Here is a 72089-nt window from a genome sequence, read left to right on the forward strand (position 1 = left end):
GCTATATGGTAACACTATATAACGTTATACGTTATAACGTAATACAATATAACGTTATACGTTATGACGTAACACTATGTAACGTTATACGTCATAAGGTAATATTATATAACGTTATACATCATATCGTAGTAGTATATAATATTATACGTCATGACTAAATACTATCTAACGTTATACGTTATTACGTAACACTATATAACGTTATATGTTAAAACGTAAGAGTATATAATATTATACGTTATAACGTAACACTATATAACGTTATACGTTATAACGTAACACTATATAACGTTATACGTAATACCGTAACACCATGTAACGTTATACGTCATAAGGTAATATTATATAACGTTATATCTTATAACGTAATAGTATATGACGTTATACATCATCTCGTAGTAGTATATAATATTATACGTCATGACTAAATACTATATAACGTTATACGTTATTACGTAACACTATATAACGTTATACGTTATAACGTAAGAGTATATAACATTATACGTCATAACGTAACACTATATAACGTTATACGTTATAACGTAACACTATATAAAGTTATACGCTGTATGGTAGCACTATACAACGTTATACGTCATAAGGTAACACTATATAACGTTATACGTTATAACGTAACACTATGTAACGTTATACGTCATAAGGTAATATTATATAACGTTATATCTTATAACATAATAGTATATAACGTTATACATCATATCGTATTAGTATATAACGTTATACGTTGTAACGTAAGAGTATATAATATTATACGTTATAACGTAACACTATATAACGTTATACGTTATAACGTAACACTATATAACGTTATACGCTATTACGTAACACTATATAACGTTATACGTTATATGGCAGCACTATATAACGGTATACGTTATATGGTAACACTATATAACGTTATACGTTATAACGTAACACAATATAACGTTATACGTTATAACGTAACACTATATAACGTTATACGTTATAACGTAACACTATATACCGTTATACGCTATTACGTAACACTATATAACGTTATACGTTATAACGTAAGAGTATATAATATTGTACGTTATAACGTAACACTCTATAACGTTATACGTTATAACGTAAGAGTATATAATATTATACGCTATAACGTAACACTGTATAACGTTATACGCTATAGCGTAACACTATATAACGTTCTACGTTATAACGTAACACTATATAAAGTTATACGCTCTATGGTAACACTATATAACGTTATACGTCATAACGTAACACTATACAACGTTATACGTCATAACGTAACACTATATAACGTTATACGTTATAACGTAACACTATGTAACGTTATACGTCTTAAGGTAATATTATATAACGTTATATCTTATAACATAATAGTATATAACGTTATACATCATATCGTATTAGTATATAACGTTATACGTTGTAACGTAAGAGTATATAATATTATACGTTATAACGTAACACTATATAACGTTATACGTTATAACGTAACACTATATAACGTTATCCGTTATATGGTAACACTATATAGCGTTATACGTTATTACGTAACACTATATAACGTTATACGTTATATGGCAACACTACATAACGGTATACGCTATAACGTATCACTATATAACGTTATACGTTATAACGTAACACTATATAAAGTTATACGCTGTATGGTAGCACTATAAACGTCATACGTTATAACGTAACACTATATAAAGTTATACGCTGTATGGTAGCACTATATAACGTTATACGTCATAACGTAACACTATATAACGTTATACGTCTTAAGGTAATATTATATAACGGTATACGTTATATGGTAACAGTATATAACGTTATACGTTATTACGTAACACTATATAACGTTATACGTTATAACGTAACACTATATAAAGTTATACGCTCTATGGTAACACTATATAACGTTATACGTCATAACGTAACACTATATAACGTTATACGTTATAACGTAACACTATATGACGTTATACGTTATATGGCAACACTATATAACGGTAAACGTTATATGGTAACAGTATATAAAGTTATACGTTATTACGTAACACTATATAACGTTATACGTTATAACGTAACACTATATAACGTTATACGTTATAACGTAACACTATATAACGTTATACGTTATATGGCAACACTATATAACGGTAAACGTTATATGGTAACAGTATATAAAGTTATACGTTATTACGTAACACTATATAACGTTATACGTTATAACGTAACACTATATAACGTTATACGTCTTAAGGTAATATTATATAACGTTATATCTTATAACATAATAGTATATAACGTTATACATCATATCGTATTAGTATATAACGTTATACGTTGTAACGTAAGAGTATATAATATTATACGTTATAACGTAACACTATATAACGTTATACGTTATAACGTAACACTATATAACGTTATACGTTATATGGCAACACTATATAACGGTATACGTTATAACGTAAGAGTATATAATATTATACGCTATAACGTAACACTGTATAACGTTATACGCTATAGCGTAACACTATATAACGTTCTACGTTATAACGTAACACTATATAAAGTTATACGCTCTATGGTAACACTATATAACGTTATACGTCATAACGTAACACTATACAACGTTATACATCATAACGTAACACTATATAACGTTATACGTTATAACGTAACACTATGTAACGTTATACGTCTTAAGGTAATATTATATAACGTTATATCTTATAACATAATAGTATATAACGTTATACATCATGTCGTATTAGTATATAACGTTATACGTTGTAACGTAAGAGTATATAATCTTATACGTTATAACGTAACACTATATAACGTTATACGTTATAACGTAACACTATATAACGTTATACGCTATTACGTAACACTATATAACGTTATACGTTGTATGGTAACACTATATAACGTTATACGTTATATGGCAACACTATATAACGTTATACGTTATATGGTAACACTATATAGCGTTATACGTTATTACGTATCACTATATAACGTTATACGTTATATGGCAACACTACATAACGGTATACGCTATAACGTAACACTATATAACGTTATACGTTATAACGTAACACTATATAAAGTTATACGCTGTATGGTAGCACTATATAACGTTATACGTTATAACGTAACACTATATAAAGTTATACGCTGTATGGTAGCACTATATAACGTTATACGTTATAACGTAACACTATGTAACGTTATACGTCTTAAGGTAATATTATATAACGTTATATCTTATAACATAATAGTATATAACGTTATACATCATATCGCATTAGTATATAACGTTATACGTTGTAACGTAAGAGTATATAATATTATACGTTATAACGTAACACTATATAACGTTATACGTTATAACGTAACACTATATAAAGTTATACGCTCTATGGTAACACTATATAACGTTATACGTCATAACGTAACACTATATAACGTTATACGTCTTAAGGTAATATTATATAACGTTATATCTTATAACGTAATAGTATATAACGTTATACATCATATCGTAGTAGTATATAACGTTATACGTTGTAACGTAAGAGTATATAATATTATACGTTATAACGTAACACTATATAACTTTATACGTTATAACGTAACACTATATAACGTTATACGTTATAACGTAACACTATATAACGTCATACGCTATTACGTAACACTATATAACGTTATACGTTATAACGTAAGAGTATATAATATTATACGCTATAACGTAACACTGTATAACGTTATACGCTATAGCGTAACACTATATAACGTTCTACGTTATAACGTAACACTATATAAAGTTATACGCTCTATGGTAACACTATATAACGTTATACGTCATAACGTAACACTATACAACGTTATACGTCATATCGTAACACTATATAACGTTATACGTTATAACGTAACACTATGTAACGTTATACGTCTTAAGGTAATATTATATAACGTTATATCTTATAACATAATAGTATATAACGTTATACGTTATAACGTAACACTATATAACGTTATACGCTATTACGTAACACTATATAACGTTATACGTTATAACGTAACACTATATAACGTTATACGTTGTATGGTAGCACTATATAACGTTATACGTTATATGGCAACACTATATAACGGTATACGTTATATGGAAACACTATATAACGTTATAAGTTATAACGTAACACTATATAACGTTATACGTTATAACGTAACACTATATAACGTTATACGTTATAACGTAACACTATATAACGTTATACGTTATAACGTAACACTATATAACGTTATACGTTATAACGTAACACTATATAACGTTAGACGTTATAACGTAACACTATGTAACTTTATACGTCATAAGGTAATATTATATAACGTTATATCTTATAACGTAATAGTATATAACGTTATACATCATATCGTAGTAGTATATAACGTTATACGTTGTAACGTAAGAGTATATAATATTATACGTTATAACGTAACACTATATAACTTTATACGTTATAACGTAACACTATATAACGTTATACGTTATAACGTAACACTATATAACGTTATACGCTATTACGTAACACTATATAACGTTATACGTTATAACGTAAGAGTATATAATATTATACGCTATAACGTAACACTGTATAACGTTATACGCTATAGCGTAACACTATATAACGTTCTACGTTATAACGTAACACTATATAAAGTTATACGCTCTATGGTAACACTATATAACGTTATACGTCATAACGTAACACTATACAACGTTATACGTCATAACGTAACACTATATAACGTTATACGTTATAACGTAACACTATGTAACGTTATACGTCTTAAGGTAATATTATATAACGTTATATCTTATAACATAATAGTATATAACGTTATACATCATATCGTATTAGTATATAACGTTATACGTTGTAACGTAAGAGTATATAATATTATACGTTACAACGTAACACTATATAACGTTATACGTTATAACGTAACACTATATAACGTTATACGCTATTACGTAACACTATATAACGCTATACGTTATAACGTAACACTATATAACGTTATACACTATTACGTAACACTATATAATGGTATACGCTATAACGTAACACTATATAACGTTATACGTTATAACGTAACACTATATAAAGTTATACGCTGTATGGTAGCACTATATAACGTTATACGTTATAACGTATCACTATATAAAGTTATACGCTGTATGGTAGCACTATATAACGTTATACGTTATATGGCAACACTATATAACGGTATACGTTATATGGTAACACTATATAACGTTATACGTTATAACGTAACACTATATAAAAGTATACGCTGTATGGTAACACTATATAACATTATACGTTATAACGTAACACTATATAAAGTTATACGCTGTATGGTAGCACTATATAACGTTATACGTTATATGGCAATACTATATAACGGTATACGTTATATGGCAACACTATATAACGGTATACGTTATATGGTAACACTATATAACGTTATACGTTATAACGTAACACTATATAAAGTTATACGCTGTATGGTAACACTATATAACGTTATACGTCATAACGTAACACTATATAACGTTATACGTTATAACGTAACACTATATAACGTTATACGCTATTACGTAACACTATATAACGTTATACGTTATTACGTAACACTATATAACGTTATACGTAATAACGTACCACTATGTAACGTTATACGTCATAAGGTAATATTATATAACGTTATATCTTATAAAGTAATAGTATATAACGTTATATCTTATAACGTAATAGTATATAACGTTATACATCATATCGTAGTAGTATATAACGTTATACGTCGTGACTAAATACTATATAACGATATACGTTATAACATAACCCCCTTATAACGTTATACGTTATAACGTAAGAGTATATAATATTATACGCTGTAACGTAACACTATATAAAGTTATACGCTGTATGGTAGCACTATATAACGTTATACGTTATAACGTAACACTATATAAAGTTATACGCTGTATGGTAGCACTATATAACGTTATACGTTATATGGCAACACTATATAACGGTATACGTTATATGGAAACACTATATAACGTTATAAGTTATAAGGTAACACTATATAACGTTATACGTTATAACGTAACACTATATAACGTTATACGTCATAAGGTAATATTATATAACGTTATATCTTATGACGTAATAGTATATAACGTTATACATCATATCGTAGTAGTATATAACGTTATACGTTGTAACGTAAGAGTATATAATATTATACGTTATAACGTAACACTATATAACATTATACGTTATAACGTAACACTATATAATATTATACGTTATACCGTAACACTATATAACGTTATACGTTATAACGTAACACTATATAACGTTATACGCTATTACGTAACACTATATAACGTTATACGTTATAACGTAAGAGTATATAATATTATACGCTATAACGTAACACTGTATAACGTTATAAGCTATAACGTAACACTATATAACGTTATACGCTATTACGCAACACTATATAACGTTATACGTTATAACGTAACACTATATAACGTTATACGCTATTACGTAACACTATATAACGTTATACGTTATAACGTAACACTATATATCGTTATACGTTATAACGTAACACTATATAAAGTTATACGCTCTATGGTAACACTATATAACGTTATACGTTATAACGTAACACTATGTAACGTTATACGTCTTAAGGTAATATTATATAACGTTATATCTTATAACATAAAAGTATGTAACGTTATACATCATATCGTATTAGTATATAACGTTATACGTTGTAACGTAAGAGTATATAATATTATACGTTATAACGTAACACTATATAACGTTATACGTTATAACGTAACACTATATAACGTTATACGCTATTACGTAACACTATATAACGTTATACGTTATAACGTAACACCATGTAACGTTATACGTCATAAGGTAATATTATATAACGTTATATCTTATAACGTAATAGTATATAACGTTATACATCATATCGTAGTAGTATATAACGTTATACGTCGTGACTAAATACTATATATCGATATACGTTATAACGTAACACTATATAACGTTATACGTTATAACGTAACACTATATAACGTTATACGTTATATGGCAACACTATATAACGGTATACGTTATATGGTAACAGTATATAACGTTATACGTTATTACGTAACACTATATAACGTTATACGTTATAACGTAACACTATGTAACTTTATACGTCATAAGGTAATATTATATAACGTTATATCTTATAACGTAATAGTGTATAACGTTATACATCATATCGTAGTAGTATATAACGTTATACGTTGTAACGTAAGAGTATATAATATTATACGTTATAACGTAACACTATATAACTTTATACGTTATAACGTAACACTATATAACGTTATACGTTATAACGTAACACTATATAACGTTATACGCTATTACGTAACACTATATAACGTTATACGTTATAACGTAAGATTATATAATATTATACGCTATAACGTAACACTGTATAACGTTATACGCTATAGCGTAACACTATATAACGTTCTACGTTATAACGTAACACTATATAAAGTTATACGCTCTATGGTAACACTATATAACGTTATACGTCATAACGTAACACTATACAACGTTATACGTCATAACGTAACACTATATAACGTTATACGTTATAACGTAACACTATGTAACGTTATACGTCTTAAGGTAATATTATATAACGTTATATCTTATAACATAATAGTATATAACGTTATACATCATATCGTATTAGTATATAACGTTATACGTTGTAACGTAAGAGTATATAATATTATACGTTACAACGTAACACTATATAACGTTATACGTTATAACGTAACACTATATAACGTTATACGCTATTACGTAACACTATATAACGTTATACGTTATAACGTAAGAGTATATAATATTATACGCTATAACGTAACACTGTATAACGTTATACGCTATAGCGTAACACTATATAACGTTCTACGTTATAACGTAACACTATATAAAGTTATACGCTCTATGGTAACACTATATAACGTTATACGTCATAACGTAACACTATACAACGTTATACGTCATAACGTAACACTATATAACGTTATACGTTATAACGTAACACTATGTAACGTTATACGTCTTAAGGTAATATTATATAACGTTATATCTTATAACATAATAGTATATAACGTTATACATCATATCGTATTAGTATATAACGTTATACGTTGTAACGTAAGAGTATATAATATTATACGTTACAACGTAACACTATTTAACGTTATACGTTATAACGTAACACTATATAACGTTATACGCTATTACGTAACACTATATAACGTTATACGTTATAACGTAACACTATATAACGTTATACACTATTACGTAACACTATATAATGGTATACGCTATAACGTAACACTATATAACGTTATACGTTATAACGTAACACTATATAAAGTTATACGCTGTATGGTAGCACTATATAACGTTATACGTTATAACGTATCACTATATAAAGTTATACGCTGTATGGTAGCACTATATAACGTTATACGTTATATGGCAACACTATATAACGGTATACGTTATATGGTAACACTATATAACGTTATACGTTATAACGTAACACTATATAAAAGTATACGCTGTATGGTAACACTATATAACATTATACGTTATATGACAATACTATATAACGGTATACGTTATATGGCAACAATATATAGCGGTATACGTTATATGGTAAGACTATATAACGTTATACGTTATAACGTAACACTATATAAAGTTATACGCTGTATGGTAACACTATATAACGTTATACGTCATAACGTAACACTATATAACGTTATACGTTATAACGTAACACTATATAACGTTATACGCTATTACGTAACACTATATAACGTTATACGTTATTACGTAACACTATATAACGTTATACGTTATAACGTACCACTATGTAACGTTATACGTCATAAGGTAATATTATATAACGTTATATCTTATAAAGTAATAGTATATAACGTTATATCTTATAACGTAATAGTATATAACGTTATACATCATATCGTAGTAGTATATAACGTTATACGTCGTGACTAAATACTATATAACGATATACGTTATAACATAACCCCCTTATAACGTTATACGTTATAACGTAAGAGTATATAATATTATACGCTGTAACGTAACACTATATAACGTTATACGTTATAACGTAACACTATATAGAGTTATACGCTGTATGGTAGCACTATATAACGTTAAACGTTATAACGTAACACTATATAAAGTTATACGCTGTATGGTAGCACTATATAACGTTATACGTTATAACGTAACACTATATAAAGTTATACGCTGTATGGTAGCACTATATAACGTTATACGTTATATGGCAACACTATATAACGGTATACGTTATATGGAAACACTATATAACGTTATAAGTTATAAGGTAACACTATATAACGTTATACGTTATAACGTAACACTATATAACGTTATACGTCATAAGGTAATATTATATAACGTTATATCTTATGACGTAATAGTATATAACGTTATACATCATATCGTAGTAGTATATAACGTTATACGTTGTAACGTAAGAGTATATAATATTATACGTTATAGCGTAACACTATATAACATTATACGTTATAACGTAACACTATATAACATTATACGTTATAACGTAACACTATATAACGTTATACGTTATAACGTAACACTATATAACGTTATACGCTATTACGTAACACTATATAACGTTATACGTTATAACGTAAGAGTATATAATATTATACGCTATAACGTAACACTGTATAACGTTATAAGCTATAACGTAACACTATATAACGTTATACGCTATTACGCAACACTATATAACGTTATACGTTATAACGTAACACTATATAACGTTATACGCTATTACGTAACACTATATAACGTTATACGTTATAACGTAACACCATGTAACATTATACGTCATAAGGTAATATTATATAACGTTATATCTTATAACGTAATAGTATATAACGTTATACATCATATCGTAGTAGTATATAACGTTATACGTTGTAACGTAAGAGTATATAATATTATACGTTATAACGTAACACTATATAACGTTATACCTTATAACGTAACACTATATAACGTTATACGCTATTACGCAACACTATATAACGTTATACTTTATAACGTAACACTATATAACGTTATACGCTATTACGTAACACTATATAACGTTATACGTTATAACGTAACACTATATAACGTTATACGCTATTACGCAACACTATATAACGTTATACGCTATAACGTAGCACTGTATAACGTTATACGCTATAACGTAACACTATATAACGTTATACGCTATTACGCAACACTATATAACGTTATACGTTATAACGTAACACTATATATCGTTATACGTTATAACGTAACACTATATAAAGTTATACGCTCTATGGTAACACTATATAACGTTATACGTTATAACGTAACACTATGTAACGTTATACGTCTTAAGGTAATATTATATAACGTTATATCTTATAACATAAAAGTATGTAACGTTATACATCATATCGTATTAGTATATAACGTTATACGTTGTAACGTAAGAGTATATAATATTATACGTTATAACGTAACACTATATAACGTTATACGTTATAACGTAACACTATATAACGTTATACGCTATTACGTAACACTATATAACGTTATACGTTATAACGTAACACCATGTAACGTTATACGTCATAAGGTAATATTATATAACGTTATATCTTATAACGTAATAGTATATAACGTTATACATCATATCGTAGTAGTATATAACGTTATACGTCGTGACTAAATACTATATATCGATATACGTTATAACGTAACACTATATAACGTTATACGTTATAACGTAACACTATATAACGTTATACGTTATATGGCAACACTATATAACGGTATACGTTATATGGTAACAGTATATAACGTTATACGCTATTACGCAACACTATATAACGTTATACGCTATAACGTAGCACTGTATAACGTTATACGCTATAACGTAACACTATATAACGTTATACGCTATTACGCAACACTATATAACGTTATACGTTATAACGTAACACTATATATCGTTATACGTTATAACGTAACACTATATAAAGTTATACGCTCTATGGTAACACTATATAACGTTATACGTTATAACGTAACACTATGTAACGTTATACGTCTTAAGGTAATATTATATAACGTTATATCTTATAACATAAAAGTATGTAACGTTATACATCATATCGTATTAGTATATAACGTTATACGTTGTAACGTAAGAGTATATAATATTATACGTTATAACGTAACACTATATAACGTTATACGCTATAACGTAGCACTGTATAACGTTATACGCTATAACGTAACACTATATAACGTTATACGCTATTACGCAACACTATATAACGTTATACGTTATAACGTAACACTATATAACGTTATACGTTATAACGTAACACTATATAACGTTATACGCTATTACGTAACACTATATAACGTTATACGTTATAACGTAAGAGTATATAATATTATACGCTATAACGTAACACTGTATAACGTTATAAGCTATAACGTAACACTATATAACGTTATACGCTATTACGCAACACTATATAACGTTATACGTTATAACGTAACACTATATAACGTTATACGCTATTACGTAACACTATATAACGTTATACGTTATAACGTAACACCATGTAACGTTATACGTCATAAGGTAATATTATATAACGTTATATCTTATAACGTAATAGTATATAACGTTATACATCATATCGTAGTAGTATATAACGTTATACGTTGTAACGTAAGAGTATATAATATTATACGTTATAACGTAACACTATATAACGTTATACCTTATAACGTAACACTATATAACGTTATACGCTATTACGCAACACTATATAACGTTATACTTTATAACGTAACACTATATAACGTTATACGCTATTACGTAACACTATATAACGTTATACGTTATAACGTAACACTATATAACGTTATACGCTATTACGCAACACTATATAACGTTATACGCTATAACGTAGCACTGTATAACGTTATACGCTATAACGTAACACTATATAACGTTATACGCTATTACGCAACACTATATAACGTTATACGTTATAACGTAACACTATATATCGTTATACGTTATAACGTAACACTATATAAAGTTATACGCTCTATGGTAACACTATATAACGTTATACGTTATAACGTAACACTATGTAACGTTATACGTCTTAAGGTAATATTATATAACGTTATATCTTATAACATAAAAGTATGTAACGTTATACATCATATCGTATTAGTATATAACGTTATACGTTCTAACGTAAGAGTATATAATATTATACGTTATAACGTAACACTATATAACGTTATACGTTATAACGTAACACTATATAACGTTATACGCTATTACGTAACACTATATAACGTTATACGTTATAACGTAACACCATGTAACGTTATTCGTCATAAGGTAATATTATATAACGTTATATCTTATAACGTAATAGTATATAACGTTATACATCATATCGTAGTAGTATATAACGTTATACGTCGTGACTAAATACTATATATCGATATACGTTATAACGTAACACTATATAACGTTATACGTTATAACGTAACACTATATAACGTTATACGTTATATGGCAACACTATATAACGGTATACGTTATATGGTAACAGTATATAACGTTATACGTTATTACGTAACACTATATAACGTTATACGTTATAACGTAACACTATGTAACTTTATACGTCATAAGGTAATATTATATAACGTTATATCTTATAACGTAATAGTGTATAACGTTATACATCATATCGTAGTAGTATATAACGTTATACGTTGTAACGTAAGAGTATATAATATTATACGTTATAACGTAACACTATATAACTTTATACGTTATAACGTAACACTATATAACGTTATACGTTATAACGTAACACTATATAACGTTATACGCTATTACGTAACACTATATAACGTTATACGTTATAACGTAAGATTATATAATATTATACGCTATAACGTAACACTGTATAACGTTATACGCTATAGCGTAACACTATATAACGTTCTACGTTATAACGTAACACTATATAAAGTTATACGCTCTATGGTAACACTATATAACGTTATACGTCATAACGTAACACTATACAACGTTATACGTCATAACGTAACACTATATAACGTTATACGTTATAACGTAACACTATGTAACGTTATACGTCTTAAGGTAATATTATATAACGTTATATCTTATAACATAATAGTATATAACGTTATACATCATATCGTATTAGTATATAACGTTATACGTTGTAACGTAAGAGTATATAATATTATACGTTACAACGTAACACTATATAACGTTATACGTTATAACGTAACACTATATAACGTTATACGCTATTACGTAACACTATATAACGTTATACGTTATAACGTAACACTATATAACGTTATACGCTATTACGTAACACTATATAATGGTATACGCTATAACGTAACACTATATAACGTTATACGTTATAACGTAACACTATATAAAGTTATACGCTGTATGGTAGCACTATATAACGTTATACGTTATAACGTATCACTATATAAAGTTATACGCTGTATGGTAGCACTATATAACGTTATACCTTATATGGCAACACTATATAACGGTATACGTTATATGGTAACACTATATAACGTTATACGTTATAACGTAACACTATATAAAGTTATACGCTGTATGGCAACACTATATAACGTTATACGTTATAACGTAACACTATATAAAGTTATACGCTGTATGGTAGCACTATATAACGTTATACGTTATATGGCAATACTATATAACGGTATACGTTATATGGCAACACTATATAACGTTATAAGTTATAACGTAACACTATATAACGTTATACGTTATAACGTAACACTATATAACGTTATACGTTCTAACGTAACACTATGTAACGTTATACGTCATAAGGTAATATTATATAACGTTATATCTTATAACGTAATAGTATATATCGTTATACATCATATCGTATTAGTATATAACGTTATACGTTGTAACGCAAGAGTATATAATATTATACGCTATAACGTAACACTATATAACGTTATACGATATAACGTAACACTATATAACGTTATACGTTATATGGCAACACTATATAACGGTATACGTTATATGGTAACAGTATATAACGTTATACGTTATTACGTAACACTATATAACGTTATACGTTATAACGTAACACTATGTAACGTTATACGTCATAAGGTAATATTATATAACGTTATATCTTATAACGTAATAGTATATAACGTTATACATCATCTCGTAGTAGTATATAATATTATACGTCATGACTAAATACTATATAACGATATACGTTATTACGTAACACTATATAACGTTATACGTTATAACGTAAGAGTATATAACATTATACGTCATAACGTAACACTATATAACGTTATACGTTATAACGTAACACTATATAAAGTTATACGCTGTATGGTAACGCTATACAACGCCATACGTCATAAGGTAACACTATATAACGTTATACGTTATAACGTAACACTATATAACGGTATACGTTGTATGGTAACACTAAATAACGTTATACGTTATATGGCAACACTATATAACGGTATACGTTATCTGGTAACACTATATAACGTTATACGTTATTACGTAACACTATATAACGTTATACGTTATATGGCAGCACTATATAACGGTATACGTTATATGGTAACACTATATAACGTTATACGTTATAACGTAACACAATATAACGTTATACGTTATGACGTAACACTATGTAACGTTATACGTCATAAGGTAATATTATGTAACGTTATATCTTATAACGTAATAGTATATAACGTTATACATCATATGGTAGTAGTATATAACGTTTTACGTCACGACTAAATACTATATAACGTTATATGATATAACGTAACAGTATATAACGTTATACGTTATAACATAACACTATATAGTATTATACTTTATAACGTAACACTATATAACGTTATACGATGTGTGGTAACACTATATATCGTTTTACGTTATATGGTAATACTATATATCGTTATACGTTATATGGAAACACTATATAACGTTATACGTTATAACGTAACACTATATAACGTTATACGTTATAACGTAACACTATGTAACGTTATACGTCATAAGGTAATATTATATAACGTTATATCTTATAACGTAATAGTATATAACGTTATACATCATCTCGTAGTAGTATATAATATTATACGTCATGACTAAATACTATATAACGTTATACGTTATTACGTAACACTATATAACGTTATACGTTATAACGTAAGAGTATATAACATTATGCGTCATAACGTAACACTATATAACGTTATACGTTATAACGTAACACTATATAAAGTTATACGCTGTATGGTAACGCTATACAACGCCATACGTCATAAGGTAACACTATATAACGTTATACGTTATAACGTATCACTATGTAACGTTATACGTCTTAAGGTAATATTATATAACGTTATATCTTATAACATAATAGTATATAACGTTATACATCATATCGTATTAGTATATAACGTTATACGTTGTAACGTAAGAGTATATAATATTATACGTTATAACGTAACACTATATAACGTTATACGTTACAACGTAACACAATATAACTTTATACGTTATGACGTAACACTATGTAACGTTATACGTCATAAGGTAATATTATGTAACGTTATATCTTATAACGTAATAGTATATAACGTTATACATCATATGGTAGTAGTATATAACGTTATACGTCACGACTAAATACTATATAACGTTATATGATATAACGTAACAGTATATAACGTTATACGTTATAACATAACACTATATAGTATTATACTTTATAACGTAACACTATATAACGTTATACGATGTGTGGTAACACTATATATCGTTTTACGTTATATGGTAATACTATATATCGTTATACGTTATAAGGAAACACTATATAACGTTATAAGTTATAACGTAACACTATATAACGTTATACGTTATAACGTAACACTATGTAACGTTATACGTCATAAGGTAATATTATATAACGTTATATCTTATAACGTAATAGTATATAACGTTATACATCATCTCGTAGTAGTATATAATATTATACGTCATGACTAAATACTATATAACGTTATACGTTATTACGTAACACTATATAACGTTATACGTTATAACGTAAGAGTATATAACATTATACGTCATAACGTAACACTATATAACGTTATACGTTATAACGTAACACTATATAAAGTTCTACGCTGTATGGTAACACTATACAACGTTATACGTCATAAGGTAACACTATATAACGTTATACGTTATAACGTAACACTATGTAACGTTATACGTCTTAAGGTAATATTATATAACGTTATATCTTATAACATAATAGTATATAACGTTATACATCATATCGTATTAGTATATAACGTTATACGTTGTAACGTAAGAGTATATAATATTATACGTTATAACGTAACACTATATAACGTTATACGTTATAACGTAACACTATATAACGTTATACGCTATTACGTAACACTATATAACGTTATACGTTATATGGCAGCACTATATAACGGTATACGTTATATGGTAACACTATATAACGTTATACGTTATAACGTAACACAATATAACGTTATACGTTATAACGTAACACTATATAACGTTATACGTTATAACGTAACACTATATTCCGTTATACGCTATTACGTAACACTATATAACGTTATACGTTATAACGTAAGAGTATATAATATTGTACGTTATAACGTAATTCTATATAACGTTATACGTTATAACGTAACACTATATAACGTTATACGTTATAACGTAACACTATATAACGGTATACGTTGTATGGTAACACTATATAACGTTATACGTTATATGGCAACACTATATAACGGTATACGTTATCTGGTAACACTATATAACGTTATACGCTATTACGTAACACTATATAACGTTATACGTTATAACGTAACACTATATAACGTTATACGCTATTACGCAACACTATATAACGTTATACGCTATAACGTAGCACTGTATAACGTTATACGCTATAACGTAACACTATATAACGTTATACGCTATTACGCAACACTATATAACGTTATACGTTATAACGTAACACTATATATCGTTATACGTTATAACGTAACACTATATAAAGTTATACGCTCTATGGTAACACTATATAACGTTATACGTTATAACGTAACACTATGTAACGTTATACGTCTTAAGGTAATATTATATAACGTCATATCTTATAACATAAAAGTATGTAACGTTATACATCATATCGTATTAGTATATAACGTTATACGTTGTAACGTAAGAGTATATAATATTATACGTTATAACGTAACACTATATAACGTTATACGTTATAACGTAACACTATATAACGTTATACGCTATTACGTAACACTATATAACGTTATACGTTATAACGTAACACCATGTAACGTTATACGTCATAAGGTAATATTATATAACGTTATATCTTATAACGTAATAGTATATAACGTTATACATCATATCGTAGTAGTATATAACGTTATACGTCGTGACTAAATACTATATATCGATATACGTTATAACGTAACACTATATAACGTTATACGTTATAACGTAACACTATATAACGTTATACGTTATATGGCAACACTATATAACGGTATACGTTATATGGTAACAGTATATAACGTTATACGTTATTACGTAACACTATATAACGTTATACGTTATAACGTAACACTATGTAACTTTATACGTCATAAGGTAATATTATATAACGTTATATCTTATAACGTAATAGTGTATAACGTTATACATCATATCGTAGTAGTATATAACGTTATACGTTGTAACGTAAGAGTATATAATATTATACGTTATAACGTAACACTATATAACTTTATACGATATAACGTAACACTATATAACGTTATACGTTATAACGTAACACTATATAACGTTATACGCTATTACGTAACACTATATAACGTTATACGTTATAACGTAAGATTATATAATATTATACGCTATAACGTAACACTGTATAACGTTATACGCTATAGCGTAACACTATATAACGTTCTACGTTATAACGTAACACTATATAAAGTTATACGCTCTATGGTAACACTATATAACGTTATACGTCATAACGTAACACTATACAACGTTATACGTCATAACGTAACACTATATAACGTTATACGTTATAACGTAACACTATGTAACGTTATACGTCTTAAGGTAATATTATATAACGTTATATCTTATAACATAATAGTATATAACGTTATACATCATATCGTATTAGTATATAACGTTATACGTTGTAACGTAAGAGTATATAATATTATACGTTACAACGTAACACTATATAACGTTATACGTTATAACGTAACACTATATAACGTTATACGCTATTACGTAACACTATATAACGTTATACGTTATAACGTAACACTATGTAACGTTATACGTCATAAGGTAATATTATATAACGTTATATCTTATAACGTAATAGTATATAACGTTATACATCATCTCGTAGTAGTATATAATATTATACGTCATGACTAAATACTATATAACGTTATACGTTATTACGTAACACTATATAACGTTATACGTTATAACGTAAGAGTATATAACATTATACGTCATAACGTAACACTATATAACGTTATACGTTATAACGTAACACTATATAAAGTTATACGCTGTATGGTAACGCTATACAACGCCATACGTCATAAGGTAACACTATATAACGTTATACGTTATAACGTATCACTATGTAACGTTATACGTCTTAAGGTAATATTATATAACGTTATATCTTATAACATAATAGTATATAACGTTATACATCATATCGTATTAGTATATAACGTTATACGTTGTAACGTAAGAGTATATAATATTATACGTTATAACGTAACACTATATAACTTTATACGTTATAACGTAACACAATATAACTTTATACGTTATGACGTAACACTATGTAACGTTATACGTCATAAGGTAATATTATGTAACGTTATATCTTATAACGTAATAGTATATAACGTTATACATCATATGGTAGTAGTATATAACGTTATACGTCACGACTAAATACTATATAACGTTATATGATATAACGTAACAGTATATAACGTTATACGTTATAACATAACACTATATAGTATTATACTTTATAACGTAACACTATATAACGTTATACGATGTGTGGTAACACTATATATCGTTTTACGTTATATGGTAATACTATATATCGTTATACGTTATAAGGAAACACTATATAACGTTATAAGTTATAACGTAACACTATATAACGTTATACGTTATAACGTAACACTATGTAACGTTATACGTCATAAGGTAATATTATATAACGTTATATCTTATAACGTAATAGTATATAACGTTATACATCATCTCGTAATAGTATATAATATTATACGTCATGACTAAATACTATATAACGTTATACGTTATTACGTAACACTATATAACGTTATACGTTATAACGTAAGAGTATATAACATTATACGTCATAACGTAACACTATATAACGTTATACGTTATAACGTAACACTATATAAAGTTCTACGCTGTATGGTAACACTATACAACGTTATACGTCATAAGGTAACACTATATAACGTTATACGTTATAACGTAACACTATGTAACGTTATACGTCTTAAGGTAATATTATATAACGTTATATCTTATAACATAATAGTATATAACGTTATACATCATATCGTATTAGTATATAACGTTATACGTTGTAACGTAAGAGTATATAATATTATACGTTATAACGTAACACTATATAACGTTATACGTTATAACGTAACACTATATAACGTTATACGCTATTACGTAACACTATATAACGTTATACGTTATATGGCAGCACTATATAACGGTATACGTTATATGGTAACACTATATAACGTTATACGTTATAACGTAACACAATATAACGTTATACGTTATAACGTAACACTATATAACGTTATTCGTTATAACATAAGAGTATATAATATTATACGCTGTAACGTAACACTACATAACGTTATACGTTATAACGTAACACTATATAGAGTTATACGCTGTATGGTAGCACTATATAACGTTATACGTTATAACGTAACACTATATAAAGTTATACGCTGTATGGTAGCACTATATAACGTTATACGTTATATGGCAACACTATATAACGGTATACGTTATATGGAAACACTATATAACGTTATAAGTTATAAGGTAACACTATATAACGTTATACGTTATAACGTAACACTATATAACGTTATACGTCATAAGGTAATATTATATAACGTTATATCTTATAACGTAATAGTATATAACGTTATACATCATATCGTAGTAGTATATAACGTTATACGTCGTGACTAAATACTATATAACGATATACGTTATAACGTAGCACTATATAACGTTATACCTTATAACGTAAGAGTATATAATATTATACGCTGTAACGTAACACTATATAACGTTATACGTTATAACGTAACACTATATAGAGTTATACGCTGTATGGTAGCACTATATAACGTTATACGTTATAACGTAACACTATATAAAGTTATACGCTGTATGGTAGCACTATATAACGTTATACGTTATATGGCAACACTATATAACGGTATACGTTATATGGAAACACTATATAACGTTATAAGTTATAACGTAACACTATATAACGTTATACGTTATAACGTAACACTATATAACGTTATACGTTATAACGTAACACTATATAACGTTATACGCTATTACGTAACACTATATAACGTTATACGTTATAACGTAAGAGTATATAATATTATACGCTATAACGTAACACTGTATAACGTTATACGCTATAACGTAACACTATATAACGTTATACGCTATTACGCAACACTATATAACGTTATACGTTATAACGTAACACTATATAACGTTATACGCTATTACGTAACACTATATAACGTTATACGTTATAACGTAACACCATGTAACGTTATACGTCATAAGGTAATATTATATAACGTTATATCTTATAACGTAATAGTATATAACGTTATACATCATATCGTAGTAGTATATAACGTTATACGTTGTAACGTAAGAGTATATAATATTATACGTTATAACGTAACACTATATAACGTTATACGTTATAACGTAACACTATATAACGTTATACGCTATTACGCAACACTATATAACGTTATACGTTATAACGTAACACTATATAACGTTATACGCTATTACGTAGCACTATATAACGTTATACGTTATAACGTAACACTATATAACGTTATACGCTATTACGCAACACTATATAACGTTATACGCTATAACGTAACACTGTATAACGTTATACGCTATAACGTAACACTATATAACGTTATACGCTATTACGCAACACTATATAACGTTATACGTTATAACGTAACACTATATATCGTTATACGTTATAACGTAACACTATATAAAGTTATACGCTCTATGGTAACACTATATAACGTTATACGTTATAACGTAACACTATGTAACGTTATACGTCTTAAGGTAATATTATATAACGTTATATCTTATAACATAAAAGTATGTAACGTTATACATCATATCGTATTAGTATATAACGTTATACGTTCTAACGTAAGAGTATATAATATTATACGTTATAACGTAACACTATATAACGTTATACGTTATAACGTTACACTATATAACGTTATACGCTATTACGTAACACTATATAACGTTATACGTTATAACGTAACACCATGTAACGTTATTCGTCATAAGGTAATATTATATAACGTTATATCTTATAACGTAATAGTATATAACGTTATACATCATATCGTAGTAGTATATAACGTTATACGTCGTGACTAAATACTATATATCCATATACGTTATAACGTAACACTATATAACGTTATACGTTATAACGTAACACTATATAACGTTATACGTTATATGGCAACACTATATAACGGTATACGTTATATGGTAACAGTATATAACGTTATACGTTATTACGTAACACTATATAACGTTATACGTTATAACGTAACACTATGTAACTTTATACGTCATAAGGTAATATTATATAACGTTATATCTTATAACGTAATAGTATATAACGTTATACATCATATCGTAGTAGTATATAACGTTATACGTTGTAACGTAAGAGTATATAATATTATACGTTATAACGTAACACTATATAACTTTATACGTTATAACGTAACACTATATAACGTTATACGTTATAACGTAACACTATATAACGTTATACGCTATTACGTAACACTATATAACGTTATACGTTATAACGTAAGAGTATATAATATTATACGCTATAACGTAACACTGTATAACGTTATACGCTATAGCGTAACACTATATAACGTTCTACGTTATAACGTAACACTATATAAAGTTATACGCTCTATGGTAACACTGTATAACGTTATACGTCATAACGTAACACTATACAACGTTATACGTCATAACGTAACACTATATAACGTTATACGTTATAACGTAACACTATGTAACGTTATACGTCTTAAGGTAATATTATATAACGTTATATCTTATAACATAATAGTATATAACGTTATACATCATATCGTATTAGTATATAACGTTATACGTTGTAACGTAAGAGTATCTAATATTATACGTTACAACGTAACACTATATAACGTTATACGTTATAACGTAACACTATATAACGTTATACGCTATTACGTAACACTATATAACGTTATACGTTATAACGTAACACTATATAACGTTATACACTATTACGTAACACTATATAATGGTATACGCTATAACGTAACACTATATAACGTTATACGTTATAACGTAACACTATATAAAGTTATACGCTGTATGGTAGCACTATATAACGTTATACGTTATAACGTATCACTATATAAAGTTATACGCTGTATGGTAACACTATATAACGTTATACGTCATAACGTAACACTATATAACGTTATACGTTATAACGTAACACTATATAACGTTATACGCTATTACGTAACACTATATAACGTTATACGTTATTACGTAACACTATATAACGTTATACGTTATAACGTACCACTATGTAACGTTATACGTCATAAGGTAATATTATATAACGTTATATCTTATAAAGTAATAGTATATAACGTTATATCTTATAACGTAATAGTATATAACGTTATACATCATATCGTAGTAGTATATAACGTTATACGTCGTGACTAAATACTATATAACGATATACGTTATAACATAACCCCCTTATAACGTTATACGTTATAACGTAAGAGTATATAATATTATACGCTGTAACGTAACACTATATAACGTTATACGTTATAACGTAACACTATATAGAGTTATACGCTGTATGGTAGCACTATATAACGTTAAACGTTATAACGTAACACTATATAAAGTTATACGCTGTATGGTAGCACTATATAACGTTATACGTTATAACGTAACACTATATAAAGTTATACGCTGTATGGTAGCACTATATAACGTTATACGTTATATGGCAACACTATATAACGGTATACGTTATATGGAAACACTATATAACGTTATAAGTTATAAGGTAACACTATATAACGTTATACGTTATAACGTAACACTATATAACGTTATACGTCATAAGGTAATATTATATAACGTTATATCTTATAACGTAATAGTATATAACGTTATACATCATATCGTAGTAGTATATAACGTTATACGTTGTAACGTAAGAGTATATAATATTATACGTTATAACGTAACACTATATAACATTATACGTTATAACGTAACACTATATAACATTATACGTTATAACGTAACACTATATAACGTTATACGTTATAACGTAACACTATATAACGTTATACGCTATTACGTAACACTATATAACGTTATACGTTATAACGTAAGAGTATATAATATTATACGCTATAACGTAACACTGTATAACGTTATAAGCTATAACGTAACACTATATAACGTTATACGCTATTACGCAACACTATATAACGTTATACGTTATAACGTAACACTATATAACGTTATACGCTATTACGTAACACTATATAACGTTATACGTTATAACGTAACACCATGTAACGTTATACGTCATAAGGTAATATTATATAACGTTATATCTTATAACGTAATAGTATATAACGTTATACATCATATCGTAGTAGTATATAACGTTATACGTTGTAACGTAAGAGTATATAATATTATACGTTATAACGTAACACTATATAACGTTATACGTTATAACGTAACACTATATAACGTTATACGCTATTACGCAACACTATATAACGTTATACGTTATAACGTAACACTATATAACGTTATACGCTATTACGTAACACTATATAACGTTATACGTTATAACGTAACACTATATAACGTTATACGCTATTACGCAACACTATATAACGTTATACGCTATAACGTAGCACTGTATAACGTTATACGCTATAACGTAACACTATATAACGTTATACGCTATTACGCAACACTATATAACGTTATACGTTATAACGTAACACTATATATCGTTATACGTTATAACGTAACACTATATAAAGTTATACGCTCTATGGTAACACTATATAACGTTATACGTTATAACGTAACACTATGTAACGTTATACGTCTTAAGGTAATATTATATAACGTTATATCTTATAACATAAAAGGATGTAACGTTATACATCATATCGTATTAGTATATAACGTTATACGTTGTAACGTAAGAGTATATAATATTATACGTTATAACGTAACACTATATAACGTTATACGTTATAACGTAACACTATATAACGTTATACGCTATTACGTAACACTATATAACGTTATACGTTATAACGTAACACCATGTAACGTTATACGTCATAAGGTAATATTATATAACGTTATATCTTATAACGTAATAGTATATAACGTTATACATCATATCGTAGTAGTATATAACGTTATACGTCGTGACTAAATACTATATATCGATATAAGTTATAACGTAACACTATATAACGTTATACGTTATAACGTAACACTATATAACGTTATACGTTATACGGCAACACTATATAACGGTATACGTTATATGGTAACAGTATATAACGTTATACGTTATTACGTAACACTATATAACGTTATACGTTATAACGTAACACTATGTAACTTTATACGTCATAAGGTAATATTATATAACGTTATATCTTATAACGTAATAGTGTATAACGTTATACATCATATCGTAGTAGTATATAACGTTATACGTTGTAACGTAAGAGTATATAATATTATACGTTATAACGTAACACTATATAACTTTATACGTTATAACGTAACACTATATAACGTTATACGTTATAACGTAACACTATATAACGTTATACGCTATTACGTAACACTATATAACGTTATACGTTATAACGTAAGATTATATAATATTATACGCTATAACGTAACACTGTATAACGTTATACGCTATAGCGTAACACTATATAACGTTCTACGTTATAACGTAACACTATATAAAGTTATACGCTCTATGGTAACACTATATAACGTTATACGTCATAACGTAACACTATACAACGTTATACGTCATAACGTAACACTATATAACGTTATACGTTATAACGTAACACTATGTAACGTTATACGTCTTAAGGTAATATTATATAACGTTATATCTTATAACATAATAGTATATAACGTTATACATCATATCGTATTAGTATATAACGTTATACGTTGTAACGTAAGAGTATATAATATTATACGTTACAACGTAACACTATATAACGTTATACGTTATAACGTAACACTATATAACGTTATACGCTATTACGTAACACTATATAACGTTATACGTTATAACGTAACACTATATAACGTTATACGCTATTACGTAACACTATATAACGGTATACGCTATAACGTAACACTATATAACGTTATACGTTATAACGTAACACTATATAAAGTTATACGCTGTATGGTAGCACTATATAACGTTATACGTTATAACGTATCACTATATAAAGTTATACGCTGTATGGTAGCACTATATAACGTTATACGTTATATGGCAACACTATATAACGGTATACGTTATATGGTAACACTATATAACGTTATACGTTATAACGTAACACTATATAAAGTTATACGCTGTATGGTAACACTATATAACATTATACGTTATAACGTAACACTATATAAAGTTATACGCTGTATGGTAGCACTATATAACGTTATACGTTATATGGCAATACTATATAACGGTATACGTTATATGGCAACACTATATAACGTTATACGTTATAACGTAACACTATATAACGTTATACGTTATAACGTAACACTATATAACGTTATACGTTATAACGTAACACTATATAACGTTATACGTTCTAACGTAACACTATGTAACGTTATACGTCATAAGGTAATATTATATAACGTTATATCTTATAACGTAATAGTATATATCGTTATACATCATATCGTATTAGTATATAACGTTATACGTTGTAACGCAAGAGTATATAATATTATACGCTATAACGTAACACTATATAACGTTATACGATATAACGTAACACTATATAACGTTATACGTTATATGGCAACACTATATAACGGTATACGTTATATGGTAACAGTATATAACGTTATACGTTATTACGTAACACTATATAACGTTATACGTTATAACGTAACACTATGTAACGTTATACGTCATAAGGTAATATTATATAACGTTATATCTTATAACGTAATAGTATATAACGTTATACATCATCTCGTAGTAGTATATAATATTATACGTAATGACTAAATACTATATAACGATATACGTTATTACGTAACACTATATAACGTTATACGTTATAACGTAAGAGTATATAACATTATACCTCATAACGTAACACTATATAACGTTATACGTTATAACGTAGCACTATATAAAGTTATACGCTGTATGGTAACGCTATACAACGCCATACGTCATAAGGTAACACTATATAACGTTATACGTTATAACGTAACACTATATAACGGTATACGTTGTATGGTAACACTAAATAACGTTATACGTTATATGGCAGCACTATATAACGGTATACGTTATATGGTAACACTATATAACGTTATACGTTATAACGTAACACAATATAACGTTATACGTTATGACGTAACACTATGTAACGTTATACGTCATAAGGTAATATTATGTAACGTCATATCTTATAACGTAATAGTATATAACGTTATACATCATATGGTAGTAGTATATAACGTTTTACGTCACGACTAAATACTATATAACGTTATATGATATAACGTAACAGTATATAACGTTATACGTTATAACATAACACTATATAGTATTATACTTTATAACGTAACACTATATAACGTTATACGATGTGTGGTAACACTATATATCGTTTTACGTTATATGGTAATACTATATATCGTTATACGTTATATGGAAACACTATATAACGTTATAAGTTATAACGTAACACTATATAACGTTATACGTTATAACGTAACACTATGTAACGTTATACGTCATAAGGTAATATTATATAACGTTATATCTTATAACGTAATAGTATATAACGTTATACATCATCTCGTAGTAGTATATAATATTATACGTCATGACTAAATACTATATAACGTTATACGTTATTACGTAACACTATATAACGTTATACGTTATAACGTAAGAGTATATAACATTATACGTCATAACGTAACACTATATAACGTTATACGTTATAACGTAACACTATATAAAGTTATACGCTGTATGGTAACGCTATACAACGCCATACGTCATAAGGTAACACTATATAACGCTATACGTTATAACGTACCACTATGTAACGTTATACGTCTTAAGGTAATATTATATAACGTTATATCTTATAACATAATAGTATATAACGTTATACATCATATCGTATTAGTATATAACGTTATACGTTGTAACGTAAGAGTATATAATATTATACGTTATAACGTAACACTATATAACGTTATACGTTATAACGTAACACAATATAACTTTATACGTTATGACGTAACACTATGTAACGTTATACGTCATAAGGTAATATTATGTAACGTTATATCTTATAACGTAATAGTATATAACGTTATACATCATATGGTAGTAGTATATAACGTTATACGTCACGACTAAATACTATATAACGTTATATGATATAACGTAACAGTATATAACGTTATACGTTATAACATAACACTATATAGTATTATACTTTATAACGTAACACTATATAACGTTATACGATGTGTGGTAACACTATATATCGTTTTACGTTATATGGTAATACTATATATCGTTATACGTTATAAGGAAACACTATATAACGTTATAAGTTATAACGTAACACTATATAACGTTATACGTTATAACGTAACACTATGTAACGTTATACGTCATAAGGTAATATTATATAACGTTATATCTTATAACGTAATAGTATATAACGTTATACATCATCTCGTAGTAGTATATAATATTATACGTCATGACTAAATACTATATAACGTTATACGTTATTACGTAACACTATATAACGTTATACGTTATAACGTAAGAGTATATAACATTATACGTCATAACGTAACACTATATAACGTTATACGTTATAACGTAACACTATATAAAGTTATACGCTGTATGGTAACACTATACAACGTTATACGTCATAAGGTAACACTATATAACGTTATACGTTATAACGTAACACTATGTAACGTTATACGTCTTAAGGTAATATTATATAACGTTATATCTTATAACATAATAGTATATAACGTTATACATCATATCGTATTAGTATATAACGTTATACGTTGTAACGTAAGAGTATATAATATTACACGTTATAACGTAACACTATATAACGTTATACGTTATAACGTAACACTATATAACGTTATACGCTATTACGTAACACTATATAACGTTATACGTTATATGGCAGCACTATATAACGGTATACGTTATATGGTAACACTATATAACGTTATACGTTATAACGTAACACAATATAACGTTATACGTTATAACGTAACACTATATAACGTTATACGTTATAACGTAACACAATATAACTTTATACGTTATGACGTAACACTATGTAACGTTATACGTCATAAGGTAATATTATGTAACGTTATATCTTATAACGTAATAGTATATAACGTTATACATCATATGGTAGTAGTATATAACGTTATACGTCACGACTAAATACCATATAACGTTATATGATATAACGTAACAGTATATAACGTTATACGTTATAACATAACACTATATAGTATTATACTTTATAACGTAACACTATATAACGTTATACGATGTGTGGTAACACTATATATCGTTTTACGTTATATGGTAATACTATATATCGTTATACGTTATAAGGAAACACTATATAACGTTATAAGTTATAACGTAACACTATATAACGTTATACGTTATAACGTAACACTATGTAACGTTATACGTCATAAGGTAATATTATATAACTTTATATCTTATAACGTAATAGTATATAACGTTATACATCATCTCGTAGTAGTATATAATATTATACGTCATGACTAAATACTATATAACGTTATACGTTATTACGTAACACTATATAACGTTATACGTTATAACGTAAGAGTATATAACATTATACGTCATAACGTAACACTATATAACGTTATACGTTATAACGTAACACTATATAAAGTTATACGCTGTATGGTAACACTATACAACGTTATACGTCATAAGGTAACACTATATAACGTTATACGTTATAACGTAACACTATGTAACGTTATACGTCTTAAGGTAATATTATATAGCGTTATATCTTATAACATAATAGTATATAACGTTATACATCATATCGTATTAGTATATAACGTTATACGTTGTAACGTAAGAGTATATAATATTATACGTTATAACGTAACACTATATAACGTTATACGTTATAACGTAACACTATATAACGTTATACGCTATTACGTAACACTATATAACGTTATACGTTATATGGCAGCACTATATAACGGTATACGTTATATGGTAACACTATATAACGTTATACGTTATAACGTAACACAATATAACGTTATACGTTATAACGTAACACTATATAACGTTATACGTTATAACGTAACACTATATTCCGTTATACGCTATTACGTAACACTATATAACGTTATACGTTATAACGTAAGAGTATATAATATTGTACGTTATAACGTAATTCTATATAACGTTATACGTTATAACGTAACACTATATAACGTTATACGTTATAACGTAACACTATATAACGGTATACGTTGTATGGTAACACTATATAACGTTATACGTTATATGGCAACACTATATAACGGTATACGTTATCTGGTAACACTATATAACGTTATACGTTATTACGTAACACTATATAACGTTATACGTTATATGGCAGCACTATATAACGGTATACGCTATATGGTAACACTATATAACGTTATACGTTATAACGTAATACAATATAACGTTATACGTTATGACGTAACACTATGTAACGTTATACGTCATAAGGTAATATTATATAACGTTATACATCATATCGTAGTAGTATATAATATTATACGTCATGACTAAATACTATCTAACGTTATACGTTATTACGTAACACTATATAACGTTATATGTTAAAACGTAAGAGTATATAATATTATACGTTATAACGTAACACTATATAACGTTATACGTTATAACGTAACACTATATAACGTTATACGTAATACCGTAACACCATGTAACGTTATACGTCATAAGGTAATATTATATAACGTTATATCTTATAACGTAATAGTATATGACGTTATACATCATCTCGTAGTAGTATATAATATTATACGTCATGACTAAATACTATATAACGTTATACGTTATTACGTAACACTATATAACGTTATACGTTATAACGTAAGAGTATATAACATTATACGTCATAACGTAACACTATATAACGTTATACGTTATAACGTAACACTATATAAAGTTATACGCTGTATGGTAACACTATACAACGTTATACGTCATAAGGTAACACTATATAACGTTATACGTTATAACGTAACACTATGTAACGTTATACGTCATAAGGTAATATTATATAACGTTATATCTTATAACATAATAGTATATAACGTTATACATCATATCGTATTAGTATATAACGTTATACGTTGTAACGTAAGAGTATATAATATTATACGTTATAACGTAACACTATATAACGTTATACGTTATAACGTAACACTATATAACGTTATACGCTATTACGTAACACTATATAACGTTATACGTTATATGGCAGCACTATATAACGGTATACGTTATATGGTAACACTATATAACGTTATACGTTATAACGTAACACAATATAACGTTATACGTTATAACGTAACACTATATAACGTTATACGTTATAACGTAACACTATATACCGTTATACGCTATTACGTAACACTATATAACGTTATACGTTATAACGTAAGAGTATATAATATTGTACGTTATAACGTAACACTCTATAACGTTATACGTTATAACGTAAGAGTATATAATATTATACGCTATAACGTAACACTGTATAACGTTATACGCTATAGCGTAACACTATATAACGTTCTACGTTATAACGTAACACTATATAAAGTTATACGCTCTATGGTAACACTATATAACGTTATACGTCATAACGTAACACTATACAACGTTATACGTCATAACGTAACACTATATAACGTTATACGTTATAACGTAACACTATGTAACGTTATACGTCTTAAGGTAATATTATATAACGTTATATCTTATAACATAATAGTATATAACGTTATACATCATATCGTATTAGTATATAACGTTATACGTTGTAACGTAAGAGTATATAATATTATACGTTATAACGTAACACTATATAACGTTATACGTTATAACGTAACACTATATAACGTTATCCGTTATATGGTAACACTATATAGCGTTATACGTTATTACGTAACACTATATAACGTTATACGTTATATGGCAACACTACATAACGGTATACGCTATAACGTATCACTATATAACGTTATACGTTATAACGTAACACTATATAAAGTTATACGCTGTATGGTAGCACTATAAACGTCATACGTTATAACGTAACACTATATAAAGTTATACGCTGTATGGTAGCACTATATAACGTTATACGTCATAACGTAACACTATATAACGTTATACGTCTTAAGGTAATATTATATAACGGTATACGTTATATGGTAACAGTATATAACGTTATACGTTATTACGTAACACTATATAACGTTATACGTTATAACGTAACACTATATAAAGTTATACGCTCTATGGTAACACTATATAACGTTATACGTCATAACGTAACACTATATAACGTTATACGTTATAACGTAACACTATATGACGTTATACGTTATATGGCAACACTATATAACGGTAAACGTTATATGGTAACAGTATATAAAGTTATACGTTATTACGTAACACTATATAACGTTATACGTTATAACGTAACACTATATAACGTTATACGTTATAACGTAACACTATATAACGTTATACGTTATATGGCAACACTATATAACGGTAAACGTTATATGGTAACAGTATATAAAGTTATACGTTATTACGTAACACTATATAACGTTATACGTTATAACGTAACACTATATAACGTTATACGTCTTAAGGTAATATTATATAACGTTATATCTTATAACATAATAGTATATAACGTTATACATCATATCGTATTAGTATATAACGTTATACGTTGTAACGTAAGAGTATATAATATTATACGTTATAACGTAACACTATATAACGTTATACGTTATAACGTAACACTATATAACGTTATACGTTATATGGCAACACTATATAACGGTATACGTTATAACGTAAGAGTATATAATATTATACGCTATAACGTAACACTGTATAACGTTATACGCTATAGCGTAACACTATATAACGTTCTACGTTATAACGTAACACTATATAAAGTTATACGCTCTATGGTAACACTATATAACGTTATACGTCATAACGTAACACTATACAACGTTATACATCATAACGTAACACTATATAACGTTATACGTTATAACGTAACACTATGTAACGTTATACGTCTTAAGGTAATATTATATAACGTTATATCTTATAACATAATAGTATATAACGTTATACATCATGTCGTATTAGTATATAACGTTATACGTTGTAACGTAAGAGTATATAATCTTATACGTTATAACGTAACACTATATAACGTTATACGTTATAACGTAACACTATATAACGTTATACGCTATTACGTAACACTATATAACGTTATACGTTGTATGGTAACACTATATAACGTTATACGTTATAACGTAACACTATATAAAGTTATACGCTGTATGGTAGCACTATATAACGTTATACGTTATAACGTAACACTATATAACGGTATACGTTGTATGGTAACACTATATAACGTTATACGTTATATGGCAACACTATATAACGGTATACGTTATCTGGTAACACTATATAACGTTATACGTTATTACGTAACACTATATAACGTTATACGTTATATGGCAGCACTATATAACGGTATACGCTATATGGTAACACTATATAACGTTATACGTTATAACGTAATACAATATAACGTTATACGTTATGACGTAACACTATGTAACGTTATACGTCATAAGGTAATATTATATAACGTTATACATCATATCGTAGTAGTATATAATATTATACGTCATGACTAAATACTATCTAACGTTATACGTTATTACGTAACACTATATAACGTTATATGTTAAAACGTAAGAGTATATAATATTATACGTAATAACGTAACACTATATAACGTTATACGTTATAACGTAACACTATATAACGTTATACGTAATACCGTAACACCATGTAACGTTATACGTCATAAGGTAATATTATATAACGTTATATCTTATAACGTAATAGTATATGACGTTATACATCATCTCGTAGTAGTATATAATATTATACGTCATGACTAAATACTATATAACGTTATACGTTATTACGTAACACTATATAACGTTATACGTTATAACGTAAGAGTATATAACATTATACGTCATAACGTAACACTATATAACGTTATACGTTATAACGTAACACTATATAAAGTTATACGCTGTATGGTAACACTATACAACGTTATACGTCATAAGGTAACACTATATAACGTTATACGTTATAACGTAACACTATGTAACGTTATACGTCATAAGGTAATATTATATAACGTTATAACTTATAACATAATAGTATATAACCTTATACATCATATCGTATTAGTATATAACGTTATACGTTGTAACGTAAGAGTATATAATATTATACGTTATAACGTAACACTATATAACGTTATACGTTATAACGTAACACTATATAACGTTATACGCTATTACGTAACACTATATAACGTTATACGTTATATGGCAGCACTATATAACGGTATACGTTATATGGTAACACTATATAACGTTATACGTTATAACGTAACACAATATAACGTTATACGTTATAACGTAACACTATATAACGTTATACGTTATAACGTAACACTATATACCGTTATACGCTATTACGTAACACTATATAACGTTATACGTTATAACGTAAGAGTATATAATATTGTACGTTATAACGTAACACTCTATAACGTTATACGTTATAACGTAAGAGTATATAATATTATACGCTATAACGTAACACTGTATAACGTTATACGCTATAGCGTAACACTATATAACGTTCTACGTTATAACGTAACACTATATAAAGTTATACGCTCTATGGTAACACTATATAACGTTATACGTCATAACGTAACACTATACAACGTTATACGTCATAACGTAACACTATATAACGTTATACGTTATAACGTAACACTATGTAACGTTATACGTCTTAAGGTAATATTATATAACGTTATATCTTATAACATAATAGTATATAACGTTATACATCATATCGTATTAGTATATAACGTTATACGTTGTAACGTAAGAGTATATAATATTATACGTTATAACGTAACACTATATAACGTTATACGTTATAACGTAACACTATATAACGTTATCCGTTATATGGTAACACTATATAGCGTTATACGTTATTACGTAACACTATATAACGTTATACGTTATATGGCAACACTACATAACGGTATACGCTATAACGTATCACTATATAACGTTATACGTTATAACGTAACACTATATAAAGTTATACGCTGTATGGTAGCACTATAAACGTCATACGTTATAACGTAACACTATATAAAGTTATACGCTGTATGGTAGCACTATATAACGTTATACGTCATAACGTAACACTATATAACGTTATACGTCTTAAGGTAATATTATATAACGGTATACGTTATATGGTAACAGTATATAACGTTATACGTTATTACGTAACACTATATAACGTTATACGTTATAACGTAACACTATATAAAGTTATACGCTCTATGGTAACACTATATAACGTTATACGTCATAACGTAACACTATATAACGTTATACGTTATAACGTAACACTATATGACGTTATACGTTATATGGCAACACTATATAACGGTAAACGTTATATGGTAACAGTATATAAAGTTATACGTTATTACGTAACACTATATAACGTTATACGTTATAACGTAACACTATATAACGTTATACGTTATAACGTAACACTATATAACGTTATACGTTATATGGCAACACTATATAACGGTAAACGTTATATGGTAACAGTATATAAAGTTATACGTTATTACGTAACACTATATAACGTTATACGTTATAACGTAACACTATATAACGTTATACGTCTTAAGGTAATATTATATAACGTTATATCTTATAACATAATAGTATATAACGTTATACATCATATCGTATTAGTATATAACGTTATACGTTGTAACGTAAGAGTATATAATATTATACGTTATAACGTAACACTATATAACGTTATACGTTATAACGTAACACTATATAACGTTATACGTTATATGGCAACACTATATAACGGTATACGTTATAACGTAAGAGTATATAATATTATACGCTATAACGTAACACTGTATAACGTTATACGCTATAGCGTAACACTATATAACGTTCTACGTTATAACGTAACACTATATAAAGTTATACGCTCTATGGTAACACTATATAACGTTATACGTCATAACGTAACACTATACAACGTTATACATCATAACGTAACACTATATAACGTTATACGTTATAACGTAACACTATGTAACGTTATACGTCTTAAGGTAATATTATATAACGTTATATCTTATAACATAATAGTATATAACGTTATACATCATGTCGTATTAGTATATAACGTTATACGTTGTAACGTAAGAGTATATAATCTTATACGTTATAACGTAACACTATATAACGTTATACGTTATAACGTAACACTATATAACGTTATACGCTATTACGTAACACTATATAACGTTATACGTTGTATGGTAACACTATATAACGTTATACGTTATATGGCAACACTATATAACGTTATACGTTATATGGTAACACTATATAGCGTTATACGTTATTACGTATCACTATATAACGTTATACGTTATATGGCAACACTACATAACGGTATACGCTATAACGTAACACTATATAACGTTATACGTTATAACGTAACACTATATAAAGTTATACGCTGTATGGTAGCACTATATAACGTTATACGTTATAACGTAACACTATATAAAGTTATACGCTGTATGGTAGCACTATATAACGTTATACGTTATAACGTAACACTATGTAACGTTATACGTCTTAAGGTAATATTATATAACGTTATATCTTATAACATAATAGTATATAACGTTATACATCATATCGCATTAGTATATAACGTTATACGTTGTAACGTAAGAGTATATAATATTATACGTTATAACGTAACACTATATAACGTTATACGTTATAACGTAACACTATATAAAGTTATACGCTCTATGGTAACACTATATAACGTTATACGTCATAACGTAACACTATATAACGTTATACGTCTTAAGGTAATATTATATAACGTTATATCTTATAACGTAATAGTATATAACGTTATACATCATATCGTAGTAGTATATAACGTTATACGTTGTAACGTAAGAGTATATAATATTATACGTTATAACGTAACACTATATAACTTTATACGTTATAACGTAACACTATATAACGTTATACGTTATAACGTAACACTATATAACGTCATACGCTATTACGTAACACTATATAACGTTATACGTTATAACGTAAGAGTATATAATATTATACGCTATAACGTAACACTGTATAACGTTATACGCTATAGCGTAACACTATATAACGTTCTACGTTATAACGTAACACTATATAAAGTTATACGCTCTATGGTAACACTATATAACGTTATACGTCATAACGTAACACTATACAACGTTATACGTCATATCGTAACACTATATAACGTTATACGTTATAACGTAACACTATGTAACGTTATACGTCTTAAGGTAATATTATATAACGTTATATCTTATAACATAATAGTATATAACGTTATACGTTATAACGTAACACTATATAACGTTATACGCTATTACGTAACACTATATAACGTTATACGTTATAACGTAACACTATATAACGTTATACGTTGTATGGTAGCACTATATAACGTTATACGTTATATGGCAACACTATATAACGGTATACGTTATATGGAAACACTATATAACGTTATAAGTTATAACGTAACACTATATAACGTTATACGTTATAACGTAACACTATATAACGTTATACGTTATAACGTAACACTATATAACGTTATACGTTATAACGTAACACTATATAACGTTATACGTTATAACGTAACACTATATAACGTTAGACGTTATAACGTAACACTATGTAACTTTATACGTCATAAGGTAATATTATATAACGTTATATCTTATAAAGTAATAGTATATAACGTTATACATCATATCGTAGTAGTATATAACGTTATACGTTGTAACGTAAGAGTATATAATATTATACGTTATAACGTAACACTATATAACTTTATACGTTATAACGTAACACTATATAACGTTATACGTTATAACGTAACACTATATAACGTTATACGCTATTACGTAACACTATATAACGTTATACGTTATAACGTAAGAGTATATAATATTATACGCTATAACGTAACACTGTATAACGTTATACGCTATAGCGTAACACTATATAACGTTCTACGTTATAACGTAACACTATATAAAGTTATACGCTCTATGGTAACACTATATAACGTTATACGTCATAACGTAACACTATACAACGTTATACGTCATAACGTAACACTATATAACGTTATACGTTATAACGTAACACTATGTAACGTTATACGTCTTAAGGTAATATTATATAACGTTATATCTTATAACATAATAGTATATAACGTTATACATCATATCGTATTAGTATATAACGTTATACGTTGTAACGTAAGAGTATATAATATTATACGTTACAACGTATCACTATATAACGTTATACGTTATAACGTAACACTATATAACGTTATACGCTATTACGTAACACTATATAACGCTATACGTTATAACGTAACACTATATAACGTTATACACTATTACGTAACACTATATAATGGTATACGCTATAACGTAACACTATATAACGTTATACGTTATAACGTAACACTATATAAAGTTATACGCTGTATGGTAGCACTATATAACGTTATACGTTATAACGTATCACTATATAAAGTTATACGCTGTATGGTAGCACTATATAACGTTATACGTTATATGGCAACACTATATAACGGTATACGTTATATGGTAACACTATATAACGTTATACGTTATAACGTAACACTATATAAAAGTATACGCTGTATGGTAACACTATATAACATTATACGTTATAACGTAACACTATATAAAGTTATACGCTGTATGGTAGCACTATATAACGTTATACGTTATATGGCAATACTATATAACGGTATACGTTATATGGCAACAATATATAGCGGTATACGTTATATGGTAAGACTATATAACGTTATACGTTATAACGTAACACTATATAAAGTTATACGCTGTATGGTAACACTATATAACGTTATACGTCATAGCGTAACACTATATAACGTTATACGTTATAACGTAACACTATATAACGTTATACGCTATTACGTAACACTATATAACGTTATACGTTATTACGTAACACTATATAACGTTATACGTTATAACGTACCACTATGTAACGTTATACGTCATAAGGTAATATTATATAACGTTATATCTTATAAAGTAATAGTATATAACGTTATATCTTATAACGTAATAGTATATAACGTTATACATCATATCGTAGTAGTATATAACGTTATACGTCGTGACTAAATACTATATAACGATATACGTTATAACATAACCCCCTTATAACGTTATACGTTATAACGTAAGAGTATATAATATTATACGCTGTAACGTAACACTATATAAAGTTATACGCTGTATGGTAGCACTATATAACGTTATACGTTATAACGTAACACTATATAAAGTTATACGCTGTATGGTAGCACTATATAACGTTATACGTTATATGGCAACACTATGTAACGGTATACGTTATATGGAAACACTATATAACGTTATAAGTTATAAGGTAACACTATATAACGTTATACGTTATAACGTAACACTATATAACGTTATACGTCATAAGGTAATATTATATAACGTTATATCTTATGACGTAATAGTATATAACGTTATACATCATATCGTAGTAGTATATAACGTTATACGTTGTAACGTAAGAGTATATAATATTATACGTTATAACGTAACACTATATAACATTATACGTTATAACGTAACACTATATAATATTATACGTTATAACGTAACACTATATAACGTTATACGTTATAACGTAACACTATATAACGTTATACGCTATTACGTAACACTATATAACGTTATACGTTATAACGTAAGAGTATATAATATTATACGCTATAACGTAACACTGTATAACGTTATAAGCTATAACGTAACACTATATAACGTTATACGCTATTACGCAACACTATATAACGTTATACGTTATAACGTAACACTATATAACGTTATACGCTATTACGTAACACTATATAACGTTATACGTTATAACGTAACACTATATATCGTTATACGTTATAACGTAACACTATATAAAGTTATACGCTCTATGGTAACACTATATAACGTTATACGTTATAACGTAACACTATGTAACGTTATACGTCTTAAGGTAATATTATATAACGTTATATCTTATAACATAAAAGTATGTAACGTTATACATCATATCGTATTAGTATATAACGTTATACGTTGTAACGTAAGAGTATATAATATTATACGTTATAACGTAACACTATATAACGTTATACGTTATAACGTAACACTATATAACGTTATACGCTATTACGTAACACTATATAACGTTATACGTTATAACGTAACACCATGTAACGTTATACGTCATAAGGTAATATTATATAACGTTATATCTTATAACGTAATAGTATATAACGTTATACATCATATCGTAGTAGTATATAACGTTATACGTTGTAACGTAAGAGTATATAATATTATACGTTATAACGTAACACTATATAACGTTATACCTTATAACGTAACACTATATAACGTTATACGCTATTACGCAACACTATATAACGTTATACTTTATAACGTAACACTATATAACGTTATACGCTATTACGTAACACTATATAACGTTATACGTTATAACGTAACACTATATAACGTTATACGCTATTACGCAACACTATATAACGTTATACGCTATAACGTAACACTGTATAACGTTATACGCTATAACGTAACACTATATAACGTTATACGCTATTACGCAACACTATATAACGTTATACGTTATAACGTAACACTATATATCGTTATACGTTATAACGTAACACTATATAAAGTTATACGCTCTATGGTAACACTATATAACGTTATACGTTATAACGTAACACTATGTAACGTTATACGTCTTAAGGTAATATTATATAACGTTATATCTTATAACATAAAAGTATGTAACGTTATACATCATATCGTATTAGTATATAACGTTATACGTTGTAACGTAAGAGTATATAATATTATACGTTATAACGTAACACTATATAACGTTATACGTTATAACGTAACACTATATAACGTTATACGCTATTACGTAACACTATATAACGTTATACGTTATAACGTAACACCATGTAACGTTATTCGTCATAAGGTAATATTATATAACGTTATATCTTATAACGTAATAGTATATAACGTTATACATCATATCGTAGTAGTATATAACGTTATACGTCGTGACTAAATACTATATATCGATATACGTTATAACGTAACACTATATAACGTTATACGTTATAACGTAACACTATATAACGTTATACGTTATATGGCAACACTATATAACGGTATACGTTATATGGTAACAGTATATAACGTTATACGTTATTACGTAACACTATATAACGTTATACGTTATAACGTAACACTATGTAACTTTATACGTCATAAGGTAATATTATATAACGTTATATCTTATAACGTAATAGTGTATAACGTTATACATCATATCGTAGTAGTATATAACGTTATACGTTGTAACGTAAGAGTATATAATATTATACGTTATAACGTAACACTATATAACTTTATACGTTATAACGTAACACTATATAACGTTATACGTTATAACGTAACACTATATAACGTTATACGCTATTACGTAACACTATATAACGTTATACGTTATAACGTAAGATTATATAATATTATACGCTATAACGTAACACTGTATAACGTTATACGCTATAGCGTAACACTATATAACGTTCTACGTTATAACGTAACACTATATAAAGTTATACGCTCTATGGTAACACTATATAACGTTATACGTCATAACGTAACACTATACAACGTTATACGTCATAACGTAACACTATATAACGTTATACGTTATAACGTAACACTATGTAACGTTATACGTCTTAAGGTAATATTATATAACGTTATATCTTATAACATAATAGTATATAACGTTATACATCATATCGTATTAGTATATAACGTTATACGTTGTAACGTAAGAGTATATAATATTATACGTTACAACGTAACACTATATAACGTTATACGTTATAACGTAACACTATATAACGTTATACGCTATTACGTAACACTATATAACGTTATACGTTATAACGTAACACTATATAACGTTATACGCTATTACGTAACACTATATAATGGTATACGCTATAACGTAACACTATATAACGTTATACGTTATAACGTAACACTATATAAAGTTATACGCTGTATGGTAGCACTATATAACGTTATACGTTATAACGTATCACTATATAAAGTTATACGCTGTATGGTAGCACTATATAACGTTATACCTTATATGGCAACACTATATAACGGTATACGTTATATGGTAACACTATATAACGTTATACGTTATAACGTAACACTATATAAAGTTATACGCTGTATGGTAACACTATATAACGTTATACGTTATAACGTAACACTATATAAAGTTATACGCTGTATGGTAGCACTATATAACGTTATACGTTATATGGCAATACTATATAACGGTATACGTTATATGGCAACACTATATAACGTTATAAGTTATAACGTAACACTATATAACGTTATACGTTATAACGTAACACTATATAACGTTATACGTTATAACGTAACACTATGTAACGTTATACGTCATAAGGTAATATTATATAACGTTATATCTTATAACGTAATAGTATATATCGTTATACATCATATCGTATTAGTATATAACGTTATACGTTGTAACGCAAGAGTATATAATATTATACGCTATAACGTAACACTATATAACGTTATACGATATAACGTAACACTATATAACGTTATACGTTATATGGCAACACTATATAACGGTATACGTTATATGGTAACAGTATATAACGTTATACGTTATTACGTAACACTATATAACGTTATACGTTATAACGTAACACTATGTAACGTTATACGTCATAAGGTAATATTATATAACGTTATATCTTATAACGTAATAGTATATAACGTTATACATCATCTCGTAGTAGTATATAATATTATACGTCATGACTAAATACTATATAACGATATACGTTATTACGTAACACTATATAACGTTATACGTTATAACGTAAGAGTATATAACATTATACGTCATAACGTAACACTATATAACGTTATACGTTATAACGTAACACTATATAAAGTTATACGCTGTATGGTAACGCTATACAACGCCATACGTCATAAGGTAACACTATATAACGTTATACGTTATAACGTAACACTATATAACGGTATACGTTGTATGGTAACACTAAATAACGTTATACGTTATATGGCAACACTATATAACGGTATACGTTATCTGGTAACACTATATAACGTTATACGTTATTACGTAACACTATATAACGTTATACGTTATATGGCAGCACTATATAACGGTATACGTTATATGGTAACACTATATAACGTTATACGTTATAACGTAACACAATATAACGTTATACGTTATGACGTAACACTATGTAACGTTATACGTCATAAGGTAATATTATGTAACGTTATATCTTATAACGTAATAGTATATAACGTTATACATCATATGGTAGTAGTATATAACGTTTTACGTCACGACTAAATACTATATAACGTTATATGATATAACGTAACAGTATATAACGTTATACGTTATAACATAACACTATATAGTATTATACTTTATAACGTAACACTATATAACGTTATACGATGTGTGGTAACACTATATATCGTTTTACGTTATATGGTAATACTATATATCGTTATACGTTATATGGAAACACTATATAACGTTATAAGTTATAACGTAACACTATATAACGTTATACGTTATAACGTAACACTATGTAACGTTATACGTCATAAGGTAATATTATATAACGTTATATCTTATAACGTAATAGTATATAACGTTATACATCATCTCGTAGTAGTATATAATATTATACGTCATGACTAAATACTATATAACGTTATACGTTATTACGTAACACTATATAACGTTATACGTTATAACGTAAGAGTATATAACATTATACGTCATAACGTAACACTATATAACGTTATACGTTATAACGTAACACTATATAAAGTTATACGCTGTATGGTAACGCTATACAACGCCATACGTCATAAGGTAACACTATATAACGTTATACGTTATAACGTATCACTATGTAACGTTATACGTCTTAAGGTAATATTATATAACGTTATATCTTATAACATAATAGTATATAACGTTATACATCATATCGTATTAGTATATAACGTTATACGTTGTAACGTAAGAGTATATAATATTATACGTTATAACGTAACACTATATAACGTTATACGTTACAACGTAACACAATATAACTTTATACGTTATGACGTAACACTATGTAACGTTATACGTCATAAGGTAATATTATGTAACGTTATATCTTATAACGTAATAGTATATAACGTTATACATCATATGGTAGTAGTATATAACGTTATACGTCACGACTAAATACTATATAACGTTATATGATATAACGTAACAGTATATAACGTTATACGTTATAACATAGCACTATATAGTATTATACTTTATAACGTAACACTATATAACGTTATACGATGTGTGGTAACACTATATATCGTTTTACGTTATATGGTAATACTATATATCGTTATACGTTATAAGGAAACACTATATAACGTTATAAGTTATAACGTAACACTATATAACGTTATACGTTATAACGTAACACTATGTAACGTTATACGTCATAAGGTAATATTATATAACGTTATATCTTATAACGTAATAGTATATAACGTTATACATCATCTCGTAGTAGTATATAATATTATACGTCATGACTAAATACTATATAACGTTATACGTTATTACGTAACACTATATAACGTTATACGTTATAACGTAAGAGTATATAACATTATACGTCATAACGTAACACTATATAACGTTATACGTTATAACGTAACACTATATAAAGTTCTACGCTGTATGGTAACACTATACAACGTTATACGTCATAAGGTAACACTATATAACGTTATACGTTATAACGTAACACTATGTAACGTTATACGTCTTAAGGTAATATTATATAACGTTATATCTTATAACATAATAGTATATAACGTTATACATCATATCGTATTAGTATATAACGTTATACGTTGTAACGTAAGAGTATATAATATTATACGTTATAACGTAACACTATATAACGTTATACGTTATAACGTAACACTATATAACGTTATACGCTATTACGTAACACTATATAACGTTATACGTTATATGGCAGCACTATATAACGGTATACGTTATATGGTAACACTATATAACGTTATACGTTATAACGTAACACAATATAACGTTATACGTTATAACGTAACACTATATAACGTTATACGTTATAACGTAACACTATATTCCGTTATACGCTATTACGTAACACTATATAACGTTATACGTTATAACGTAAGAGTATATAATATTGTACGTTATAACGTAATTCTATATAACGTTATACGTTATAACGTAACACTATATAACGTTATACGTTATAACGTAACACTATATAACGGTATACGTTGTATGGTAACACTATATAACGTTATACGTTATATGGCAACACTATATAACGGTATACGTTATCTGGTAACACTATATAACGTTATACGCTATTACGTAACACTATATAACGTTATACGTTATAACGTAACACTATATAACGTTATACGCTATTACGCAACACTATATAACGTTATACGCTATAACGTAGCACTGTATAACGTTATACGCTATAACGTAACACTATATAACGTTATACGCTATTACGCAACACTATATAACGTTATACGTTATAACGTAACACTATATATCGTTATACGTTATAACGTAACACTATATAAAGTTATACGCTCTATGGTAACACTATATAACGTTATACGTTATAACGTAACACTATGTAACGTTATACGTCTTAAGGTAATATTATATAACGTCATATCTTATAACATAAAAGTATGTAACGTTATACATCATATCGTATTAGTATATAACGTTATACGTTGTAACGTAAGAGTATATAATATTATACGTTATAACGTAACACTATATAACGTTATACGTTATAACGTAACACTATATAACGTTATACGCTATTACGTAACACTATATAACGTTATACGTTATAACGTAACACCATGTAACGTTATACGTCATAAGGTAATATTATATAACGTTATATCTTATAACGTAATAGTATATAACGTTATACATCATCTCGTAGTAGTATATAATATTATACGTCATGACTAAATACTATATAACGTTATACGTTATTACGTAACACTATATAACGTTATACGTTATAACGTAAGAGTATATAACATTATACGTCATAACGTAACACTATATAACGTTATACGTTATAACGTAACACTATATAAAGTTATACGCTGTATGGTAACGCTATACAACGCCATACGTCATAAGGTAACACTATATAACGTTATACGTTATAACGTATCACTATGTAACGTTATACGTCTTAAGGTAATATTATATAACGTTATATCTTATAACATAATAGTATATAACGTTATACATCATATCGTATTAGTATATAACGTTATACGTTGTAACGTAAGAGTATATAATATTATACGTTATAACGTAACACTATATAACATTATACGTTATAACGTAACACTATATAATATTATACGTTATAACGTAACACTATATAACGTTATACGTTATAACGTAACACTATATAACGTTATACGCTATTACGTAACACTATATAACGTTATACGTTATAACGTAAGAGTATATAATATTATACGCTATAACGTAACACTGTATAACGTTATAAGCTATAACGTAACACTATATAACGTTATACGCTATTACGCAACACTATATAACGTTATACGTTATAACGTAACACTATATAACGTTATACGCTATTACGTAACACTATATAACGTTATACGTTATAACGTAACACTATATATCGTTATACGTTATAACGTAACACTATATAAAGTTATACGCTCTATGGTAACACTATATAACGTTATACGTTATAACGTAACACTATGTAACGTTATACGTCTTAAGGTAATATTATATAACGTTATATCTTATAACATAAAAGTATGTAACGTTATACATCATATCGTATTAGTATATAACGTTATACGTTGTAACGTAAGAGTATATAATATTATACGTTATAACGTAACACTATATAACGTTATACGTTATAACGTAACACTATATAACGTTATACGCTATTACGTAACACTATATAACGTTATACGTTATAACGTAACACCATGTAACGTTATACGTCATAAGGTAATATTATATAACGTTATATCTTATAACGTAATAGTATATAACGTTATACATCATATCGTAGTAGTATATAACGTTATACGTTGTAACGTAAGAGTATATAATATTATACGTTATAACGTAACACTATATAACGTTATACCTTATAACGTAACACTATATAACGTTATACGCTATTACGCAACACTATATAACGTTATACTTTATAACGTAACACTATATAACGTTATACGCTATTACGTAACACTATATAACGTTATACGTTATAACGTAACACTATATAACGTTATACGCTATTACGCAACACTATATAACGTTATACGCTATAACGTAGCACTGTATAACGTTATACGCTATAACGTAACACTATATAACGTTATACGCTATTACGCAACACTATATAACGTTATACGTTATAACGTAACACTATATATCGTTATACGTTATAACGTAACACTATATAAAGTTATACGCTCTATGGTAACACTATATAACGTTATACGTTATAACGTAACACTATGTAACGTTATACGTCTTAAGGTAATATTATATAACGTTATATCTTATAACATAAAAGTATGTAACGTTATACATCATATCGTATTAGTATATAACGTTATACGTTGTAACGTAAGAGTATATAATATTATACGTTATAACGTAACACTATATAACGTTATACGTTATAACGTAACACTATATAACGTTATACGCTATTACGTAACACTATATAACGTTATACGTTATAACGTAACACCATGTAACGTTATACGTCATAAGATAATATTATATAACGTTATATCTTATAACGTAATAGTATATAACGTTATACATCATATCGTAGTAGTATATAACGTTATACGTCGTGACTAAATACTATATATCGATATACGTTATAACGTAACACTATATAACGTTATACGTTATAACGTAACACTATATAACGTTATACGTTATATGGCAACACTATATAACGGTATACGTTATATGGTAACAGTATATAACGTTATACGTTATTACGTAACACTATATAACGTTATACGTTATAACGTAACACTATGTAACTTTATACGTCATAAGGTAATATTATATAACGTTATATCTTATAACGTAATAGTGTATAACGTTATACATCATATCGTAGTAGTATATAACGTTATACGTTGTAACGTAAGAGTATATAATATTATACGTTATAACGTAACACTATATAACTTTATACGTTATAACGTAACACTATATAACGTTATACGTTATAACGTAACACTATATAACGTTATACGCTATTACGTAACACTATATAACGTTATACGTTATAACGTAAGATTATATAATATTATACGCTATAACGTAACACTGTATAACGTTATACGCTATAGCGTAACACTATATAACGTTCTACGTTATAACGTAACACTATATAAAGTTATACGCTCTATGGTAACACTATATAACGTTATACGTCATAACGTAACACTATACAACGTTATACGTCACAACGTAACACTATATAACGTTATACGTTATAACGTAACACTATGTAACGTTATACGTCTTAAGGTAATATTATATAACGTTATATCTTATAACATAATAGTATATAACGTTATACATCATATCGTATTAGTATATAACGTTATACGTTGTAACGTAAGAGTATATAATATTATACGTTACAACGTAACACTATATAACGTTATACGTTATAACGTAACACTATATAACGTTATACGCTATTACGTAACACTATATAACGTTATACGTTATAACGTAACACTATATAACGTTATACGCTATTACGTAACACTATATAACGGTATACGCTATAACGTAACACTATATAACGTTATACGTTATAACGTAACACTATATAAAGTTATACGCTGTATGGTAGCACTATATAACGTTATACGTTATAACGTATCACTATATAAAGTTATACGCTGTATGGTAGCACTATATAACGTTATACCTTATATGGCAACACTATATAACGGTATACGTTATATGGTAACACTATATAACGTTATACGTTATAACGTAACACTATATAAAGTTATACGCTGTATGGTAACACTATATAACGTTATACGTTATAACGTAACACTATATAAAGTTATACGCTGTATGGTAGCACTATATAACGTTATACGTTATATGGCAATACTATATAACGGTATACGTTATATGGCAACACTATATAACGTTATAAGTTATAACGTAACACTATATAACGTTATACGTTATAACGTAACACTATATAACGTTATACGTTATAACGTAACACTATGTAACGTTATACGTCATAAGGTAATATTATATAACGTTATATCTTATAACGTAATAGTATATATCGTTATACATCATATCGTATTAGTATATAACGTTATACGTTGTAACGCAAGAGTATATAATATTATACGCTATAACGTAACACTATATAACGTTATACGATATAACGTAACACTATATAACGTTATACGTTATATGGCAACACTATATAACGGTATACGTTATATGGTAACAGTATATAACGTTATACGTTATTACGTAACACTATATAACGTTATACGTTATAACGTAACACTATGTAACGTTATACGTCATAAGGTAATATTATATAACGTTATATCTTATAACGTAATAGTATATAACGTTATACATCATCTCGTAGTAGTATATAATATTATACGTCATGACTAAATACTATATAACGATATACGTTATTACGTAACACTATATAACGTTATACGTTATAACGTAAGAGTATATAACATTATACGTCATAACGTAACACTATATAACGTTATACGTTATAACGTAACACTATATAAAGTTATACGCTGTATGGTAACGCTATACAACGCCATACGTCATAAGGTAACACTATATAACGTTATACGTTATAACGTAACACTATATAACGGTATACGTTGTATGGTAACACTAAATAACGTTATACGTTATATGGCAACACTATATAACGGTATACGTTATCTGGTAACACTATATAACGTTATACGTTATTACGTAACACTATATAACGTTATACGTTATATGGCAGCACTATATAACGGTATACGTTATATGGTAACACTATATAACGTTATACGTTATAACGTAACACAATATAACGTTATACGTTATGACGTAACACTATGTAACGTTATACGTCATAAGGTAATATTATGTAACGTTATATCTTATAACGTAATAGTATATAACGTTATACATCATATGGTAGTAGTATATAACGTTTTACGTCACGACTAAATACTATATAACGTTATACGTTATTACGTAACACTATATAACGTTATACGTTATAACGTAAGAGTATATAACATTATACGTCATAACGTAACACTATATAACGTTATACGTTATAACGTAACACTATATAAAGTTCTACGCTGTATGGTAACACTATACAACGTTATACGTCATAAGGTAACACTATATAACGTTATACGTTATAACGTAACACTATGTAACGTTATACGTCTTAAGGTAATATTATATAACGTTATATCTTATAACATAATAGTATATAACGTTATACATCATATCGTATTAGTATATAACGTTATACGTTGTAACGTAAGAGTATATAATATTATACGTTATAACGTAACACTATATAACGTTATACGTTATAACGTAACACTATATAACGTTATACGCTATTACGTAACACTATATAACGTTATACGTTATATGGCAGCACTATATAACGGTATACGTTATATGGTAACACTATATAACGTTATACGTTATAACGTAACACAATATAACGTTATACGTTATAACGTAACACTATATAACGTTATACGTTATAACGTAACACTATATTCCGTTATACGCTATTACGTAACACTATATAACGTTATACGTTATAACGTAAGAGTATATAATATTGTACGTTATAACGTAATTCTATATAACGTTATACGTTATAACGTAACACTATATAACGTTATACGTTATAACGTAACACTATATAACGGTATACGTTGTATGGTAACACTATATAACGTTATACGTTATATGGCAACACTATATAACGGTATACGTTATCTGGTAACACTATATAACGTTATACGCTATTACGTAACACTATATAACGTTATACGTTATAACGTAACACTATATAACGTTATACGCTATTACGCAACACTATATAACGTTATACGCTATAACGTAGCACTGTATAACGTTATACGCTATAACGTAACACTATATAACGTTATACGCTATTACGCAACACTATATAACGTTATACGTTATAACGTAACACTATATATCGTTATACGTTATAACGTAACACTATATAAAGTTATACGCTCTATGGTAACACTATATAACGTTATACGTTATAACGTAACACTATGTAACGTTATACGTCTTAAGGTAATATTATATAACGTCATATCTTATAACATAAAAGTATGTAACGTTATACATCATATCGTATTAGTATATAACGTTATACGTTGTAACGTAAGAGTATATAATATTATACGTTATAACGTAACACTATATAACGTTATACGTTATAACGTAACACTATATAACGTTATACGCTATTACGTAACACTATATAACGTTATACGTTATAACGTAACACCATGTAACGTTATACGTCATAAGGTAATATTATATAACGTTATATCTTATAACGTAATAGTATATAACGTTATACATCATATCGTAGTAGTATATAACGTTATACGTCGTGACTAAATACTATATATCGATATACGTTATAACGTAACACTATATAACGTTATACGTTATAACGTAACACTATATAACGTTATACGTTATATGGCAACACTATATAACGGTATACGTTATATGGTAACAGTATATAACGTTATACGTTATTACGTAACACTATATAACGTTATACGTTATAACGTAACACTATGTAACTTTATACGTCATAAGGTAATATTATATAACGTTATATCTTATAACGTAATAGTGTATAACGTTATACATCATATCGTAGTAGTATATAACGTTATACGTTGTAACGTAAGAGTATATAATATTATACGTTATAACGTAACACTATATAACTTTATACGATATAACGTAACACTATATAACGTTATACGTTATAACGTAACACTATATAACGTTATACGCTATTACGTAACACTATATAACGTTATACGTTATAACGTAAGATTATATAATATTATACGCTATAACGTAACACTGTATAACGTTATACGCTATAGCGTAACACTATATAACGTTCTACGTTATAACGTAACACTATATAAAGTTATACGCTCTATGGTAACACTATATAACGTTATACGTCATAACGTAACACTATACAACGTTATACGTCATAACGTAACACTATATAACGTTATACGTTATAACGTAACACTATGTAACGTTATACGTCTTAAGGTAATATTATATAACGTTATATCTTATAACATAATAGTATATAACGTTATACATCATATCGTATTAGTATATAACGTTATACGTTGTAACGTAAGAGTATATAATATTATACGTTACAACGTAACACTATATAACGTTATACGTTATAACGTAACACTATATAACGTTATACGCTATTACGTAACACTATATAACGTTATACGTTATAACGTAACACTATGTAACGTTATACGTCATAAGGTAATATTATATAACGTTATATCTTATAACGTAATAGTATATAACGTTATACATCATCTCGTAGTAGTATATAGTATTATACGTCATGACTAAATACTATATAACGTTATACGTTATTACGTAACACTATATAACGTTATACGTTATAACGTAAGAGTATATAACATTATACGTCATAACGTAACACTATATAACGTTATACGTTATAACGTAACACTATATAAAGTTATACGCTGTATGGTAACGCTATACAACGCCATACGTCATAAGGTAACACTATATAACGTTATACGTTATAACGTATCACTATGTAACGTTATACGTCTTAAGGTAATATTATATAACGTTATATCTTATAACATAATAGTATATAACGTTATACATCATATCGTATTAGTATATAACGTTATACGTTGTAACGTAAGAGTATATAATATTATACGTTATAACGTAACACTATATAACTTTATACGTTATAACGTAACACAATATAACTTTATACGTTATGACGTAACACTATGTAACGTTATACGTCATAAGGTAATATTATGTAACGTTATATCTTATAACGTAATAGTATATAACGTTATACATCATATGGTAGTAGTATATAACGTTTTACGTCACGACTAAATACTATATAACGTTATATGATATAACGTAACAGTATATAACGTTATACGTTATAACATAACACTATATAGTATTATACTTTATAACGTAACACTATATAACGTTATACGATGTGTGGTAACACTATATATCGTTTTACGTTATATGGTAATACTATATATCGTTATACGTTATAAGGAAACACTATATAACGTTATAAGTTATAACGTAACACTATATAACGTTATACGTTATAACGTAACACTATGTAACGTTATACGTCATAAGGTAATATTATATAACGTTATATCTTATAACGTAATAGTATATAACGTTATACATCATCTCGTAATAGTATATAATATTATACGTCATGACTAAATACTATATAACGTTATACGTTATTACGTAACACTATATAACGTTATACGTTATAACGTAAGAGTATATAACATTATACGTCATAACGTAACACTATATAACGTTATACGTTATAACGTAACACTATATAAAGTTCTACGCTGTATGGTAACACTATACAACGTTATACGTCATAAGGTAACACTATATAACGTTATACGTTATAACGTAACACTATGTAACGTTATACGTCTTAAGGTAATATTATATAACGTTATATCTTATAACATAATAGTATATAACGTTATACATCATATCGTATTAGTATATAACGTTATACGTTGTAACGTAAGAGTATATAATATTATACGTTATAACGTAACACTATATAACGTTATACGTTATAACGTAACACTATATAACGTTATACGCTATTACGTAACACTATATAACGTTATACGTTATATGGCAGCACTATATAACGGTATACGTTATATGGTAACACTATATAACGTTATACGTTATAACGTAACACAATATAACGTTATACGTTATAACGTAACACTATATAACGTTATACGTTATAACGTAACACTATATTCCGTTATACGCTATTACGTAACACTATATAACGTTATACGTTATAACGTAAGAGTATATAATATTGTACGTTATAACGTAATTCTATATAACGTTATACGTTATAACGTAACACTATATAACGTTATACGTTATAACGTAACACTATATAACGGTATACGTTGTATGGTAACACTATATAACGTTATACGTTATATGGCAACACTATATAACGTTATACGTTATAACGTAAGATTATATAATATTATACGCTATAACGTAACACTGTATAACGTTATACGCTATAGCGTAACACTATATAACGTTCTACGTTATAACGTAACACTATATAAAGTTATACGCTCTATGGTAACACTATATAACGTTATACGTCATAACGTAACACTATACAACGTTATACGTCATAACGTAACACTATATAACGTTATACGTTATAACGTAACACTATGTAACGTTATACGTCTTAAGGTAATATTATATAACGTTATATCTTATAACATAATAGTATATAACGTTATACATCATATCGTATTAGTATATAACGTTATACGTTGTAACGTAAGAGTATATAATATTATACGTTACAACGTAACACTATATAACGTTATACGTTATAACGTAACACTATATAACGTTATACGCTATTACGTAACACTATATAACGTTATACGTTATAACGTAACACTATATAACGTTATACGCTATTACGTAACACTATATAACGTTATACGCTATTACGCAACACTATATAACGTTATACGTTATAACGTAACACTATATAAAGTTATACGCTGTATGGTAGCACTATATAACGTTATACGTTATAACGTATCACTATATAAAGTTATACGCTGTATGGTAGCACTATATAACGTTATACGTTATATGGCAACACTATATAACGGTATACGTTATATGGTAACACTATATAACGTTATACGTTATAACGTAACACTATATAAAGTTATACGCTGTATGGTAACACTATATAACGTTATACGTTATAACGTAACACTATATAAAGTTATACGCTGTATGGTAGCACTATATAACGTTATACGTTATATGGCAATACTATATAACGGTATACGTTATATGGCAACACTATATAACGTTATAAGTTATAACGTAACACTATATAACGTTATACGTTATAACGTAACACTATATAACGTTATACGTTCTAACGTAACACTATGTAACGTTATACGTCATAAGGTAATATTATATAACGTTATATCTTATAACGTAATAGTATATATCGTTATACATCATATCGTATTAGTATATAACGTTATACGTTGTAACGCAAAAGTATATAATATTATACGCTATAACGTAACACTATATAACGTTATACGATATAACGTAACACTATATAACGTTATACGTTATATGGCAACACTATATAACGGTATACGTTATATGGTAACAGTATATAACGTTATACGTTATTACGTAACACTATATAACGTTATACGTTATAACGTAACACTATGTAACGTTATACGTCATAAGGTAATATTATATAACGTTATATCTTATAACGTAATAGTATATAACGTTATACATCATCTCGTAGTAGTATATAATATTATACGTCATGACTAAATACTATATAACGATATACGTTATTACGTAACACTATATAACGTTATACGTTATAACGTAAGAGTATATAACATTATACGTCATAACGTAACACTATATAACGTTATACGTTATAACGTAACACTATATAAAGTTATACGCTGTATGGTAACGCTATACAACGCCATACGTCATAAGGTAACACTATATAACGTTATACGTTATAACGTAACACTATATAACGGTATACGTTGTATGGTAACACTAAATAACGTTATACGTTATATGGCAACACTATATAACGGTATACGTTATCTGGTAACACTATATAACGTTATACGTTATTACGTAACACTATATAACGTTATACGTTATATGGCAGCACTATATAACGGTATACGTTATATGGTAACACTATATAACGTTATACGTTATAACGTAACACAATATAACGTTATACGTTATGACGTAACACTATGTAACGTTATACGTCATAAGGTAATATTATGTAACGTTATATCTTATAACGTAATAGTATATAACGTTATACATCATATGGTAGTAGTATATAACGTTTTACGTCACGACTAAATACTATATAACGTTATATGATATAACGTAACAGTATATAACGTTATACGTTATAACATAACACTATATAGTATTATACTTTATAACGTAACACTATATAACGTTATACGATGTGTGGTAACACTATATATCGTTTTACGTTATATGGTAATACTATATATCGTTATACGTTATATGGAAACACTATATAACGTTATAAGTTATAACGTAACACTATATAACGTTATACGTTATAACGTAACACTATGTAACGTTATACGTCATAAGGTAATATTATATAACGTTATATCTTATAACGTAATAGTATATAACGTTATACATCATCTCGTAGTAGTATATAATATTATACGTCATGACTAAATACTATATAACGTTATACGTTATTACGTAACACTATATAACGTTATACGTTATAACGTAAGAGTATATAACATTATACGTCATAACGTAACACTATATAACGTTATACGTTATAACGTAACACTATATAAAGTTATACGCTGTATGGTAACGCTATACAACGCCATACGTCATAAGGTAACACTATATAACGTTATACGTTATAACGTATCACTATGTAACGTTATACGTCTTAAGGTAATATTATATAACGTTATATCTTATAACATAATAGTATATAACGTTATACATCATATCGTATTAGTATATAACGTTATACGTTGTAACGTAAGAGTATATAATATTATACGTTATAACGTAACACTATATAACGTTATACGTTACAACGTAACACAATATAACTTTATACGTTATGACGTAACACTATGTAACGTTATACGTCATAAGGTAATATTATGTAACGTTATATCTTATAACGTAATAGTATATAACGTTATACATCATATGGTAGTAGTATATAACGTTATACGTCACGACTAAATACTATATAACGTTATATGATATAACGTAACAGTATATAACGTTATACGTTATAACATAACACTATATAGTATTATACTTTATAACGTAACACTATATAACGTTATACGATGTGTGGTAACACTATATATCGTTTTACGTTATATGGTAATACTATATATCGTTATACGTTATAAGGAAACACTATATAACGTTATAAGTTATAACGTAACACTATATAACGTTATACGTTATAACGTAACACTATGTAACGTTATACGTCATAAGGTAATATTATATAACGTTATATCTTATAACGTAATAGTATATAACGTTATACATCATCTCGTAGTAGTATATAACATTATACGTCATAACGTAACACTATATAACGTTATACGTTATAACGTAACACTATATAAAGTTCTACGCTGTATGGTAACACTATACAACGTTATACGTCATAAGGTAACACTATATAACGTTATACGTTATAACGTAACACTATGTAACGTTATACGTCTTAAGGTAATATTATATAACGTTATATCTTATAACATAATAGTATATAACGTTATACATCATATCGTATTAGTATATAACGTTATACGTTGTAACGTAAGAGTATATAATATTATACGTTATAACGTAACACTATATAACGTTATACGTTATAACGTAACACTATATAACGTTATACGCTATTACGTAACACTATATAACGTTATACGTTATATGGCAGCACTATATAACGGTATACGTTATATGGTAACACTATATAACGTTATACGTTATAACGTAACACAATATAACGTTATACGTTATAACGTAACACTATATAACGTTATACGTTATAACGTAACACTATATTCCGTTATACGCTATTACGTAACACTATATAACGTTATACGTTATAACGTAAGAGTATATAATATTGTACGTTATAACGTAATTCTATATAACGTTATACGTTATAACGTAACACTATATAACGTTATACGTTATAACGTAACACTATATAACGGTATACGTTGTATGGTAACACTATATAACGTTATACGTTATATGGCAACACTATATAACGGTATACGTTATCTGGTAACACTATATAACGTTATACGCTATTACGTAACACTATATAACGTTATACGTTATAACGTAACACTATATAACGTTATACGCTATTACGCAACACTATATAACGTTATACGCTATAACGTAACACTGTATAACGTTATACGCTATAACGTAACACTATATAACGTTATACGCTATTACGCAACACTATATAACGTTATACGTTATAACGTAACACTATATATCGTTATACGTTATAACGTAACACTATATAAAGTTATACGCTCTATGGTAACACTATATAACGTTATACGTTATAACGTAACACTATGTAACGTTATACGTCTTAAGGTAATATTATATAACGTCATATCTTATAACATAAAAGTATGTAACGTTATACATCATATCGTATTAGTATATAACGTTATACGTTGTAACGTAAGAGTATATAATATTATACGTTATAACGTAACACTATATAACGTTATACGTTATAACGTAACACTATATAACGTTATACGCTATTACGTAACACTATATAACGTTATACGTTATAACGTAACACCATGTAACGTTATTCGTCATAAGGTAATATTATATAACGTTATATCTTATAACGTAATAGTATATAACGTTATACATCATATCGTAGTAGTATATAACGTTATACGTCGTGACTAAATACTATATATCGATATACGTTATAACGTAACACTATATAACGTTATACGTTATAACGTAACACTATATAACGTTATACGTTATATGGCAACACTATATAACGGTATACGTTATATGGTAACAGTATATAACGTTATACGTTATTACGTAACACTATATAACGTTATACGTTATAACGTAACACTATGTAACTTTATACGTCATAAGGTAATATTATATAACGTTATATCTTATAACGTAATAGTGTATAACGTTATACATCATATCGTAGTAGTATATAACGTTATACGTTGTAACGTAAGAGTATATAATATTATACGTTATAACGTAACACTATATAACTTTATACGTTATAACGTAACACTATATAACGTTATACGTTATAACGTAACACTATATAACGTTATACGCTATTACGTAACACTATATAACGTTATACGTTATAACGTAAGATTATATAATATTATACGCTATAACGTAACACTGTATAACGTTATACGCTATAGCGTAACACTATATAACGTTCTACGTTATAACGTAACACTATATAAAGTTATACGCTCTATGGTAACACTATATAACGTTATACGTCATAACGTAACACTATACAACGTTATACGTCATAACGTAACACTATATAACGTTATACGTTATAACGTAACACTATGTAACGTTATACGTCTTAAGGTAATATTATATAACGTTATATCTTATAACATAATAGTATATAACGTTATACATCATATCGTATTAGTATATAACGTTATACGTTGTAACGTAAGAGTATATAATATTATACGTTACAACGTAACACTATATAACGTTATACGTTATAACGTAACACTATATAACGTTATACGCTATTACGTAACACTATATAACGTTATACGTTATAACGTAACACTATGTAACGTTATACGTCATAAGGTAATATTATATAACGTTATATCTTATAACGTAATAGTATATAACGTTATACATCATCTCGTAGTAGTATATAATATTATACGTCATGACTAAATACTATATAACGTTATACGTTATTACGTAACACTATATAACGTTATACGTTATAACGTAAGAGTATATAACATTATACGTCATAACGTAACACTATATAACGTTATACGTTATAACGTAACACTATATAAAGTTATACGCTGTATGGTAACGCTATACAACGCCATACGTCATAAGGTAACACTATATAACGTTATACGTTATAACGTATCACTATGTAACGTTATACGTCTTAAGGTAATATTATATAACGTTATATCTTATAACATAATAGTATATAACGTTATACATCATATCGTATTAGTATATAACGTTATACGTTGTAACGTAAGAGTATATAATATTATACGTTATAACGTAACACTATATAACTTTATACGTTATAACGTAACACAATATAACTTTATACGTTATGACGTAACACTATGTAACGTTATACGTCATAAGGTAATATTATGTAACGTTATATCTTATAACGTAATAGTATATAACGTTATACATCATATGGTAGTAGTATATAACGTTATACGTCACGACTAAATACTATATAACGTTATATGATATAACGTAACAGTATATAACGTTATACGTTATAACATAACACTATATAGTATTATACTTTATAACGTAACACTATATAACGTTATACGATGTGTGGTAACACTATATATCGTTTTACGTTATATGGTAATACTATATAACGTTATACGTTATAAGGAAACACTATATAACGTTATAAGTTATAACGTAACACTATATAACGTTATACGTTATAACGTAACACTATGTAACGTTATACGTCATAAGGTAATATTATATAACGTTATATCTTATAACGTAATAGTATATAACGTTATACATCATCTCGTAGTAGTATATAATATTATACGTCATGACTAAATACTATATAACGTTATACGTTATTACGTAACACTATATAACGTTATACGTTATAACGTAAGAGTATATAACATTATACGTCATAACGTAACACTATATAACGTTATACGTTATAACGTAACACTATATAAAGTTCTACGCTGTATGGTAACACTATACAACGTTATACGTCATAAGGTAACACTATATAACGTTATACGTTATAACGTAACACTATGTAACGTTATACGTCTTAAGGTAATATTATATAACGTTATATCTTATAACATAATAGTATATAACGTTATACATCATATCGTATTAGTATATAACGTTATACGTTGTAACGTAAGAGTATATAATATTATACGTTATAACGTAACACTATATAACGTTATACGTTATAACGTAACACTATATAACGTTATACGCTATTACGTAACACTATATAACGTTATACGTTATATGGCAGCACTATATAACGGTATACGTTATATGGTAACACTATATAACGTTATACGTTATAACGTAACACAATATAACGTTATACGTTATAACGTAACACTATATAACGTTATACGTTATAACGTAACACTATATTCCGTTATACGCTATTACGTAACACTATATAACGTTATACGTTATAACGTAAGAGTATATAATATTGTACGTTATAACGTAATTCTATATAACGTTATACGTTATAACGTAACACTATATAACGTTATACGTTATAACGTAACACTATATAACGGTATACGTTGTATGGTAACACTATATAACGTTATACGTTATATGGCAACACTATATAACGGTATACGTTATCTGGTAACACTATATAACGTTATACGCTATTACGTAACACTATATAACGTTATACGTTATAACGTAACACTATATAACGTTATACGCTATTACGCAACACTATATAACGTTATACGCTATAACGTAGCACTGTATAACGTTATACGCTATAACGTAACACTATATAACGTTATACGCTATTACGCAACACTATATAACGTTATACGTTATAACGTAACACTATATATCGTTATACGTTATAACGTAACACTATATAAAGTTATACGCTCTATGGTAACACTATATAACGTTATACGTTATAACGTAACACTATGTAACGTTATACGTCTTAAGGTAATATTATATAACGTCATATCTTATAACATAAAAGTATGTAACGTTATACATCATATCGTATTAGTATATAACGTTATACGTTGTAACGTAAGAGTATATAATATTATACGTTATAACGTAACACTATATAACGTTATACGTTATAACGTAACACTATATAACGTTATACGCTATTACGTAACACTATATAACGTTATACGTTATAACGTAACACCATGTAACGTTATTCGTCATAAGGTAATATTATATAACGTTATATCTTATAACGTAATAGTATATAACGTTATACATCATATCGTAGTAGTATATAACGTTATACGTCGTGACTAAATACTATATATCGATATACGTTATAACGTAACACTATATAACGTTATACGTTATAACGTAACACTATATAACGTTATACGTTATATGGCAACACTATATAACGGTATACGTTATATGGTAACAGTATATAACGTTATACGTTATTACGTAACACTATATAACGTTATACGTTATAACGTAACACTATGTAACTTTATACGTCATAAGGTAATATTATATAACGTTATATCTTATAACGTAATAGTGTATAACGTTATACATCATATCGTAGTAGTATATAACGTTATACGTTGTAACGTAAGAGTATATAATATTATACGTTATAACGTAACACTATATAACGTTATACGTTATAACGTAACACTATATAACGTTATACGTTATAACGTAACACTATATAACGTTATACGCTATTACGTAACACTATATAACGTTATACGTTATAACGTAAGATTATATAATATTATACGCTATAACGTAACACTGTATAACGTTATACGCTATAGCGTAACACTATATAACGTTCTACGTTATAACGTAACACTATATAAAGTTATACGCTCTATGGTAACACTATATAACGTTATACGTCATAACGTAACACTATACAACGTTATACGTCATAACGTAACACTATATAACGTTATACGTTATAACGTAACACTATGTAACGTTATACGTCTTAAGGTAATATTATATAACGTTATATCTTATAACATAATAGTATATAACGTTATACATCATATCGTATTAGTATATAACGTTATACGTTGTAACGTAAGAGTATATAATATTATACGTTACAACGTAACACTATATAACGTTATACGTTATAACGTAACACTATATAACGTTATACGCTATTACGTAACACTATATAACGTTATACGTTATAACGTAACACTATGTAACGTTATACGTCATAAGGTAATATTATATAACGTTATATCTTATAACGTAATAGTATATAACGTTATACATCATCTCGTAGTAGTATATAATATTATACGTCATGACTAAATACTATATAACGTTATACGTTATTACGTAACACTATATAACGTTATACGTTATAACGTAAGAGTATATAACATTATACGTCATAACGTAACACTATATAACGTTATACGTTATAACGTAACACTATATAAAGTTATACGCTGTATGGTAACGCTATACAACGCCATACGTCATAAGGTAACACTATATAACGTTATACGTTATAACGTATCACTATGTAACGTTATACGTCTTAAGGTAATATTATATAACGTTATATCTTATAACATAATAGTATATAACGTTATACATCATATCGTATTAGTATATAACGTTATACGTTGTAACGTAAGAGTATATAATATTATACGTTATAACGTAACACTATATAACTTTATACGTTATAACGTAACACAATATAACTTTATACGTTATGACGTAACACTATGTAACGTTATACGTCATAAGGTAATATTATGTAACGTTATATCTTATAACGTAATAGTATATAACGTTATACATCATATGGTAGTAGTATATAACGTTATACGTCACGACTAAATACTATATAACGTTATATGATATAACGTAACAGTATATAACGTTATACGTTATAACATAGCACTATATAGTATTATACTTTATAACGTAACACTATATAACGTTATACGATGTGTGGTAACACTATATATCGTTTTACGTTATATGGTAATACTATATATCGTTATACGTTATAAGGAAACACTATATAACGTTATAAGTTATAACGTAACACTATATAACGTTATACGTTATAACGTAACACTATGTAACGTTATACGTTATAAGGTAATATTATATAACGTTATATCTTATAACGTAATAGTATATAACGTTATACATCATCTCGTAGTAGTATATAATATTATACGTCATGACTAAATACTATATAACGTTATACGTTATTACGTAACACTATATAACGTTATACGTTATAACGTAAGAGTATATAACATTATACGTCATAACGTAACACTATATAACGTTATACGTTATAACGTAACACTATATAAAGTTCTACGCTGTATGGTAACACTATACAACGTTATACGTCATAAGGTAACACTATATAACGTTATACGTTATAACGTAACACTATGTAACGTTATACGTCTTAAGGTAATATTATATAACGTTATATCTTATAACATAATAGTATATAACGTTTTACATCATATCGTATTAGTATATAACGTTATACGTTGTAACGTAAGAGTATATAATATTATACGTTATAACGTAACACTATATAACGTTATACGTTATAACGTAACACTATATAACGTTATACGCTATTACGTAACACTATATAACGTTATACGTTATATGGCAGCACTATATAACGGTATACGTTATATGGTAACACTATATAACGTTATACGTTATAACGTAACACAATATAACGTTATACGTTATAACGTAACACTATATAACGTTATACGTTATAACGTAACACTATATTCCGTTATACGCTATTACGTAACACTATATAACGTTATACGTTATAACGTAAGAGTATATAATATTGTACGTTATAACGTAATTCTATATAACGTTATACGTTATAACGTAACACTATATAACGTTATACGTTATAACGTAACACTATATAACGGTATACGTTGTATGGTAACACTATATAACGTTATACGTTATATGGCAACACTATATAACGGTATACGTTATCTGGTAACACTATATAACGTTATACGCTATTACGTAACACTATATAACGTTATACGTTATAACGTAACACTATATAACGTTATACGCTATTACGCAACACTATATAACGTTATACGCTATAACGTAGCACTGTATAACGTTATACGCTATAACGTAACACTATATAACGTTATACGCTATTACGCAACACTATATAACGTTATACGTTATAACGTAACACTATATATCGTTATACGTTATAACGTAACACTATATAAAGTTATACGCTCTATGGTAACACTATATAACGTTATACGTTATAACGTAACACTATGTAACGTTATACGTCTTAAGGTAATATTATATAACGTCATATCTTATAACATAAAAGTATGTAACGTTATACATCATATCGTATTAGTATATAACGTTATACGTTGTAACGTAAGAGTATATAATATTATACGTTATAACGTAACACTATATAACGTTATACGTTATAACGTAACACTATATAACGTTATACGCTATTACGTAACACTATATAACGTTATACGTTATAACGTAACACCATGTAACGTTATACGTCATAAGGTAATATTATATAACGTTATATCTTATAACGTAATAGTATATAACGTTATACATCATATCGTAGTAGTATATAACGTTATACGTCGTGACTAAATACTATATATCGATATACGTTATAACGTAACACTATATAACGTTATACGTTATAACGTAACACTATATAACGTTATACGTTATATGGCAACACTATATAACGGTATACGTTATATGGTAACAGTATATAACGTTATACGTTATTACGTAACACTATATAACGTTATACGTTATAACGTAACACTATGTAACTTTATACGTCATAAGGTAATATTATATAACGTTATATCTTATAACGTAATAGTGTATAACGTTATACATCATATCGTAGTAGTATATAACGTTATACGTTGTAACGTAAGAGTATATAATATTATACGTTATAACGTAACACTATATAACTTTATACGTTATAACGTAACACTATATAACGTTATACGTTATAACGTAACACTATATAACGTTATACGCTATTACGTAACACTATATAACGTTATACGTTATAACGTAAGATTATATAATATTATACGCTATAACGTAACACTGTATAACGTTATACGCTATAGCGTAACACTATATAACGTTCTACGTTATAACGTAACACTATATAAAGTTATACGCTCTATGGTAACACTATATAACGTTATACGCCATAACGTAACACTATACAACGTTATACGTCATAACGTAACACTATATAACGTTATACGTTATAACGTAACACTATGTAACGTTATACGTCTTAAGGTAATATTATATAACGTTATATCTTATAACATAATAGTATATAACGTTATACATCATATCGTATTAGTATATAACGTTATACGTTGTAACGTAAGAGTATATAATATTATACGTTACAACGTAACACTATATAACGTTATACGTTATAACGTAACACTATATAACGTTATACGCTATTACGTAACACTATATAACGTTATACGTTATAACGTAACACTATATAACGTTATACGCTATTACGTAACACTATATAACGGTATACGCTATAACGTAACACTATATAACGTTATACGTTATAACGTAACACTATATAAAGTTATACGCTGTATGGTAACACTATATAACATTATACGTTATAACGTAACACTATATAAAGTTATACGCTGTATGGTAGCACTATATAACGTTATACGTTATATGGCAATACTATATAACGGTATACGTTATATGGCAACACTATATAACGTTATAAGTTATAACGTAACACTATATAACGTTATACGTTATAACGTAACACTATATAACGTTATACGTTATAACGTAACACTATATAACGTTATACGTTCTAACGTAACACTATGTAACGTTATACGTCATAAGGTAATATTATATAACGTTATATCTTATAACGTAATAGTATATATCGTTATACATCATATCGTATTAGTATATAACGTTATACGTTGTAACGCAAGAGTATATAATATTATACGCTATAACGTAACACTATATAACGTTATACGATATAACGTAACACTATATAACGTTATACGTTATATGGCAACACTATATAACGGTATACGTTATATGGTAACAGTATATAACGTTATACGTTATTACGTAACACTATATAACGTTATACGTTATAACGTAACACTATGTAACGTTATACGTCATAAGGTAATATTATATAACGTTATATCTTATAACGTAATAGTATATAACGTTATACATCATCTCGTAGTAGTATATAATATTATACGTCATGACTAAATACTATATTACGATATACGTTATTACGTAACACTATATAACGTTATACGTTATAACGTAAGAGTATATAACATTATACGTCATAACGTAACACTATATAACGTTATACGTTATAACGTAACACTATATAAAGTTATACGCTGTATGGTAACGCTATACAACGCCATACGTCATAAGGTAACACTATATAACGTTATACGTTATAACGTAACACTATATAACGGTATACGTTGTGTGGTAACACTAAATAACGTTATACGTTATATGGCAACACTATATAACGGTATACGTTATCTGGTAACACTATATAACGTTATACGTTATTACGTAACACTATATAACGTTATACGTTATATGGCAGCACTATATAACGGTATACGTTATATGGTAACACTATATAACGTTATACGTTATAACGTAACACAATATAACGTTATACGTTATGACGTAACACTATGTAACGTTATACGTCATAAGGTAATATTATGTAACGTTATATCTTATAACGTAATAGTATATAACGTTATACATCATATGGTAGTAGTATATAACGTTTTACGTCACGACTAAATACTATATAACGTTATATGATATAACGTAACAGTATATAACGTTATACGTTATAACATAACACTATATAGTATTATACTTTATAACGTAATACTATATAACGTTATACGATGTGTGGTAACACTATATATCGTTTTACGTTATATGGTAATACTATATATCGTTATACGTTATATGGAAACACTATATAACGTTATAAGTTATAACGTAACACTATATAACGTTATACGTTATAACGTAACACTATGTAACGTTATACGTCATAAGGTAATATTATATAACGTTATATCTTATAACGTAATAGTATATAACGTTATACATCATCTCGTAGTAGTATATAATATTATACGTCATGACTAAATACTATATAACGTTATACGTTATTACGTAACACTATATAACGTTATACGTTATAACGTAAGAGTATATAACATTATACGTCATAACGTAACACTATATAACGTTATACGTTATAACGTAACACTATATAAAGTTATACGCTGTATGGTAACGCTATACAACGCCATACGTCATAAGGTAACACTATATAACGTTATACGTTATAACGTATCACTATGTAACGTTATACGTCTTAAGGTAATATTATATAACGTTATATCTTATAACATAATAGTATATAACGTTATACATCATATCGTATTAGTATATAACGTTATACGTTGTAACGTAAGAGTATATAATATTATACGTTATAACGTAACACTATATAACGTTATACGTTATAACGTAACACAATATAACTTTATACGTTATGACGTAACACTATGTAACGTTATACGTCATAAGGTAATATTATGTAACGTTATATCTTATAACGTAATAGTATATAACGTTATACATCATATGGTAGTAGTATATAACGTTATACGTCACGACTAAATACTATATAACGTTATATGATATAACGTAACAGTATATAACGTTATACGTTATAACATAACACTATATAGTATTATACTTTATAACGTAACACTATATAACGTTATACGATGTGTGGTAACACTATATATCGTTTTACGTTATATGGTAATACTATATATCGTTATACGTTATAAGGAAACACTATATAACGTTATAAGTTATAACGTAACACTATATAACGTTATACGTTATAACGTAACACTATGTAACGTTATACGTCATAAGGTAATATTATATAACGTTATATCTTATAACGTAATAGTATATAACGTTATACATCATCTCGTAGTAGTATATAATATTATACGTCATGACTAAATACTATATAACGTTATACGTTATTACGTAACACTATATAACGTTATACGTTATAACGTAAGAGTATATAACATTATACGTCATAACGTAACACTATATAACGTTATACGTCATAACGTAACACTATATAAAGTTATACGCTGTATGGTAACACTATACAACGTTATACGTCATAAGGTAACACTATATAACGTTATACGTTATAACGTAACACTATGTAACGTTATACGTCTTAAGGTAATATTATATAACGTTATATCTTATAACATAATAGTATATAACGTTATACATCATATCGTATTAGTATATAACGTTATACGTTGTAACGTAAGAGTATATAATATTATACGTTATAACGTAACACTATATAACGTTATACGTTATAACGTAACACTATATAACGTTAGACGCTATTACGTAACACTATATAACGTTATACGTTATAACGCAACACTATATAACGTTATACGTTATAACGTAACACTATATAACGTTATACGTTATAACGTAATACTATGTAACGTTATACGTTATAACGTAACACTATATAACGTTATACGTTATAACGTAACACTATGTAACGTTATACGCCTTAAGGTAATATTATATAACGTTATATCTTATAACATAATAGTATATAACGTTTTACATCAAATCGTATTAGTACATAACGTTATACGTTGTAACGTAAGATTATATAATATTATACGTTATAACGTAACACTATATAACGTTATACGTTATAACGTAACACTATATAACGTTATACGCTATTACGTAACACTACATAACGTTATACGTTATAACGTAACACTATATAACGTTATACGCTATTACGTAACACTATATAACGTTATACGCTATTACGTAACACTATATAACGTTATACGTTATAACGTAACACTATATAACGTTATACGTTATAACGTAACACTATATAACGTTATACGTTGCATGGTAACACTATATAACGTTATACGTTATATGGCAGCACTATATAACGGTATACGTTATATGGTAACACTATATAACGTTATACGTTATAACGTAACACAATATAACGTTATACGTTATAACGTAACACTATATAACGTTATACGTTATAACGTAACACTATATACCGTTGTACGCTATTACGTAACACTATATAACGTTATACGTTATAACGTAAGAGTATATAATATTGTACGTTATAACGTAATTCTATATAACGTTATACGTTATAACGTAACACTATATAACGTTATACGTTATAACGTAACACTATATAACGGTATACGTTGTATGGTAACACTATATAACGTTATACGTTATATGGCAGCACTATATAACGGTATACGTTATATGGTAACACTATATAACGTTAT

The sequence above is a fragment of the Bombus terrestris genome, chromosome 4 (assembly GCF_910591885.1).
Source record: "Bombus terrestris chromosome 4, iyBomTerr1.2, whole genome shotgun sequence".
Lineage (NCBI taxonomy): Eukaryota > Metazoa > Arthropoda > Insecta > Hymenoptera > Apidae > Bombus > Bombus terrestris.